The sequence below is a fragment of the Saccopteryx bilineata genome, chromosome 6, assembly GCF_036850765.1.
Source record: "Saccopteryx bilineata isolate mSacBil1 chromosome 6, mSacBil1_pri_phased_curated, whole genome shotgun sequence".
Lineage (NCBI taxonomy): Eukaryota > Metazoa > Chordata > Mammalia > Chiroptera > Emballonuridae > Saccopteryx > Saccopteryx bilineata.
The window spans coordinates 185673350-185741561 of NC_089495.1; the positions used below are offsets into that span (position 1 = coordinate 185673350).

Consider the following 68212-nt stretch of genomic DNA (forward strand, 5'->3'; position numbering starts at 1 on the left):
AGTAGAGAAAACTAGCAACCCAAATTTATCCCCAGCCTGTGGGCCATGTACAATCTGCTGTCTATTTTTGTAAATAAAGTTGCATTGAATTTATAAAACTCATTTATAGGCCCTGGCCAGTTGGCTCAGCGGTAGAGCGTCGGCCTAGCGTGCGGAGGACCCGGGTTCGATTCTCGGCCAGGGCACACAGGAGAAGCGCCCATTTGCTTCTCCACCCCTCCGCCGCGCCTTCCTCTCTGTCTCTCTCTTCCCCTCCTGCAGCCAAGGTTCCATTGGAGCAAAGATGGCCCGGGCGCTGGGGATGGCTCTGTGGCCTCTGCCCCAGGCGCTAGAGTGGCTCTGGTCGGGACATGGCGACGCCCAGGAGGGGCAGAGCATCGCCCCCTGGTGGGCAGAGCATCGCCCCACGGTGGGCGTGCCGGGTGGATCCCGGTCGGGCGCATGCGGGAGTCTGTCTGACTGTCTCTCCCTGTTTCCAGCTTCAGAAAAGTGCAAAAAAAAAGCAAAAAAAAAACCCAAACTCATTTATATATTGTCTATGGCTGCTTTCACACTAGAATAGCAAAGTCAAGAAGTTGCAACATAAAACAAATGGCCTACAAAACCTAAAATATTTTCTATCAGACTCTTTTCAAAATGAGGTTGGCAAGTCTTGCTCTAAGAGATAAATGACTTTCAAAAAGTAGTGGCAAGCTGTTGTAGGCTCATAACACCCATGCAAACATAAACTAACTATATAACACCAATGGCACAAAGTAGTGGGGAGAAGAATTATAAGCATATTGTTGTAAGCTTTTAGACTAGACAAAAGACAATGTCATTTGATTTGAAATTAGAATTTTTAAATTAAAGATCTGTGTTGTAAAACCTAGGGCACTCACTAAAATGTTAAAAGAGATCTAAATAAATAGTAAGTCAATAATGAAGATAAAATAGAATCATGAATAAAAAGATAAAAATAATAAAGATAAGAACAGAAATTGAAAATGAAAAATGATACAGAAAATAAATAAAACACAAAGCTGATGCTTTGGAGGAAAAAAAAAACCCTGATAAACATATAACAATAAAAATAACATAAATTATCAATATTAAGAATGAAAGATTGGACACCATATTGCAAAGATTAAAAAATAGTAAGGGAATGTTGCAATCAACTCTATGCCCCCAAATCTGACAACTTAGATGAAATAGAGAAATTCCTTGGTAGACACAAACTGTCAAAGCTGTGTCATTTTATGACCTGAATAATCTTTTATCTATTAATGAAATTAAATGTACAATCAAAACATTTCCAAAGTGAAAACACCAGGTCCAGATGGCTTCAAAGATGAATTCTACTAAAGACTTAACAAAGAAATAATACCAATTTTACCCATATTGTCCTGAAATATAAAAGAGGAAGGAACACTTCCCAATCCATTTTATGAGACCAGCATAACCCTGACGCCAAAGTCAGACAGAGACATTACAACCAAAACAAAAACAAAAACAAAAAAACACCATAGACTGATAACCTTCATGAATATAAATAACATCCATAACACAATACAAGAACGTCAAACCCAACAACGCATAGAAAGAATAATTCATCACAGGCAAGTGAAATTTATCCAGGAATGCAAGGCTGCTTCAACATTCAAAAATCAATCAGTATAATTCACCATGTCAGCAAACTAAAGAAAAATCAAGTGATCATCACAAGATATGCAGGAATAGTATTTTATAAACATACAGTATATCCATGATTAAAAAAAAACTCTCAGAAAATAAGGACTAGATGGGCACCTAACCTGATAAAGGGCATCTATAAAAAACCTACAACTGGCCCTGGCCGGTTGGCTCAGCGGTAGAGCGTCGGCCTGGCGTGCAGGGGACCCGGGTTCGATTCCCGGCCAGGGCACATAGGAGAAGCGCCCATTTGCTTCTCCACCCCCCTCCCTCCTTCCTCTCTGTCTCTCTCTTCCCCTCCCGCAGCCAAGGCTCCATTGGAGCAAAGATGGCCCGGGCGCTGGGGATGGCTCCTTGGCCTCTGCCTCAGGCGCTAGAGTGGCTCTGGTCGCGGCAGAGCGACGCCCCCTGGTGGGCGTGCCGGGTGGATCCCGGTCGGGCACATGCGGGAATCTGTCTCTCCCCGTTTCCAGCTTCAGAAAGAAAGAAAGAAAAAAAAAAGCTTAAAAAAAACCCCTACAACTGACCTTACATATAATGGAGAAAGACTGAATGCTTTACCCTGAAGATCAAGAACAAGACAAGGATACTGGCTCGTCACTCCTAATCAATATTGTACTGGCTGGGTGGATAAAGAGTCGACCCGGCACACTGAGGCCGCAGGTTTGATTTCTGGTCAGAACACGTACAAGAAACAACTGAGTGGAATAACTAATTGATACTTCTCTCTCTCCTACCCCCCCCCCCAAGTCAATGGGAAAAATTATTTTTTAATTTAAAAAATATTGTACTGGTGCAATAGGGGCAAATAAGACATCTGCATCGGAAAGGAAGAAACAAAACTGTCCGTCTTCATAGATTACATGATTATCTCCATAAAAATTCCAAAGACTCTATAAAAAGCTACTAGAGTTAAAAAGTGAGTTTAATGAGGTCGCAGAATACAAGGCCTATATATTGTACAAAAATTAATTGTATTGTTATATATGATACTAGCATATTTTAAGGTTCCATTTACAACAGCCCCAAATTTTTTGTTTTGTTTTTTTTGTTTTGTTTTGTTTTTTACAGAGGCAGAGATAGACAGGGACAGACAGACAGGAACGGAGAGAGATGAGAAGCATCAATCATCAGTTTCTCGTTGCGCGTTGCGACTTCTTAGTTGTTTATTGATTGCTTTCTCACATGTGCCTTGACCATGGGCCTTCAGCAGACTGAGTAACCCCCTGCTGGAGCCAGCGACCTTGGGTCCAAGCTGGTGAGCTCTTTGCTCAAGCCAGATGAGCCCGCGCTCAAGCTGGCGACCTCGGGGTCTCGAACCTGGGTCCTTCCACATCCCAGTCCGACGCTCTATCCACTGCGCCACCACCTGGTCAGGCTACAACAGCCCCAAATTTTTGAATAGTTAGGTATGAATCTCACAAAATATTTGCAAACTTGATATGCTGAAATCAAAAAACAGTGACAAAGGAAATCAAAGACCTAAACACCTCATTTCCCCATGTATAAAACACTCTCATGTATAAGATGCACCTTAATTTGAGGGCCTGAAATTTGAAAAAAAAGGTTACATAAAGTTATTGAACTCAAGGTTTTTATTTTGTTTGTTTGTTTTCTGTTTGGTTTTTCTTTTTGTATTTTGGGGTTTTTTGTTGTTGTTGTTGTATTTTTCTGAAGTTAGAAGTAGGGAGGCAGTCAGACAGACTCCCGCTTGCGCCCAACCGGGATCCACCGGGCATGCCCACCAGGGATCGATGCTCTGCCCATCTGGGGCATTGCTCAGCAGTGGCTGGAGCCATTCTAGCACCTGAGGCGGAGGCTATGGAGCCATCTTCAGTGCCCGGGCCAACTTTGCTCCAATGGAGCCTTGGCTGCGGGAGGGGAAGAGAGAGACAGAGAGGAAGGAGAGGGGGAGGGGTGGAGAAGCAGATAGGCGCTTCTCCTGTGTGCCCTGGCTGGGAATCGAACCCAGGACTTCCACACACCAGTCTGATGCTCTACCGCTGAGCCAACCGGCCAGGGCAAACTCAAGTTTTATTCATCATAAAATTCATACAACTCCTCAAGCAGGAAATGCAAGTAAAAAAATCTACAACCGCTGAATAAGACGCATCCAGTTTTTAGACCCCCGATTTTTCGCAAAAGGGTGCGTCTTATACTTGGGCAAATACAGTAAGTGGAGAGCTACTCCATGTGGATGGGATGGGCAATCAAGAGGAAGGTGTCAATTCTTCTAAAACCGATCTACATGGCCGACACAACTCCAGTCAAAACCTGAGCAGGATGTAGTGTGGATACGAGCAAGTTGACTCTAAAACTTAGAGAGCCCACGGCAAGTTAGCCATAGAGCCTGGATACAGCCTAGATCCCTTCTGAGTGGCCCGTTTAGACAGCCAGATGCGGTCTGGAAGAGCGAACCATTGTCAAGAACCTGCCTGTCCCTGTTAAAACCAGGAGCTTGGGGTAAATAATACAGGGAGGGACCACCCGCCCCCCACACCTGCCCCCTTAAACGATGTCAATGAAGACCTGGTAGCCACATGGGAAACTAAATATTCAAGAATAATTTTTTTTTAAATTTGAAAGCAGAACACATGATGGGGTTGCACCATGACTGTGAAAGTGTTAAATAAAGATTTGGCATACAGACCCAACCTGGAAGGGAGCGAGCATAAATAAAAACAACGATACCGCCTGACCGGGCGGTGGCGCAGTGGATAGAGCGTTGGACTGGGATGTGGAGGACCCAGGTTCAAGACCCGGAGGTCGCCAGCTTTAGCGTGGGCTCATCTGGTTTGAGCAAAGCTCACCAGCTTGGTTGGATCCAAGGTCTGCTGTAGCCCCCCAGGGTCAAGGCACATATGAGAAAGCAATCAATGAACAACTAAAGTGCCACAATGAAAAACTGATGATTGATTCTTCTCATCTCTCTGTGTTCCTGTCTGTATCTATCTCTCCCTCTCTGACTCTCGCTCTGTCTCTGTAAAAAAAAAAAAAAAAAAAAAAAAAAAACAACGATACCACGGCGGTTTGTAACGAGAATCAAAGCACTTACTGAGTACTTACCCCACACACGAAGTTAATAATAAAATAAAATTGATATGAAAAGGCAAAAAGATGTCAAACCGAAGCAATTTTGAAAAGTAAGAATAAAGTTAGAATAACAGAACAAAATCTGAAGGATTGAATCACTCTTCCCGATTTCCAGACTCGGTATGAAGTTAATGCGGTCGAGACAGGGCAGTATTGGAGAAAGGGTAGACAGGTAGATCCGTGGAGCAGCAGCGCAAGTCCAGAAATAAACGTACACTGCAGGATCAATTAATTTCCAACAAAGTTGCAAAAAGAAGTAAATGGAGAACAGATGGCCTTGTGGCTGAGCTTCCCTGACCCCCGCCTGCAGCAGGGACGCCAGCCCCCTTCCTCAGCCGCCTGTACATCCTGCTGCCCACAAAGGTGGGGATGCAGCCTGCCCGGGCAGGGAGGACACTAACCTTCACTCCTCTTCAGGAAATCTGCACTTTCTCTGGGGGCTTTGGAGGCAGAAATCTTCAGAGACTCAAAGGGCCAGAAGAGGCTTTCCAATTGCCATGATGCTCAGAGAAAAGCCCGCATTTTTCACTCCGTTCCCACCAGGGGCTCTTCCCCACCCGTCCCAGTCAGAGTCTGCTGACTGAACGATCAACGCTGCATCCACACTGCCGGTCGTCCTGGGTCTGTTTTTCTGCTTCTTCCTACTTTTCCATACTAGGGATGTATTTTATGTTGGAACTTTGAGAAAAAAGAGAGGGAAGAAACCTGCACCCCAAGAGACCGGAGGTCAGAGGCCTGCCCTTCTCACCTCCGTCCAATACACTTGAGATGGTTTCTGGGAGAACAGTCTCTGTGCAGAGAGAGTCAGGGGGCTGCAGAAGTCACGCCACCAGTCAGGGGTTGGCTGGGTTGGAGCCCAGGCCCATAATTCCTAATATCCTGTCTTCTCCTCCTCTTCTTCATCATCATCATCATCATCATCATCATCATCACTGTTACTGTCACTGAAAGCCAATGTTATCCAACACTCATTTTGTGTCCAGCTCCAGGCTTGTGGCTTTGCATGCATCTCCCCCTCCCCATTTACTCAGAAACAGCCATTGGAGACAGATTAGTGTGTTCCACACGGGTCCTTCTAAACACCAGCATCACTGTCCTGACGGTTCCTGCCACCCTCACCTGGTCCATGCTAAGGACAGCTCACTACGGGGGCCATTGCTCACTTTGTCCCCTTCCCCCAGCCTTGTGGCATTTTTGTAGAGTACAGAGAGGTGAACCCCATCACACTTGACTTCCCAACGAACCACACGGCCCTGGACATGGCAGGAACCTGTGGATTTAAGTGGCGTGTAGAGGCAGGCCACCCCTCGTCACCTTGGGGATCAACTTCCAAGAAAAGGCCTGCTGGTCCTTGGGGTGTGTAGGGGGCCAGTCATGGCTCACAAACACCCACCAGCTTCCCCCTCCACAACCAGGCCTGAAGTCTGGGCCATGTCACCCCAGAAACCCATTCTGTTCCTCTCCCACTGTCGCCATCAGGCCATAAACGTCCGAGCCGTACCAACGTGGTAAGAGAAACGACACAGAAAGAACGGGTCACTCAGCCCACCCGTGCCACCTGAAGCTCCTTTCTACCCACTGGCGGGTGGTCCTCCACCTCCCGCAGCATCCTGAGGACGGCCGGCTCACCGAGGACGGCCGGCTCACCGAGGACGGCCGGCTCACCGAGGACGGGCTCTCACCGAGATGCTAGGCCGCTGGTGGCCCTCTCTGGTTGTAGTTTCTTTTAAATCATTTGCAGAACCTCCTGGCATGTTCCTTCATTTTCTAGAGCTTTGGGGAGACAGGCCTAGAAAAAAAAAAAAATTGGTCTCCAATTCATTTTCTCTCCCATCTCGCAAATGAGGGACTGAATGTGGTTGATAGACGGGCGGGCCTTAAATCAGCGCCCTGCTCTCCCTGGGACAGAGGCGACTGCACACCTCCCAACAGACGCAGAGAAGCCTGCTCCTCTCAACAGGTTTTGGGACGGGATCCTACCAGCCACAAGGACACCGGCACATCTCAGCCTCATCAAATCCAAGTGCTTGCAGTATCTCCTCTACCCTTTCTCCTAGGGGCAGTTTGCACCATCAACACCACCTCCTGTCACATTTACCTTGGCCTAAAAGAACTGGGACATTCTACAGTACAGTCTATAAACTCCTTTTTTTTTTTTTTTTTTTTTTTAAGCTTGCATGAGCCAAGTATAACAGCTAGCTGTCCAGACCTGTTTAAAAAAGGATAAACCCCAGCTAAGCACATAAATAACACCCCACCCCTTTTATCATATAAACAGGGCCAGGAAGCCAAATGCATTAAAGAGCCTAAACACAGGTTCTCATTGTTATCTCATTAAGCCTATTAAATATGTAGAAGAGAAAAAGCCTTCCCATCTTGGGTCTGGTTTAAACTATCAGGGAACAGATTAGAGTTAATTAATGCCGTGAACTATGAAACTGCCAGCCGGGAGGCTCCCAATAGAATCCACACCTGTCACAGACGCGATTTCAGAAAATCTAAGTGGACCCTGACGTGCCCCCTCCCCCTCCCCGCATCCTTCACGCTGGAACACGGGGTGCCTAATCTGTAACTCCTGAATCTGGATCTACAGATAAACCCCCACCCCTGAGACAGCAAGTCGGTGGACTCCAAGCAGAAACTGTGTAAAGGTCTCCCGCGGGCACTCCGGAAATTGCCAGGGGGTCCAGGCTGTGCTGCCAGACGGCTAAGTTGCTTCTGGCAAGTTGAAAGGAGCTTATCAATTATTCATGCAACTGGATAAACAGGGATTTTATCTTGTAGCGTGAATCAAGAGATAAAAATTCCATTTCAAGAGGGAGGGTGGAGACTAAACCCTGAATGTTAATTGTAAACTGAAAAAGAGAAAGAGAGAGAGAGAGAAAAGAAGAAAAGAAATTAAAAAAAGAAGTAAGGTCTTCTGTTCGCGTTGTGCCCTGAGCACTTACACAGTCACCCTGCCCCCAGGTTTCTGGCTGTTCACCTTGAATGTAGCTCACCTGCGGCTTGGACGGTGCCCTGAACCTCTCCTGTGGATGAAATGAACCGGCCATAAAACTCCACTGGGCAGTTCATGGTAGGAGCACCATTGGATGGATTTTTAAACCCCCAAACAACACCACCTTTAAGGTATTTCCATGTAAAATCAATCTGCTCCTTCCTGACTAGAATCGGAAAGTTTACAATCAGCTGCCCAACATGGCAAAGGTCTCAAACCAAAGGAAAGAGAAGGCAATGCCAACGTGCAGGATATTGGGGCCAGAAAAGGATGACTTCACTTTCTGTCCTCCTGGCTCCCCTCCCCCCATGGCCTGGCACCTGACAGTTCCTTGAAGGCTGGGAAATTCACCCAAAAGATGGTATTGGGGAATTAGTGAATTATTTAGACACGGACATTATTAAATTTGACCGCAGATTAGAAACAACATCCCAATGTCAGTGGAGCTTGTCCTCAGCAGCGGGGACTACCCGGGACATTTATTTTTATTCTTTTTCCTTTGTGTTTTTCAAATAGTATATGGGAAGCACTGTTGAGAAATCAAACTTTGTGCTTTGTGAATGCTATGTTTAGGAGCATCTATTGATTTTTATACTGGGGGTAGCAATAACCTTTATTGTTTTAAAAAATCAATAGTCTGAAGCCACACATGTCCCCCAGTCTTTCTTATTTTATTTTCCTCCTCCAACAAACGCCCCTGGAAACGGAGGATTCATCACAATAGGTTTGCTTTTCTTGTCGCCCAGGGGAGGAGGAGGAGGGGGCAGGGCTGTGGAAAGGGGGTCTGCGGCTCTGAGATAGGGAGGACAGCCCTGCATCGGGCCCCCTTGGGTCTGGGCTCCGAGACACTGAGCGGAGGACAAGGACTGAGAAGGCCGACACCGGGGACACCCAACCACCACCTTGGTCACCTCTCTGCTGGCCGTGCTTCAGCTTCCCCATGTTCAGAAAGGGGGCGTCAGGGGCTCCCTTTCCCTTTCGTTCATCTTACTCTCTGGACCTCTGGCCGTTGCGTTCCTGAGGTCACAGTGTGCAGACAGCCTCAGTCTGGCTGTGGCCTGCATTTGTTGTATTTTATCATGTTTCCCTGCCCCCAACCTCCAGAGCCCTGCCCCTCTGTTCCCTCCTACAGGCCTCCACTCACAGGTCTGTGATGTGCCCCACCCCAAAGAACCATCCGCAAGTGAGAGAATGAGATGGCGTTCTGAGGCCGTGTAGAGCCTGGCCCAGGGTCCTGGGACACAGGAGCCACCGTCTGTGTTAGGGAACTTGTCATGAGTGGGAGTGGCTACCACCCTGCCAGGGCATACCCCCCCCCCCCAGGCCTCACACTAGGAGTTTCACTTGGGTCACCTTCTCAGACCCTCCTCCAAACCCTCTGAGAATTCTCACTTGCTAAATGAGCAAAAAGGCTGACAGGTGGACTGAAGTCACCTACCTCATAAGTGACAGCACCAAGAGGTGACTTCCCCTGGACTCCTAAAACTGTCCTTCTCCCCGGTGCCAGGCACCCCCCCCCACACACACACACCCCTGGCATCAACGGAATTCTTTCTGACATTAAATTATCTTGCTTTTCAAGTGAAATGATGGAACCAACCCGTTCTTTCTACTGTCTGCCTGCTCTGGAGTGTCTAAACAGCTCTAAACTGCCCATCAGTTCAGAACAGAGGTAACTGTCTGGGTGTCATATAGACGGAGCTACTGGTACCCAGACTGAGTTGTTCATCCAGTCCTCCCACAACAAACCACACGCAACCATGACATCAGTTAGGGAGCCTGGGCTGGGCTGGGGACCCACACAATTCAGAAGAAACCCAATCCCAAACCTCCCAGGCAAGCAGCCTGGCAACATAAGACCAGGTGTTTATGTTGAACTTAAGGGTGGGGTGCTCAGCGATGAACGTAAGCACCCCACCACCATGTTGGGCTCTGTGGCTATTCACACGGGAACATGTGGCCCCACCCTTGTGGAGAGTTCTTGAATACAGGGAGAAGGATATATTTCCATAGCTGGGGACTGGCATTCCAAGGGTGAGTTAATACATTAATGAAATCTTACTAATAAATTAATAAATGTGAGGATAAAATCAGCAAGCCACTCAGCATGGGCACCACCAAGAATAACAATCATGACAACTGATGTTAGTCATTCTACCTATCCACCTACCTGTCTACTAACCCACCTATCCATCCATCCATCCATTTATCCATCCATCCTTCCACCTACCATCCATCCACCTACCCACTCGTCCATCCATCCATCCATCTACCCAAAATGTGTTCACTGAACACCTATATGACAGGTGCTGGATTAAACCCTCCAATGCCCTCCCGCCCCACATATATACACAACAGCCTAACGGAGCAAGAAGACTGAGCCAGGTGTGAGGACTGGTGGGGGCAGTTTCTGGGCAGCCTAGGGTATTTATACAACCTGCCTCCCCCAGGGGCAGGTGTACAAAAAGCCATTCAGGACCCAGGCAATTTAGAGTCAGGCTGGGGAGCCAGACTTTCAAGGCCCAGACCAGGTTCTCACCCATGCTCCCTTCATCCCAGCTGTGTGACCCTCAACTTCCATCCAGAGTCCTGGGGCCTACGCTGGGTCCTGCAGCCAACCCCCACTTCTGTGGACATTGTCTTTTTGCCTACATGGTAACACAGACTGAGACGCAGAGTGAATTTTAGGGCCAGGACAAGGGTGAGGCAAGAGCAGTGCCCAGAGCTCAAAACAGAAGGGGTGCTCATGCCCAGGAACCCACCCTCACCTGTGTGAGCCTGTGGGGGACAGCCCCTTTCAGCTGAGCCCTGGGCGCCTCACCCTAGTCCTGGCCCTGGGGAGTTAGTTGCTCAGTAGTAATGTTAAGGTTCAAGATCAAATCTTTGGACGTGAAGCCGGTGCTCATTCTATGCAATCTGTTTGCTCATTCCTTCATTCATTCGGGAACTATGTAGTGAGCCCCATTACTCACAAGGCAAGTGCCAGGCACAGGGGTGCACTGGTGTAACTTACAGCAAGACTGACACTGCAGAATTCCCACAGGGGACCAATGAGTGTCAGTTACCCGGTGACCACATGCTCTCTGGAAGGCAGGAAACACAGTTTCCCTGCCGCAGTTTCTCCATCAGGGAGGTGGTAGAAAGGATCCAGTTGGCTCTGCCCTGGGCAGCATGATACTCAGTAGGCAGTGGTGGTAACCAAGAGAGGTCCATCCCACTCTGGCCCTGGCCCTAACTTCATCCAGAGCAGCCCCACCACTTTTCCCATGGGCAATTTAGCCTGAATGCTTATCTGGTTATTAGGTAACCAGGCCTGGGCACCATTTCTTTGATCAGATACCCCTGATAACTAGCAGAGGAAACAGACCGTTTTATAGCAGAATTTCATGGGGCAATTTTATCTTCCCACAGTGTTTTTAACAGGGACAGGAATGAGGAGGCGGGTGTTTGGTAGGGAAGGGAAGAGGTGGCTTTGTGAAGATTTCCTACAGAACCACCCCTGGACTTTGTGGGGGACTGGCTGGGAGGGAGATAGGTACAGAGAGTGAAAGGCTGGCCTCTCCTCTCCCATCGCTGACATCTGGCTCCTGGCCATCTCCCTCATTCAGGCTGTGCATGGCCCCAGAAAAGCCCACCCTTTGTGCCCCCCTCCCCTACAGCTCTGGCCACCTGGGGCGGGGGGGCCTGCAGTTAACAACCCAGAAAAGCCCAGCTCTGTAGGCCAAGATGCCAGAATACCCATGGATGTGAGTCACCGCCAGCAGATCCAGGCTCACGAAAGAATTTGCTTCTCCTCCAAACAACCTTGTAATAACCACCATTTCAAAATTTTTTGAGTGACCATTCTGAACCAAAGGCGGGGATCAGGGACTGAGTGTGTCTTACCCACCCTTCCTCCAGCAAAACCCAAGGTCTGGAAAACAGAACTTCCCCCACCCCTGCCCAGAAAAGTTATCCCTTTCCCGAGAACTTAATATGTGGCACGGAACCACTGCCGGCCATGGGCAGCTGGTCCCAATCTGTTTCAACAAGGCCACCCTGAGTCTCATGCTGTCCTCAGCAATCCATAGGGACTAGAAAAAAAAATGTCATTTTCAGGAAGGGAAATGACCTTTCTCTCACATTCCCTCTGGGGCAGATCACACTGTGGCCTCATTCTGCATTTTCTGCCACTCTGCTCCATCTGGAGAAGAGGGCTAAGGACAGCCCAGGTGGCCCACGGCTGCGGTCCTTGAGGCCCCTGGGAGACTTGCCCACGCTTCTCATAAGGGGTCAAAAATTAGAGCGCTGCCTCCCAAACCCCAGAGGTGAGCAGCTCACAATCACAAACAGATGGATCTCTAGACCCTTCAGAGGACAGGCTGACACCTTGGATGTGCACCCGGGGCACAGACCTGTCCCCAAGTCTACACACCCTCAACAAGGGGACAATCTCCCTCTTGCTCTGTTTCTCTCTCTCTTCTTTCCTCTTTCCTGTTCCCTCTCTCTCCTCTTCTCTCTCCAGTCTCTATCCTTTACTTTCCCTCTGTCTCTTTCTCTTCCCCCCTTTTTAAAAATTCTCTTCCCTTTTTTCTTTCTTTCCATCTATTATTATTATTATTATTCCTCCTCCTCCTCCTCCTTTTTCTTCTCTCTCTCTCTCTCTCTCTCTCTCTCAGTTAACAGCCACACAATGAAAATAAACACCAACATCTACACACCTCTACCCCACCCCCGCCATCGCAGCTTCCCTTCAGTTATCCACGTGGTGCATGCAGGTAAGAACAATCTGGTTACATTTTTCTAATCCAAGTGATTCTTTCTCATCTTCATAAATCCAATAACTCGTGGAGTTTCTCCTTCAAACCTTTCTTCAAGCCTTGCCTGCCTCTTGAGGGAGGTACCTGGGAAGCCCAGGTCCCGGGGTGGGGGACAGGAGGTAACTGGTTTGGGGGGCATGCTGTCTCTCCTCCTCCTCCACCCAGTTGCCTCTGAGCTGTCGCCCTAAGCTGACTCACTGAGATGGGAATTGAGGGGTGGCAGGAGGAGGAGTTGGGGCAGGAGGGTGGGGGGAACCGGCCCTGGGCGGCACCACACTGTTTGCCTGGATGCTCTTTGGAGCCTGGAGGAGCTAATTACAGAGAGTGCTGCTGGCTGCTGGGTGCCCCAGGTTGGCCACTTTCACTGCACTCCTAGCCTGGCTCCAAGTTGAGCGGCTTTTCCAAGAGTATCTGTGTAGGAAGTTCAGGGGTCTGGAGACCCAGCAGGGCACAGAAGAACTTTTTCCCCCTTGTCCTTCCAGGGACCAGTCTGGCTAGGGGTGCACTTTGGCCGGAGGAGCGCACCGCTCTGGTTTGGCCAGGACAAGAATTGAAGGAGGCCTCCTTGCTCACTGCAAACACTTTGCGGGAGGCAAGGGGCAGGGGACAGAAGGGGGTCGGCTAGGGGTCTGAATGGCAGGAGGAGCTGCGCCAGAGGGCTGGGCGCGTTGCGCTAGTGTGCGCACAACGCCGCCGGGGGCTGTCTCCACCTCTTCTGGCAAGTTGGACCTATGAGTGCGCAGCTCGACTTACAACTATCGACAGCCGGGAGGGTGAGTGCTGAGGGGGGCGCAGGGCCCTTGCAACTTCTTCGCAGGACCCCAGCCGGGCCGCCAGCGTCCGCTGCCGCCCGAGAGCCTCGAGCCCGCGCCTCTCTCCACGCACAGTGGGGGCGCCCCGACGGGATGCTTGAAGCCATGCTCCCCTACATTTGCGTCCTGTTGCTTTTGGGAGGTAGGTGTCATCTTTCCCGCGCCTCCTCCCCCGCTCGCTGCCTGAGGTCGGAAGGGAGGGAGCTCGCCGTCTGACTTCCCTAAGGGTCTTTGGGGACTGCTGCATGCGTCTGTGCACCGGGTCGGTGATGATGCGTCCTATACGCCCTACCCCAGCCTCACCTGGCTGGCACCTGCCGCAATTCTAGGCTCCTCTTGGGCCCCGCACAAGGCAGTGGTGTCATCACTCCAACGGAGCGGTGTCATAACGCCAAGTGCGCACCCATGGGGCTTGACCTCTAGGCACTAGAAGCAGCCCCTGGTGTGGGGGTACAGGGGGGCCAGGAGGCCAAGAAAATCAGGAGACCCCCATGGCAAGGTGCAAACCCCAGGTTGTTCATACCGGGGGCTACGGGGTTTGGTCTTGCCCCCGGAAGCCTGGACCTGTGGATGCTCAGGGCTCTGTCCTGAAGCAGAGCTGGAGGAGAAGCTAGGGGAGGAAGCAGGGACCCTGGATCCAGGCTGGTGCCCACAAGCCTGCCCGGAGGGTGGGGGGAAGGATTGGCCAAGGGGCCCCAGGGCCCACTGGTGGAGGAGAACGTGCCTGCTCTAGGACTAACTGTTCTCCCGCTGGCTCTTCTTAGGGGCTGGGGAATGGACAGAACTCAACAAATGCCAACTGACCGTGGTGTTTGTGCCACCATTGGCAAAAAATGACAATAACAATCATGGTCATGGAAGTGTGCCCAGCCCCAGGGTCACCCCAAGCACCTTCACATCATGAAGGGTTAGGAATTGTGGTCCTGGAGTCAGAACACCTACCTGGCTCATCAGCCCAGATCAGCTTCCAACAACCTGTGTGGTTTTGATCAGGCATGTCCATCAGCTCTTAGCCCCAATGTTCTCATCTGGTAAATGGGCTCACAACATCCTCACCTCTGCCTAGGCTTATTGTGAGGACTATGAGAAGGCTGTGGGGAAGCACTTAGCATACTGCCTGGCACTGAGGAAGCGTTCAGCCAAAGGGGCTGTCCAGTTAAGGCCCAGATCCTACGGATCCTACGGGGCGCTCTCTACTCCATTATAATCAAGGAGCAAAGTCAGGTCTGCTTGCAGGAGCCCCTCAGGCAGTCCTTTTCCCAATCCCCAATTTCTAAGCACAATATTTGGAGGAGAGATGAAAGGGGTCTGAAGGAAGCTCAAGGGAGGGGTGGGTGAGATGTTTGAAGAGTCACAGATACATCCATTCAAAGGTGCATTTATCACAGGGCTTGAGGTGAGAGGTCACATGACCACCCATTGCAGAGACGTCCTCCAGCACCGTTTGTTGCTTAGGGAGGGCAATGAAAGTTGCAGCGGAAGAAGTGGTTGAGTGGGGGGATGGCTGTGAGCAGAGATAGGATGGGGAAAGGGAGGAGCCGCCCTCTCAGGGCTCTCCTCCACCCCTCCCCGTCTGTTCCCTCCCACGGGAATGGGACAGTCCAGAGCAGTAGGACAGATTACCCCAGAAACCTGCAGTCTTGGTCACAGGGCAGGGCTGTTGTCCTTGGCAGGCCCCAAGCTTCTCATCATGCCAATAAAATCACTGGAAGTCCAGCATTGTGGCTTGCTCTCAGGGAGTCCTGCTGCTTTGCTCCTTGGCGACCTTTTGCCATGGCAAGTCAGACAGATTCCACGGGAGACAGGCCAGGAGTGCCTGATGGGCTGGAGGCAAGTGTCTGATGGGCTGGAGGCAAGAGGAGGAGGCGACCTGCTGGCCCTGCCTTCAGACACAGACACTAGGAAGGGCGGCGACCCGACTTGAGCTGCCTGCACGTTGCCTGCCCTAAGCTGGACACTGTTTTCCACTGAACACCTTTTTCAAAAGTCCTTTTCACTACTGGCAACAAGATCCTTTTGCTCTAGTGAAAGGAAACAGAACCCAGTTAGTTCTCGGATACTTACATAATTTAGGTACCTGAGTGAGCTGAGGCATGCCTGGACTTCATGTCTCTGGATTCCAGAAACTTTGTGGAGAAGGGCACACCAACGGCCCCACCGAGTGAATTCATTCTAAGTACACACACACACACCCACACACACCAAGGTTTCTGACCTCAGCACTGTTGGCTCTTGTGGTTCAGCTCATTCTCTGCTGTGGGGCTGTGCCACGCATTGTATGACGTGTAGCAGCATCCCTGACCTCTACCTCCTCCATGCCGAAGTCAACACCTCCCCCCCCCCCCATTATGACAGCCACAAGGGTCTCCAGAAACCATCAAATGTCCCCAGGGTGGGGGGGGGGGAGATGGCAAAATTGCCCCTGGTTGAAAACCATGGGTATGGCTACATCAAACTGAACTGGTAGCTTTTCCGATGAATCTGTCAAAATCACTGGGTTGGATGGATTTTGTTATTCTTGCTCTGAGCAATCAGGAAATCAAAGGAACTGCGGGGCCCCAAGAAAAACAACACGGCTAGGTAGTTTCTAATTTGGACGTTGATTTCTCCCATTTTTCCCTTCTTGTCTCTGAGAACGTCTGTTGGTGGATGTCGGGAGAGACGCCGTTGGGTAAGTGTGGTTAGGTGCCCACGGCAGCAAACCTTCCTCACAACCCTGGCCTGCCAGCTGTGTCCTGGGCCAGCACTCGGGCCCCCAGCTTCGCTTCACTCCACAGCAATTTCTGGCTTTTAAAAATGTCCTTACTCAACAATTTATGTTTGAGGGGGGAAACAAGAAACCACAACTCTTTTCTCTCTCTCTTTCTCCCTCTCTCTCTCTCTCTCTCTCTGGTCTAATTTCAGTCTCTAACCATATACTTTGCAATGGCAAGTTATCATTTAGAGACAGATTAACTAAAACAAAATCACAGGCTAGTCCATAATAAATTAGTTGTCCATGTGGGCCTCCTCTTTGAATCTGGGAATAAAAGCTGGGAAGAAAATGAACTTAAGTGCACTCGTCCGAAAATCAGATGTGCAGGGAGATCAGCAAGTGTATTAATTATTTAAAACAAAGAAAATCGTCAGCAGAAACTTTCTCCGGCTGCTTCTTCGCGAGGCGGGTCCTCGCGGCCAGCTGTTCCTCTTATCGTCCTGACCGAGGCTGCAATCTCCAGATTCAAAATAACCAGCTCAAGGCAAAGAGAGCAGCTTCCTTGATTTCAAAACCATCTGGACGGCGAGCCAGTCAGAAGCTACTCATGAAGAAATATCTGTGGACGTATTGGAAGTTAACTACGTTAATGCAAGCTTTTAAACCAGAATGAGCCCCTGATAAAACTTCCAGGATACAGTGCTTCACCAGCAGAGTCAGTCTGGGAAATGAAGGTCGATAGCCTACTGAAAAGGAAGGGAAGCCACAGACCTCAGTTTGAACTTGAGGGCCACCAAGCTGAGTTAGGGGGCCTTTGGGGGAAGAAACTGAATTCTGAAATCTGCACAGGGGTGGTCACAAGTTGTGGACAGGAGGTTGGTGTTGTTCCTTAAGCCAAAATGGTTTTCAGGAGCCTTCTGTGAAAGAAAGCCAGCTTCCTGTCTCCTGTGGCTAGTCAGTTTCCGAAAGACCCTGATATAGGAAACTGTCTGAGACCTGGGAAGTGAGGTGCGTAGCCAGACGGGGAGGGAAGTATGTCCCTAAGAATGTCAGACCTCCCAGCTGGAAAGGTGGCCAGCCGTCCAGTGGGCGCTGAGACGGCTGGGAGGCAGCACGTCACTTCTACCTGTGCACCCGGACGTCAGCTAGGCAGCTCTGTGTGCTACAAACAGCTGGAGCGCACACCCCAGGAACTGGACAGATCTGGCTTCCCCTCGCTGTCACCTTCCCATCCTGTAGGTTATCTGTCACCAGGACAGGTTCGGCCTGTGTCCCCACCAGTTGAGTTGGGAATGGTGACATTTCTGGGCGGGGCAGGGGTGTGTGCTTGAAGGGTTAAACGAGATGCTGTGTGGTCAGGACTCAACACCGAGAACCTAGTGGACCCTTAGTGCTGTTACCACAAAGAACCAGGCGCTGCGCTGAGCTTCCTGGACCCGGACAGGGAAGGGGCAGCCCCACTCTCAGCCAGCCACCAATGCAGCTGAGTTTGGGCAAGTCACTGTGTGTACCTCCTTTTGCTGGGCACTGTGTTTCCTTCCCACCCTGAGGTTCTGCATGTCCCTGAGACCACCGTGACTGTTGTAATGATACTGAAAACGGCAAGAAATTAATCAATGTCCTCATGTAGTGAGCTAGGCTACTTCCTGGACACTGTCTCCTGTCATCCTCCCTTGGCCCCAGCCATAGGGCCTGTCCCCATCACCTTCCTTATCTGTGAAATGGGAGTGATCACAGCACTCAGGCTGGGGCCGGGTGAGGTTGGTAAAAAGCACAGCGTCTAGTAGGTGCATACCCAACTGAATTACAACCCCCAGAATGAAAATTGGGTGCTGTGCTATGATCCCTCTTACTGGTGTAAGGCCCTAGGGATAGAGGAGCAGGTGAGGCCACTCCCTGGCCTGAGGGAAGTTGGAGTAAAGTTGGACAATTAAAACTTAAATGAGCCTGACCAGGCAGTGGCTCAATGGATAGACTGTCTGACTGGGATGCGGAGGACCCAGGTTCGAAATCCCAAGGTCACTGGCTTGAGTGTGGGCTCATCTGGCTTGCGCGCAGGGTCACAGACATGACCCCATGGTTGCTGCCTTGAGCCCAAGTTTACTGGCTTAAGCAGGAGGTCACTCGCTGTGCTGTAGCCCCCCCCCCCATCAAGGCACGAATAAGAAAGCAGTCAATGGACAACTAAGGTGCCGCAATGAAGAATTGGTGCTTCTCACCTCTCTCCCTTCCTGTCCGTCTGTCCCTATCTGTCCCTCTCCCTGTCTCTGTCTCTGTCACACACACACACACACACACACACACACACACAGAAAGGAAGAAACCTTAAATGAGCAATCGATTACAAGTGACTGCTCTACCGAGGAGGTCCAGGTGCATCTAGTCTGGGCTGGGCGGATAAGGAAGACCTCCCTGAAAAGGTGACATGTAACCTGAAACTTGACAAAAGAGGAAGGGAGGAGGAGGAGGCATCCTGGGAGAGGAACTTGCATGGGTAAAGGCCAGTTGTGTTCATGACCAGAGAGCCAGTGTGGTTGGTGAGAGAGAGTGAAGGGGTAAGGAGTGGATGAGGTCAGAGGTCGGCAGGGCTCAATCATGGAGGGCCATGGGGACCCCAGGGAGGAGTTAGATTCATGTCAAGGGCAATGGGGGATCCAGCAGGTGAGGGATGGGATGCCTCTAAAAGCACTGAATTCCCATCACTGGAGGGTTCCCAAGAGCAAACTGGATCATGTGGTGGTTCGCCCTAGCTATGGAGTTGCCTGGATTTGCTGCAAGCCCTGAAAGTCTCTGATTCTCAGGAGCCCACCAGCTTCTAGTGCCATAACACGAGCTTTCAACTGTCATTATAGTCCCTCTGAGTCCCCACTCCAACATTCAGTGCCAGTAATAATGCTAGTAATGGTGATAGGCTATAGTCATGGGTACTCACAATGTCCCACAGACTCAGCCCAGCACCTGTTCAGCAGGTGGAGCCCAGGTGCCACTAAGATCCTCACCTTACTATCCCTCTGGGATGAGGAGAGGGCAGGACCCACGCCCCTCCCCCACCACCTCCTCTCATCACTTCTAAGAGGATGTTAACCACTTTAAGGGGCATTTTGGGGATTTAAGATGCTGCTGTCCAGATCTAGAATGTAAGAAAGTCCACCACTTGAAGCCACTCAGGATTTTTGGCACTCCGTCCCAGCTAGACCCTCTGTCCAGCTCGCTGTGTCCCCATCCTGTCCTCTACTCTCCCTTTCTGCTCTTCCTGCTCTCCCAACCCGTCAGTGCCCCTCAGCCCCAAACACGACCCTCATCCCCACCAACCTCACAGACCAGGTGTCTTCCTCCTCAGAGAAGATGACGATCACCAGCTGCCACCACCACGACACAGTCACACAGAAGAGTGTCTGCTGTCCATCAAGTCATACTCCTTTCCACCACAGCGGACACACACACACACACACACACACTGTTCCTTCTGCTTAGAACACCGTTCCCTGCACCCAGGTTCCCCTTCATCAGCAGATATGGGTGTTGATTGCAAAGAGTGCAATCGCTGTGGCAAAATGTGTGTTCAAGTCTCTCACTAGCTTTCCTTCCCTGGGGTGCAAGTCAACACCCCCACGTGGCGGGGGCCTGTGCGAGTGCCTCCTTCCTGCTTCCTCGCCACTCCTCGTCAGTGTCGCTCTTCACAAATCCTGTCAGTGGTGATGCTCAGCTGTTTAGACTTGCCTTCCCTTCATTATGAGCAAAAAGAAATGTCTATTTAAGAACCCCTTGTATCGATTTTCCTATTAGTCATATCCTTTGCTCATTTTTATATTGGACTTTTTTTTTTTAAAGAATCTCTTATTGATTCGCTAATGCTCTTTAATATCATATGTAGATAGAAGAGTAGTCGTCTCCTCTCTGTGGTGCATTGTTCCTAGCTGGCTGTTGGTTCACCCGAGCTTCCTGGGGTTTTCTGTTCCTCGTCTAGTTCACATTCACTCCGTTGAACCATGTGCACTGGCAATAAGCTAAAGGTGCATTTTTCCCAGAGGGGTAACAGATGGCCAGGCCATTTTACCATAAAGGACCGCGTGTGGGGTGTGAGTCAGAGATGGACTTCCCTTGAGGACAGACACAGTGCTTGGTGCATTCTGCACGGGACCTCGTTTGACTCTTGTGACATCTGTACATGATGGGCACTGTGTTATAGAAGCAAGACCATGCACTCGGGACGACCCAGCTGACAAGCCCAAGGACTGAGCTTTGCGAGCCGCCAAGCTTCATGCCTCAACTGTCCACTTCCAGTGAAAGTTCAGGTCAAAGTTCAGGCAAGGACCTCCCCGTCCCACTGCCTGTTTGAAAGAACCAGGGTTTGGAGCAGAGTCTAGGCAACAGGAGACACACACAGACTGAGGCATGTGTTACATAACATGACTTAGTGCAGAAGATCACAGTGCACAGACCACAGGCATGCTAACAAGAACAGTCTTTTAAATCCCCAATTCAATGTGAATCTGAGAGGGGTTAAGAAGGAAGGATCTTAATTGTCCATCTGCAAAGACAGCTGTGTGGGCTGGGCTCCAGGATTCAACTTCCCATATTTGAATTCCAGCTGCTCCATGGACTTGTTCAAGACTTAATCCCTCTGTGCCTCAGTTTCCTCCTTTGTCAAATAACGTCAACACTCTGGGGTTGCTGTGAGGAATAGGTGAGACTGTTCAGGTGAAATGTTCAGCTCAGTGCCAGCCACAGAGCAGGTGCTTGGTAGATGTCACTCACATCAGGTGACAGGACACCCTCCTGTGGGTTCGAACCTTGGTAGCATGCTATCCTGCTTCTCAGGGATGGCTGCAAAGCATTCTCGGACATCGGAAGTATGGCGGAAGGAAGGGCCAGAAATGGTGGCTGGATGGGGTCAGAGGAGGATGGGAGTGCAAAGTAAGAGAAGGGGGTCAGAAACCCAAGTTTCTGTTTCCAACGACATGAAGGGGCTTGGGTTGCTTCGACCTGGTAATGGACCCAAAAGGCCTCCTCTTGTGGGTGGAATGGTGCCAGGTGTCGTGTCCTAGGACTACTGTACAAAGTGCCACAAACTGGGTGTCTCAAATTTACTGTCTCACCATCCTGAAAATATGAACCCCGGGAGTTAGCCGGACCATACTCCCTCTGAAACCTGTAGGAGAGAAACTTCCTTGCCCCTTGTACCTTCTCCTAGAAGTCCTTGGTATTCCTATCTTTATTAGTTTTTTTTCTCAATTACAGTCAACATTCAATATTATATTGCCTTAAATGCACCACTCCAGTCCCGCCCCCTCTGTCGTCATGTGGCTGTCTTCTTTCTGTGCGTTTCTCCTCTTCTTGTAAGGGTGCTAATCATCCTGGACTAAAGACCCACCCTACTCTAGTGTGACCTCATCTTAACTATGTGCATTTGTATGGACCCTATTTCTAAAAAAGGTCACAATCTGAGTTAGGACTTGAACATATTTTTTTCGGGGGGAGGGGCACAACTCAGCCCATAAAGCCTAGTGTTATAACTGAGGAGTCCACTCCAGTGTGTGGTCGGTGGGTACCAGGTGTTTCTGGGAAGTGGAGACTCAAGAACCTATGTATCAGCCTACAGTGGAGAGGTTATGGGACAGCGACAAGCCATAGCCAGGAACCCAGGGAGGGAAGGGAGGCCAGGAGACCAAAACCTAAATACCAACATCAAACAATGATGTAAACAAAATTTGACGGAATTATGCACCTGCAAAAAAATTGTATATCAAAAAAATATTGAGCCTGACCAGGCGGTGGCGCAGTGGATAGATCGTCGGACTGGGATGCAGAGGACCCAGGTTCGAGACCCTGAGGTCGCTAGCTGGAGTGCGGGCTCATTTCGCTTGAGCAAAAATCCCACCAGCTTGAACCCAAGGTCGCTCGCTCCAGTAGGGGGTTACTCAGTCTGCTGAAGGCCCATGGTCAAGGCACATATGAGAAAGCAATCAATGAACAACTAAGGTGTTGCAACGCACAGTGAAAAACTAATGATTGATGCTTCTCATCTCTCTCCGTTCCTGTCTGTCTGTCACTGTCTATTCCTCTGACTCACTCTCTGTCTCTGTAAAAAAATAAAAAAATAAATTATTATATAAAAAAAATATTGAATGATATGGGAAGATAATTTTGGCTTAAGGTTAGAACAGCAGCACAGTGTATGTACATTTAATTTAAATTGTTTCCGTTGGGTGGCTGGCATCCTTATTTTAAAAAGTCTAGAGGGAAAACATTATGAATGAGTTGCTATCTCTGGGCGGTAGGATTATGGGTGACGTCTCTCTTTGTCTCTGTAAGCGTCTTCTGTATTTCCTACAGGGTCAGTTCCATCTAGGGCTGAGGGTTCCAAGGAGGGGGCTGGGGGCCTGCTGTCATCCAGATTATAATCTCCCAGACTTGCAGTCCCCGAGATTTGCTAGAACCTTTGCGAGCAGGAGAGGCTGGTTAGAGAACTGATGGAGGATGAGGCTTGTGCTCTCTGACCTGGCTGTGTGTTTAGGTCCTGGTGCCAGAAATGGGATCACCCAAAATGGCACCAGGGGTAGGAGAGACGATCTTAGGCAAACTTTGCTCCTGGTCCTGACTTGGGGAACAGCTGGGTCCCAACCATTCAGACATTTATTTACACAGGACAATGGGGGGGAGGTTGCCAAAGGTGCCCTGTCTCCAGTCCAGTGGATGGGGTTTCAGAGCAGGGGAAGGGAGTCCTGATAGGGAGACCGAGGCCAGACCACAGCTATGGATGGATGGGTATCAGCCGTAGCTCATGCCCACTGAGTACCTGCTCTTGTGAAGCACTGTAGAAGCATTAGTTATTCTATCACAGCTGCCTGGTGACTCGAGTACTGCTCTTTATCACCGTCTGGAATTTGAGGAAAGGGAGGCCCCTGGGCTAGGATGCTTCTGAAGGGTCAAAGGCCTGACAAGACCACAGCCCCATGGGAGCTTGGTTGCTCAGGAGCCATCCAGAGCACGTGAAATACTGGACCCAGAAAGCTCAGAACTGTGCTTCCTAGGGCCCCGAGGTACGAACGGTCCCTCCGCATGGTCAACCCAAAGGCCAGAAGATGTACTGGCCACCACGGAGAGTAACAGGGAAGGTGGGTCCTCCACTGATGCCAGGAGCTCCATTATGCTCCGTGTCGGTCCCATCAGCCGTGAACCTGAGGATCTCTGTTCCTGACCCCCTTCTCAAATCCTCTTCTGCTCTTCTGCGTGAAGCCTATCTGCAGTGGGCAAGTGCTCAGTTTGCCTGCCAATGTTCCCACCACCCTTCTGCCAGCAGCAAAATTTCCCTGATGGACTCTAATCCTGGAGGACTGTCAATCAAGGCTCCTCCCCTCCACCTGGGCCATCGTCTCAGGCAGAGTGCATAGGATGCTTGCTCCAGGACCTGGGACCTGATGTGCAATGACCAGAAGCTACAATGCATCACACCCACAGGGGAGTCCTGGAGAAACTGCAGCGTACTTCCCACCGACTGGATCCCCAGAGCACCCTTCCCACCGACTGGATCCCCAGGGCCCCCGTAGTTCAATGAGCACTGGTGCCCTCCCAAGGAATCCTGCATTGCCTTAGCGGAGTCAGACATGGCTTCTGTTCACAACCAAAGCACCTGACCCACAGGCCTCCAGGGTAAACCATGCTCTCTGAGCAGTTAGCTAACTGGTGTACACGTTTCACTGCCTCTTCACTGTGAGCTAACCTCAGAGCTCAGTGTGCCTTATAAAATCTAAGCTGCCCTCCTCGGTATTAAATTATACAGAAAAGGAGATGAAAAGCAATAGCTCACACCCAACCCCACTCTCTCCCCCAAGATATGCGTAAAATCAGAGAGCGAGACTCGAAAGTATTTAACTTGGAATTACCAGTGACCACAGTAGAACAAAATTACTTGTTCTTTGAAATACACAATTAGAGTTGTTTTAACATGTGTTTTGGGTGGTTGGGTGTAGTTTCTAGAGAGTTTGAAACTGAAGCCTACTCTTTGGCCCATGAGTTTTAACCAGATTCTGTCGGGCTACAATTTCCTTCACAACAACCCACAGTTACTGAAATGAAAACCAACTCATCGGGGAGTGAGAATACCTGGGCTTTTATAACGATTGATGTTGGGACCTGGTTTTTCTTCTACGGTCTTATAATACTTTTGCATTCCCATCTGCCTTCTGTAGAGGGTGAATTAAAAGTACCTGCTGAAATCTCAGAGAAGGTAATAGAGCCTCGTGATTGAGTGACCAGCTACATTTTCCTAGTAAGCTCCACCCACGTTTTCAGGGACTATAGATGCCTGCACGTGTGCATTTCTGCCATTGATGGTGGTTAGGGTCCACCTGACCACCTGAGAAACTGGAGTTCCAGGTTATAGGTGAACAGCTAAGTCCCCTCCCATTCAGGGCATTCATTATTGCTGCTGACAGGGCGGGGGAGTAGGGAGGGGAAGAAGAGAGGTTGGGACCCTGAGCCTCCAGAATTCTATAAGGGCTTTGAGGAAGACAGAGAATCACTGGGCAATTTGCATATTCCTTGTCAGAGAGCTGCCAGAGCTTTGGAAGCCAGAGCTGCTGGAGTTCATTGTTAAGAGGGTGAAACATAGTCCCTGTTTACATAGATAATTTGTTCAGAAAGTTATTTTCTTTCTTTATCCTGCTTAAGCACAAAGACAAACCTCTTTCTCTCTCTACTCCGAATTCTGACTTAGGAGAGCTTCAGTGAATGAGCAGGGACTCAGACAGAATGTTTTTTAGATAACTTCCTATAACTTCAACTCACTGGCGGACATATTTCTTCATTCCAGTATCAGTTTTTAAACAAGCATTCAGTCAGCGCCTACTATGTGCCAGGCACCATTCTACACCCTGGGGACACAACAGTGAGCCTGGCAGGGCTCTTATGGGGCCGGGGTAACCTAAACAACAAATTAGAAAACAAATAAATAAATGAGTAAATGACTGATGAGGTATAGCACTATGAATGAAGACAAGAAGGGGAGTGGTGTGACCGTGACCGGGAGGCGGGGCTGCCCGATGAGGTGTCCCCGAAGACCTCCCCAAGGAGGTGGCAGGGAAGTGCGGTCCTGGAATTGAGAAGGAGCCAGCCACATGAAGATCTGGGATGAGAGGGACTTGATAGGGCTCGGCAGGTGCAAAGGTGTCCCAGTGGCGCGTTTAAGAAACTGAAGACCATCAGCATGGCTGGTCCAGGAGAGTGAGATGGAGAGAGCCAGGGGGGCGGGCGGGCCACCCCAGCCCATTTCCAGGATCAGCCTCATGGGAACCGGGAGTGAAGATTGGAATGTGTCTTTTGGGGGGGACACAATTCAGCCCACAACAAGGAGAAAGAGATGACTCCCAGATGTCTGCTATTGTGGGGGGTGATGAAACCTGGTAGGGGTGAAGGTTGTGGTGGGTGAGCCACATGTGCTGCTGGGTGAGCCGTTCACTCTACAGGAGTGGGATGCTGTCTGTGCTTCCCCCTGGGGGTGGCGGGCTGTGCCTACCCAGAGGGTCACCTTTTTCTAACTCGCTCATTAACTCTCTAGTTTGTGGCTAGCTTAGCCCATCGGAAGGGACTGGATCGGAGGCAGGGAAAGTCAAGAATTCTGCTTGGCTGGGTTGTTCTTAAGATACCCGAGAGCTGAGCTGTCCTAAGCTATGTTATTCCTCACAGAAGGCGCTGTCTACGGAAGGCAGCCATGGCTGCCTGTCACAGAACTCAGGTGGCTGTAGTGCCACAGAATCCCAATGTGGGGGGTGGACACTCCAAGAGGGTGGGCCACCCCCAACTTGTGTCCTAATTAGTAGAACAGGTACAAGCAAAGCAGAATTATAGGGCTCTGAAGCCAGGGTGGTGACCGGCCACCCAGATGGGCATGTGAAAGAGATGAGACTCCCAAGAAAGGGGGTCTCAGTGCCTACAGGCGAGAACATGGCAAGTGGCTGGAGGTGACATCCACCAGGAGGTGACAGCATGGGGGCCACCTCTAAAGGGTCTTTGTCCTGAAGGAGGAGGAGGCATTTCTACAAACAGCACCAACTGAGGACCTGCCATCAGGGACACCGACGTCAGTGGAGACCCAGGGTATCAGGGACAGGAGCGATGGCTTCGGCTGCGGGCCAGGTCCAAACAGAACTCGGGTGGCCGTTGTAATGACAGTCTACTAAGATCCCTCCTCCAGCTGGTCCAAACAGAACTCGGGTGGCCGTTGTAAAGACAGTCTACTAAGATCCCTCCTCCAGCTGGTCCAAACAGAACTCGGGTGGCCGTTGTAAAGACAGTCTACTAAGATCCCTCCTCCAGCTGGTCCAAACAGAACTCGGGTGGCCGTTGTAAAGACAGTCTACTAAGATCCCTCCTCCAGCTGGTCCAAACAGAACTCGGGTGGCCGTTGTAAAGACAGTCTACTAAGATCCCTCCTCCAGCTGGTCCAAACAGAACTCGGGTGGCCGTTGTAAAGACAGTCTACTAAGATCCCTCCTCCAGCTGGTCCAAACAGAACTCGGGTGGCCGTTGTAAAGACAGTCTACTAAGATCCCTCCTCCAGCTGGTCCAAACAGAACTCGGGTGGCCGTTGTAAAGACAGTCTACTAAGATCCCTCCTCCAGCTGGTCCAAACAGAACTCGGGTGGCCGTTGTAAAGACAGTCTACTAAGATCCCTCCTCCAGCTGGTCCAAACAGAACTCGGGTGGCCGTTGTAAAGACAGTCTACTAAGATCCCTCCTCCAGCTGATCCAAACAGAACTCGGGTGGCTGTTGTAAAGACAGTCTACTAAGATCCCAACAGAACTCGGGTGGCCATTGTAAAGACAGTCTACTAAGATCCCTCCTCCAGCTGGTCCAAACAGAACTCGGGTGGCCGTTGTAATGACAGTCTACTAAGATCCCTCCTCCAGCTGGTCCAAACAGAACTCGGGTGGCCATTGTAAAGACAGTCTACTAAGATCCCTCCTCCAGCTGGTCCAAACAGAACTCGGGTGGCCGTTGTAATGACAGTCTACTAAGATCCCTCCTCCAGCTGGTCCAAACAGAACTCGGGTGGCCGTTGTAAAGACAGTCTACTAAGATCCCTCCTCCAGCTGGTCCAAACAGAACTCGGGTGGCTGTTGTAAAGACAGTCTACTAAGATCCCTCCTCCAGCTGGTCCAAACAGAACTCGGGTGGCCGTTGTAAAGACAGTTACTAAGATCCCTCCTCCAGCTGGTCCAAACAGAACTCGGGTGGCCATTGTAAAGACAGTCTACTAAGATCCCTCCTCCAGCTGGTCCAAACAGAACTCGGGTGGCCGTTGTAAAGACAGTCTACTAAGATCCCTCCTCCAGCTGGTCCAAACAGAACTCGGGTGGCCGTTGTAAAGACAGTCTACTAAGATCCCTCCTCCAGCTGGTCCAAACAGAACTCGGGTGGCCGTTGTAATGACAGTCTACTAAGATTCCTCCTTCAGCTCTGCTGGACCCTCAAGCCCCTCTTCCTGGTCAATGGTGTCCTTATCAGCGTCCCCCAGACCCCTCTAAGTGACATGTGGCCTTTCTTCACACAAGGGGCAATTCAGGAAAACTAAGGATATAAACAGAATCATTATTTCCCCCTTCAAGAAATTATATCCTTGTTAATCAGGAAATGCAATACTTGAAATTGCACGTAAGCATCCTTTAATAGGTTCCCAATTACAGAAGGGGTTCATTTTGGAGCTGAAATTCCAGCAACTCCACAACCAGCTTACGCCGGTCTCTGATTATAATGCTGCCCCTCTGAACAAATTTCATTATTGAGCAAGACACTTCTGAAGCTCGTTCCCATTGTCTCTGCTTGGCTGACCTTGGATGCTATTGAATTGGAAAATGTGGTTTGTATTGTAAGGCCTCTTAATAATGTATTTTTTTTTTGAAACAAGGGACTTTTCCATTGCAAATGAGACAAAGAACACCATATTTAGCACAAAGAACGCCTCAGTCCATTTTGAAACATAATTTTCATTAGGCAGGTTTTTCATCGTAATAGGGATTTAAATTTTATTTTAAAAACAGTCCCGTCCCTCCGCCCAACACATATTTATGTACATTCTTTCATAGAAGAAAATGTCTGGGAAGCTACACATACTACTAATAAGATGCTGCTGAAAAGAGAGGAGGATGCCGGGGCCACCAAGGGGGCTTCTGCTCCCCAGCGTTACGTTCTCTGGTAATAAGGAGGGTATATTAGTTGAGGCTGGAGAGGGTCCTGCCTCCCACAGTGCTGTGAGCTTGGGTATTAGGGGTTGAACTGACCCTCCCCCCCCCCCCCCCCCCCCCCCCGTATTCATAGGCTTAAGTCCTAAACACTAGTACCTTGGAATGTGAACTTATTTGCAGATAGAGCCCTTAACTTAGGTGATCGGGTTTAAATGAGGTCATTAGGCCTGACCTGTGGTGGCTCAGTGGATAAAGCATTGATCTGGAATTGCTGAGGTCACCAGTTCGAAACCAGTCAAGTCAAGTCAAGGCACATGTGAGAAGTGACTATCAGATGATGCTTCCTACTCCCTCCTTCCCCCCTTTCTCTATTCTCTTTAAAATCAGTTTTAAAAAAAAATGAGGTCATTTATGTGGATTAGGTGTCCTTATAAAAAGGGGAAATGTGGATGCAGGCTCGTGCAGAGGAAGATATTGTGAAGATAGGGAGAAGAAGACAGCCACGCACCAGCCAAGGAGAGAGGCCTCAGAAGGAACCAGCCCTGCCGACCCCTGTTACGGGCGTGCGTATCAGGTGCAGATGTCGAAATGGATTTCTACCTGTGAGTCGCCAAAAATGTTTGTAAGCCACTGGTCTCATGTAAACTTTTATAAAGTTGATTTACAAAGTTTGTTTTACAAAGTGATTATCCCAGTTCTCAACCTCACCCACGGGGTCCCAAGAACCTTCCCCTACACTTGCATTTTTAGAGTCCATAAGTTTTGCTAATCTAGTGATTGCAAAATAACGTTACCTCATTGGGTCTTCATTTGCATGGCCCTGATTACTAATGGATTTGAATAGCTCTCTGTAGAGTTATTTATCATTCTGCTAACTCTAGTGAAATACTGGCTTGCATCTTGTGCCCAATTTTCTATTGTTTTGTTGGTCTTTTCCATAACATTTGTAAGACTTCTTTACACACTCTATGTATTACTCCTTTCCTGGTTATGTGGGCTGTGGATATCTTCTCCTGGTTTGTGGCTTTCCTTTTAATTTTCATTTACTTTACGGCATCTTTCGAGTAACAGAAGTTCCTAATGTTAATGTCGTATTAACATCTTTTGCCTTTGGTTTAGAAATATTTTTTTTGTTACCTTGATATCATAAAGATATTCTTCTACATTTTGTTCTAAAAGCTTTAGCGTTTTTCCATTTACGTTGAAATCTTATTGACTGGAAATTGATTTTGGGGTATGGTGTGAGGAAGGGGTCCAATTTCTTTTAATTCTCCATGTAGACAACCAACCATATGGCCCTGGCGATTGAACAGCCCTCTCTTCCCCGCTGACCAGCAGCCCTGACACACATCAAGCTTATAAATTTCATGAGTCAGTATCTGAGCTCTTACTCTCTTCTCTTGGTCAATTTATTTATCCCCTCAAGGAATATACAATGTTATAATTACTCTAGTTCTCAATAAATAGGGATCTCTGATAGATACAGCATGCCCCCCTATCTAATTTTTCTTCAATTTCTGACACCTTTACTCTCTCATAAATATTTTACACTCATCTTGTCAAGAACCTAAAAAAAATAATAACCTTTTGGGATTTGGACTGGACTTCATTGTCTGTGGATCAGTTCTGTAGGGAACAGACATCTCTTGATATTTCCTATCCATGAATATATATCTTCATTCATGTATTCTTCAATATATTTTTATAATTTTTCTAAATGTGTCTTGCTTATTTTTATTAGATTTATTTCTGGATACTTTATACTTTTTAATACTATTGAAAATAGTATCTCCCCAACCCCAACACACACCATTTGTCACTGTTAACAGAATGTAATTAATTTTTTTCCAGTGATTTTTTTTATTCAGACATCTTGCTAAACCCTCTTACTGTTTTTTAATAATTTTTCTGTAGCTTTTGAGTTTTGTAGATAGATAATTGTATCATCTACAAATAGTGATAATGTTCTTTCTTTTTGAATCCTTATACTTTTTCTTTTTCTTATCTTATTGCTAAGACCTTCAGCAAATGTTAACAGTAACTGACTTCCACTCTAACGGCAGCATCCTTTTTTATTCCCGACCTCAAATGCTCAGTATTTCACCACGAAGAATTATCATTCAATGTAGGAATTTGGGTAATGCCCTTAATCATCATAAGGATATTCCAAATTATTTCTCTTTTGATAAGATTTCTTTAAAATGGTAAGTGGGCGCGTGATTTTAGCTAATGATTTCCCTATAGCTATGAGCAGGTGATACATCTTTTCTCTTTCAATCTGTGAATGTGGTGAACAACATTTATAGATTTTTCTGATGTAAGACATCTTTGCACTTTTGGGACAGACCCAACATGGACCCACCACATCATCTCTTTAGAATGCTACTGTATCCCATTTGCTAATAATATTTTATTTAGGACTTTTGCGACCAAGTCCATAAATGAGACTCTCCTGTAACTTTCCTTTCTCATACTCTCTCAAAAGGCTTCAGGTCTATCTCCCGTGAGGATCCTGTCAAAACCCAGAGGTGGGCAGAAACCTAAGCACAGTGCTTACGTGGACGTCAGGTTTTGTAGGCAATGAAAATGTGACGTGTTCTAACATCCGTCAGTCGGGAGACAGCCTCCTCCACTCTTTCTCTTTCCAGTGCTGTCTTCTTTCAACACTTTGCTTCTAGCTGTTAAGTGTTGGAGTGACCAAGACATTTGAGGGTCCCAGCTCAAGGAGAAGATGGGCTGGGAATTACTTGACTTCATGGGTATGTTCGTGTGTTTTGCAGCCACCTGCATGAGCAGTTAAGTTATGACCACCCGAGCAGGTGTGGCGCTGGCTTCCCATGACATTCTGGCCTATCGCTGAGTCCCAAGTACCTCCCCCCATCATAGCATGATGGTGCACTTAAATTGGTCTTCTGGCACCAGTCACCAGAACCATGTGGGTGGAGGTCAGATGGCACGGGAGGCCCAGAGCCAGAGCTGACCGATGAGAAGCTGTTTCATATCTCACAGCTCATACATGAGAGAAACTTGATGGAGGTTTCCCAACATTTGATAGCACCCCTCAAAATGTAGGACATCATTAATAGTAAGTTGGGGAGCTGAAAAATAAAAATTTTTCTCACTGTCAGTAACCAAAACTATTTTTGGTCATCAAAAGGCAAAAGAAAGACTGAGTGGACTTTTCTACTCTTGCCATAAGAAGGCTTTGCCTTAGGAAGGCAACAGGCACTATACAACCCAACAAACACAGGAAGAAACCGTCATAAGATTCAACCAGTTAACTAATAAAATAGCATGCTGGTTTTTTTGTGTTTTGTTATGTTTGTGGTCTTTGTCAACTTTATAGAATTTGTAATATCTTGTGAATTTCCCCCCTTCTAAACCAATATTTACTCGTTCGCCAATTTAGAATTTTTGTATGGGTTTTCACACTTTCTCTTAAGAGGGTCTCTCTAACAATAAAATCCGGGCCTCACAACACCTGGATCTGGCCTCGGTGGAAAGGCTCACAGAGGAGGTAGGAGTGCCCTTTCCTTGCTACTCTTTAGAAGAGTCGGTGTAAAATTGAAATGACCTGTTTCTTTAGAGTTTAGAACTCATCTGTAAAAACAACTGGCCTGGGATTTTTGTTTGGGTGAGATTTTAAATTATATATATATATATACATATATATATACTGTATCATAATCTTTTTTAAAAGATGTATCTGCTGGATCTGTAGTTATGTCCTCTTTTTATTCCCAATGTTATTAATTCCTCTCTCCTCTTCTACCCAGTCCTCCTCCCTTCCTTCTTCCCTCCCTCCTCCCCTCCCTCCCTTCCTTCCTTCCTTTCTTCTTCCTTCCTTCCCTTCCCTTCCCTTCCCTTCCCTTCCCTTCCCTTCCCTTCCCTTCCCTTCCCTTCCTTTCCTTCCTTCCCTTCCTTCCCTCCTTCCTTCTCTCCCCTCCCTCCCTCCCTCCCTTCTTTCTTCCTTCCTTCCTTTAGTTGACCAGTCTTACCAGAGGTTTATCAGATTTGTTAGGAATTTCAGAGAACCAGCCTGGCTTTGGTTGATTCTGTTGTAGCTTTTCCATCTTATTAATATCTGCTCTTTTCCCATTATTATCTCTTTCTGTTTGCTTTATTTGGGTTTCCTCTATTTTTCTTGTTCTAACTTTTTCAGTTGAATAAGTGTCTTTAATTTTCAGACTTTTTTCTTTTAAACATAAGCTTATAAACCTGTAATCTTCCCTCAAAGCCTTATATTCTCCACATCCCACGGGTTTTGATGTATACTATTTTCACTTTTTGCTTAGCTCTAAATTCTACATATTGTTAATTATTATTATCATGATTTCTTCATGATGCCTGAGTGTTTTAGAAGATTTTAAAATTTTCAAGCACAGACAATTTTTAAAATGTTTTTTATTTCTGACTTTTAATCTAGTTGCATTGTGATCAGAAATGTGACCTCTATGATATCAATTCTTTGACTTTGTAGAGGTTTATTCCATGGCCTAGGCCTAGAGTCAGTTTTTGTAAATGTTGCATGTATGCTTGGAAAGAATGTGCAGTCCCTAATTGTTGGGTACAGTAATGTAATACACACACACACACACACACACACACGTACACGTGCACATGCGTGTGTGTACACATTCGTATAAAATGAATTCGATTTCTTCATTGTTTTTTTAAGTCTTCTGCATCAGTACTGATCTTTTGTCTGCTTCACCTATTAATAATTGAAAGAATCATGCTAAAATCTCTCTTTATGATGATGAATTGATCAATATCTCCTGTATCTATAGCAACTTTTGCTTTGCACTTTTTGATGCTATTTGATGATCATATCTTCCCGGCAGACTGGCCCTTGCATGGAGTGACCTCTGTCCTAATAGCGTATCTTATTTTTCTCTGAGACCAGTTTCCTTTTACTTAGTGTTTGGCAACTACGTGTTTTTCAGTCTTTTACTTTCAACCTCCCTGTGTCCTTATGCTTTCAGGAAGTAAATAACGTGTATCAGGAGTTTTAAAAACCCAATTCGATACTGTTCAGTACAGGCTAGGAAACCAGGATTTTTAAAATTATCCTTTGAGTTTCTAAAAATTGTGCTGTTAATGCTTGTTCCTCCTTTCCTGTTTTTTTCTTCTTCTTTCTTTTTATATTTAAGGGATTAGTTGGGTTGTGTTTATCCTATTACTATTTTTTCCTTTTGGTTAAGAAGTTATACAATACTTCTATTATTTTAGTGGTTACCTCTGAAATTATAACATCTTTTTTTAAATATATTTTTAAAATTTTTTATTTAGAAAATTAAATTTAACAGGGTGACTGATCAATAAAAGTACATAGGTTTCAGGTTAATATTTCTATAGCATTTGAACTGTTGATTATGTTGTATACCCATCACCCAAAGACAAATCATTTTCCATCGCCTTATATTTGTCCTTTTACTCCCCTCCCCTCCTCCATACCCACCTCCCCCTGGGAACCACTTTATCTATGTCCATGAGTCTCAGTTTTATATCTCACCTATGTGTGAAATCATACAGTGCTTAGCCTTTTCTGATTTACTTATTTCACTCAGTATAATGTTCTCAAGGTCCATCCATGTTGTCGTAAGTGGCAATATGACTTCAAATTATACTACAGAGTCACGATAATCAAAACAGCATGGTATTGGCAGCAAAACAAACATACAGACCAATGGAATCCAGAGCCCAGACATACAGAATCGAGAGCCCAGAAAAAAAAACCACATTAATATGGCCAAATCATCTTTGACAAAGGAGCCAATAACACAATGGAGATAAGATAGCCTCTTCAATAAATAATGCTGGGAAAACTGGAAAGTCATATGCAAAAGAATGAAACTTGACTACAATTTGTCCCCCAGCCCCAAAATTAATTCAAAATGAATCAAAGACCTAAATATAAGATCTGAAGCAATAAATTACATAGAAGAAAACATAGGTACTAAACTCATGGACCTTAACCATAGAGAACAATTGATGAATTTGACCCCAAAGGTGAGGGAAGTAAAGGCAAAAATAAATGAATGGGATGATATCAAACTAAAAAGCCTCTGCACAGCAAAAGAAACAGACAAGAAAACAAATAGGCAGCCAACTAAATGGGAGGTGATATTTGCAAACAACAGCTCTGATATAGGGTTAATATATTCAAAATATATAAAGGACTCACAAAGCGCAGTAACAAACGAGCAAACAACTATAACATCTTAATATCTTCACCCTTTTCCTAATAATGCAAAAAATTTAGAACACTAACCTAATCATTCCTCTCTTGAATTACATGCTGCTGTTTCCAGTGTTTTAATTATGCCTTTTTTTGACCCCACAAAATTTAGAAATTATCAGTTTATTATTACATTTAAAGCTTTACAACATTTCGAATTTGTTGCTCATTATAGCTTCTCTAAATCAGACCTTCCTTCTTCATAAAGTCCTTTGTGTAATGGCAATTTAGTGGCATGGCAAACACTCTCAGCGTTGTTTATCTGAAAATGTCTTTGTTTCATTCTTGTTCTTGAAAGCTTATTTGGCTGGGTACACAAATCTAGGTTGATGGCTCTTTTCTTCTTCTTTGTCTTTGCTCTTCTTTAGGTTTAAGTGGTGATTTGTTTTTATTAATCCTGCTTGGTACTTGCTGTCCTTCCTAGCAGTGGTCCCCAACCCCCGGGTCACAGACCGGTAGCAGTCCGTGGGCCATTTGGTATCGTTCCACAGAGAAAGAATAAATAACTTACATTATTTCCATTCTATTTATATTTAAGTCTGAACGATGTTTTATTTTTTTAAAAATGACCAGATTCCCTCTGTTACATCCGTCTAAGACTCACTCTTGATGCTTGTCTCGGTCACGTGATACATTTATCTGTCCCACCCTAAATGCCGGTCTGTGAAAATATTTTCTGACATTAAACTGGTCCGTGGCCCAAAAAAGGTTGGGGACCACTGCTTCCTGGTACCAGTGGTTTGGTGTCTTTAATCACTTCTGGAAAATTATCAGATCTTTTTTCTTCATCTATTGCTTAACCTCTACCCTTTATCTTCTTGCCTTCTGAGGGACATTAGTTAGGCTTTTTCATTATAGCTCCTACGTCTCCTAACCCCTTTATCTTGGTTTTCAGTCCCCTCTCTTTTCTAAATTCTGGGTGATTTCTTTACATCTATTTTCCAGTTCACTAATTCCCTTTTCAACTGTATCTAATCTGCCCTGTGATCCAACAACCAAGTTTTTATGCCAGTAATTATATTTTTTATATCTTTTTAAAAATATTTATTATTTTTTTTAAGATTTTATTTATTCATTTTTGAGAGAAGAGAGAGAGAGAAGGGGGGAGGAGCAGGAAGCATCAACTCCCATATGTGCCTTGACCAGGCAAGCCCAGGGTTTTGAACCGGCAATCTCAATGTTCCAGGTTGACACTTTAGCCACTGTGCCACCACAGGTCAGGGCATATTTTTATTTCTTGAAGTTCTATTTGATTCTTCTTCATATCTGCTTGGTTGTTTTTATAGGTTTATTATATTTGTTGCTTATTTTTAAAATTCCATATTTTATTTCATTTAACACTTCATACATACTTTTCTTTAAAATAATTCCAATAGCTGATGTTACTGGAATGTAAATATTTTCTTTCTACTAACTCTCGCTCCATAGTGGGTTCTTTACTTGCATATTTGGTGGTCTTTAATTGAGAACTCCTGTTGTTTTACCTTAATCCATGGAAAATCTTAGAGCCTAAAATGATTGTGCTTTCCTCAAGAGAGCACATTTCTTCTCCCAGGAATCAGGGGGTACCAGCAACCTGGGGCCACCCTAACTATTTGTTCGCCACCAGCCTCTGACCACAGGCAATGGTGACACTGGCATTTACCCTCAGGAGGGTCCCCACAGGTCTTGCTTCAGCTCACTTTGGGGCCAGAGAACTCAGATGTTTCCCTGCTTTCTGAAAAATTATACCTTGCATCAAATCTATTTGTGTGCAGTCCCTCAAAATATTCAGAGAGCCACTTTGCAGAAGCAGGATGCTGACTCACATTTTTCAAAGACCACGGTGGCTGCTCTGTGGAGAATGGAATGCAGGGGGCAGATTGGACTCTGGGGAACCAGTGAGGGGCCACAGTCAGTCTTTCAGGTGAGAAATGATGGTGGCTGGAGCCAGAGTGGTGGCAGTGACAATACACAGAAGAGGATGAATCAGTAGAGAATCAGTTTATTAACTTGTTTATTTATAGGCACAAAAATGTGTGAGTAGCCACAAACTTTCATTTATTTGTAATTTCTCATCCGCCGTTCATGTTAGATTTGCAAAAAGTGAAAAGTTTGGTAATAGCCAGGGTGGCCAAAGGTGTTAGGACAGCAATATTCTCGTATGCCACTGGTGGCAGGTAAATGGAAACAGCATTTTTGGAGGAGAATTTGGTCAAGTCTATCAACATATTAAATGCAAACACAATTTATTAGGCATAGCTCCAAAGGACACACAGAAAATTTACACCAAAATATATTTACATTTAAAGGATGTTGTTGTATGTAATAACAGAAAAAGAAAATTGACCATAGTCTAAGGGACCATCTGCAGAGCATGGGCTAACTAATCAAGTATCCTCTGGATCATGGAATACTATTTTGTCTTTTCCACAAGAAAATAAGTCTAAGATGAAAAGATAGCTCCGATAATTTAAATGTAAAAAGCAAAATGCAGAACGATGTGTATGGAAAGATTGCACTCGTAAAAAAATGTTAATAGCCAAATAGAAAAACATATACATTTATATGCAGAGATCGGCGTCAAACTATTTTCTGGGAGGATGCACAGGAAACTGTTAAAATAATTCACTTTGGTGAGAGAGCCTGGGCCTCAGGGTAGAAAGGTACTTTCACTTTTCATTTTATACCTTTTTTAATACATTCTGAGAATTCCACCGCAAGCCATGCATTGCTTTTGTTTGAAGAGTTCAGCCTGTTTTTATTGAACTCGTCTTGAAGAGGGCACCTGCCTCCCTGGCTATTCCACCCGCTTTGAGCCGCTTCATTGTGTCCTTTGGTCCCTCCCTCGAAGGCCGTAAATGTGCTTTAGTCCCTCTGGTCTCAAAAAGCCAAACTTCCTCAAAGACTTCCAAAACCTATTATTAAGTTAAAAACAGACATTTCAAATAATATGCATAGGATGGCCTCATGCGTGTAAAGAAAATAATTGGATAAATGCACGTATGGTTGTATGAGAAGAAAACAAGTCCAAGGGGGTTTATTCATTCATTCATTCATTCATTCAACAACAGTGTACTGTGTGTCTGCCCTGGGCCAGTGATGTTGTGTTGTAGATGGACATTCAAAGGGGACCAGAGTCTCTGTGCCTGGTCCCACTTGGCTTCCCAGACTCTAGACTCGGAAGGGTAACATGTACCAACAGGTTCAGGGCCATTCAGTTGGTGGTGGTGATGGGGAGGCAACTATGGGTAAGCTTTTCGGTCACCTTCATGTTTTTCTGTATTTTCTGATTCATTTTTTTGCCTTGCATATGGCCTAAAAGAACTTACAGAAAGATAATAAGGCATAAAACCCAATCCCTCTATTCCTGTGGTCTTGTCTCCCTTCTCCAAACCCCTACATGTTTCCATGCAATATTTGGACAGGCTGAATCTAAAAAAATTTTGTTGCGTATCTAGAAATCAAATTCAAGCGGGCACCCTGGATTTTCTGTGCAGCCCTGCTGAAAAACACGCTCCCAGCACGCGGCTCCCCCGAGGGCCCCTCCTCGGCCTCCGCGGGCCTTTCCCTGAAGGCTTATTTCCTTGGGGTTCTGCCTCTGGCTGACTTCCACCTTCTGGCTGTCCGTGCCTTGTGTGTGCACGTGGACAGCAGTGTGGCCCCAGGCCAGTCCCTCATGGCTGGCTCCTCCTGGATGCCCTGTTGGCTCCTCAAATAGCTCACCCCCCAAATGAAACTCCTCCCTGTTCTCTGTCTCTGGAGCAGCACCCCCCCCACGCCCCAGCGCCTGTGAGAGGGACACACACCATACCCCCTCCTCCCTGCTTCACTCCACATCCCCTGGGCAGCCCTCAAACACCTCCTGCCCCAGCCTCTCCTGCGGGTGGAGGTTTGAGGTCGTCTCCCGCAGGTGGCCTCAGACCCCTCTCCTCCACTGGACCATCCTGAACACAAACCAACGGGGGCCTTGGGCCTTGGTCCCCAACCACCTGTCACATCTGATTGCCACTGTCCTTGGGTCAACACTTCTCTCCAAATCAACAAACTCATTTTTACTTATTTTAAGAATAAACTATCCCCACATATAGTAGCCTTGCACTAAAAAGATTCCGGGTTTGGTGTGTGTCCCTTATCAAACCGAGTCAGAATGGACGTGTAACCAACCCAATGTGACTTGTCATGTGCGCCCCTGGAACCATGGTAGCACCCCCAGGTAGGCTTGGTGCCCTTCGGAAAGCACTGCCTTTAAAAGTGCCTACTCACTGTCCCCCCCACCTTCCACCCCCGCTTGGCTGCCTCTGTTTCAAGAACACTCCAGACCCCCAAAGTGGCTCACAGACCTCCTTCGGGCCCCCCCCCCCCGCCTCTCCATCTCTCGCCATGACAACCCCTCGATGTCTGCCTGGCACAGGAACTCATTATGCCTCCCTTGGCCCAGCGCTGTTTCACACCTTCCTGCTAACTTCGCAGCCTCTGCCAAGGACCCATTAGGGCTCTCCACCTGTCAAGCAACTCATCGCCTGCCAGACTCAAGAGGCCTGTAGGCAGCAAGGTCCCTCCGGGCGGCCCCCTCCTTGCCTGTCCCCTCAGCAAATGAATCAGCTGAAGAACATCTCCACAGTGCTATTATGTTGGCTCGGATACCACACCCCAAGCCCTCATGGAAGCATCTTTGCCACCCTGTGGGTGGGCACACGGTGGGTGCTCAGGAAATGTCCAGCAAAGACCAGGCGCTGTGTGTGCAGGAGCCGGGCCTGGGGTTCCCGGGTCAGAGACATGCTTTAGACTAGAGTTTGGGCCCCTCCCCCTGCCGACTCTGGGACTGGAGCCGAACATGCTCAGACCCCTGTTCCGAGCTGTTTCCTCGTCTGTACCAGGGGGACAATCACACCTACCCCGAGGGCTTGCTAAGTGGATCCGGTAGACCAGTCAGTGAGGGCTTCGCAGACTCTAGAGCCTTACAGAAATAGCGCTTATTATGGGGATGGTGACAAGGGAACTGATGACCAACCGGCCGTGGTCACCCCCTCCGCACTGCGCTGCCCCCTGAGCTGTTCACAGTCTCCCCAGAGGAGAGCCCCGGGTCCAGGGCACCAGAGATGGCAAGAGCGACAAGCCTGTTTATTTAACGTTTAGGAAGCCAACGTATTTTCTTGTACCTTGTCTGCAACACTTAAGCCAATCTTTGTGTCCTTGGGATTCTATTTGTATGGTAATTTAAAAATAGGGTTCGGTCTTACGGGGCCAGCCTTTCTCCTCAAACCCTGAAAGCACATTAATTTTCTAGCGGGTAAAATAATGCTATAATTAAATATTACCATTTCTCTTAAAAATAAAAATCTGGTGACTCCTAACAAAATGGGTTTTTTCGAAACTTGATGTCGGTTTTCCCACAAAATTGTGCTCTAGGGAAATTCCTTATTTTGAATGTATGAGGAGACCACAAACTTAATCTCAACACAATGTAGGAAAAATTGATTTGTTAAATTACAATGATTTTCTTGCATTTAAAATCTCCGTGTTTCCTATAGTGGCTGACCCAAAGGCCCCCTCTATGTGTCTTTGGGGGAAAGGCCCGAGGAGCCAAGATGTTTTGTTTTCATTGTTTATGAAGCTTCCCAGATGCCCTTTCTTGTGGTTCCAATTGGAGTTGTACTTCTGTGTCGTAAACTTCTTTGAAAGGAGGCAAGGTTAGGTGACCCCATTACCCTCGCCCTTGAGTCTCCAAAGACGCTCTCTAAGCGAGTGGAAATGAAGCTTACCCACGTGGAAGAGAACATGAGCCCCAGAGCCCGCCTTCCATGGGTTTCCTCTCCACCGAAGTCAGGGTGCACGGAGGGAGCCCGGTGGCCCCGGGCTGCGGACGGAGGCTGGAGGAGGTGGTGCCGGGTTTCTCCCGGGTGCCCAACCGCCCCAACCAAAGCTCAAGAGGGCCCCCTTGTGGATACTCCCAAGAACAGCCCCGTAAGTGGTGCACTTCCCCAACGCTGTTCCGAGCGAGGCCCCGCATCTCTGGACACTTCTCAGACCCCAAGGCACTCAAGGGTGACCATCAGCCTCCATCCTTCTCTCTTCAAAAACCTAAATATATCTTTGAGATGAGAAGGTTCTTGGACCTTCCGAGGAAGACCTGGTGGAGACCCAGCTCCCGAGGCCCCCATGAAGAGTTAAGCTCCTCAACGTGCCTTCCGAAGATCCCTTTTCCGGGAGTCATCACCACGCTCACACAAACGTCTTCTTTCTTATTGAATGTGTCAAAACCTGGTGATTATCTTGCCAAATTCCTGTTCTATAGAACAATGAAAGCTTCAGTCTTCTGCCAAGAGAGTGAATAGGATGCAATCCAATGGGAGACTTTTAGACACATGTTCTTCTGTTTAGCAAATATTGACTTGTATCTGCACCCCTAGGGAAACATAGTCACATTCAAAATTGCCGGAGAGCTCACGCTCTGTCTGGGCCCAACTCCCCCCTTGTCCCACTCCTCAAAGCACAGGGCTGGACGTCAATATCGGTGGAGAGTGTTGACCAAATTTGGTAAAAAAAAATTATGAAGATCTAAGGGCCAACGTGCAGATCAGGGAACACAGGCGCTGGAGTCAAGCTAACGAGGCCTTGTCTCCAAGACACCAGAACATCTGGGTGGAAAGGGAAAATCTTCCATCAATCACCCTGATGCCTCGGCTGTTTGAAAACAGCTGGGCTTTGGCTGGAATTTTCTAGTTTTCATCTGGGTGGAAGTCCCAGCCAGAGTGAGGCGTAATTAGCATTATCATGGGGCCCGGGGAGAGTTTTGATTGAACAGATTTGTACTGGAACATTCCTAAACAAACAAACAGAAAAACTGGCGGCTGAGCCAGGCCTGTTGGGCCAGACTGTCTCCCCCAGCCCCTCATTCCTTTCCCATTCCGTGAGCCGTACGCTCCCTCTTCCCTCAGCAGGAAATGCTCAACATGGACCGTGGGGAGATGTCTGCGTGGCCAGCTGCTCCCTTTGACAAAAGGTTTTCCATTTTGGAAATACAAACATAAAAAGATCACCTTCTCCAGGTGGCACCAAGCAAGCCCTCCTTTGCCACCAACCCCTTGGTCCAGCCCAGCCTGGGACAGGATATGGAGCACGGGGCAGGCAGTGACAACGCTAACTATGTCCCATTGGTCTCTGATGCCCTCCTGCTGCTCACCAGGTCAGAGTCTGCTTCTCCAGGCAGCCCGGCCCTCCACAATTCCCTGTGGCGACTCGTAGCTCTCAAGCTCACCAGGCAAAGGAAGGCAGTTTCAAAGCCCTGGGAAGCCACAGGGATTGGGGTGTGGAATGTCCTTTTTCTAGAGCACACGATTACCGAGTTTCCCAAGAATGCAAAGGCCCGTTCCCCACCCATGGCCTTGAATGCAGAGACCCTCAGATTAGATGGACGATGAGATGCAACTGTGGCCAAAGGAGGGACGGACACGTGAGGAATGGGAAGAGCGCAGTCACACCAGACGGGCAGTTCAGGCTCCTCAGAATTCAAAGTTTGTTTTCATGGTTCTGCAGCTGCTGGTAAAGGTCATGGCATGCCAATCTGGCGCCTTCTGGGGGAGTTTCACTGGAAAGTCCGCGTGCCTTCTGGGCGATGATGTCACCGGGAAGCCCATCTCTTGCAGGAGCTGCGTCTGCCATTTCAACAGCCGGTTTCCGAGGCTTGTTGGCCGGGTGACCGGTGCGTACGACTGCATGCCACGTCTCAGTGTGTAAGCGGCGGCCGCCTCTAATCACCAGAGGTTATTTTGTGGGTGCGAATTTTTATGTAAGATGTGCACAAGGTTCCAAGTCCAAGCATTCTAGGTGAATTACCTCAAGCTGACAATTTTGAAATAAACCAGAGAGTTTCAGATTTTTCTTTCTTTTTAAGCAAGAGAACACTTTTTTACTCTTTTTTTTTTTCTTCTTCTCCAAAGTATATCTTAATTAGGATCCCGATATAGAAACCAGAGAGAAGGGTTGGGGCTGCTTGGGCTAAAGTGGGGGATGAGACACTGAGCCCCACTCACTGGGTCTCCCTCTCTCTCCTGAAAACACTGCCAGTGGTCTTCAGAAACCAGCTCGAAAACCCCAGATGCAGCCCCGTGCGTCACACACTCCACTCCTGAACGAGTGCTGTTTAGTCACTGTTTAGTCCAACACAGCGGCCTCCAGCCACGCGTGGCCTGAGTCCCTGAAATGCGGCTGGTCTAAAGTGAGTTGGGATGTGACTATCAATACACACCCAACTTCAAAGATGTGTATAGAAAAAAAACATACAAAGTATTTCATTAATGGTTTTCATATTTATTACATGTTGCACTATAATGTTTGGGGATGGATAAAAATATTATTAAAATTAATTTCACCTGCTACTTTTTAGCTCTCTTTCCTCTAATGTGGCTACTAGAAAAATCCCGGAGGAGGCTTACATCTGTGGCTCACGCGTTGTTTCTCCTGAGCAGTGCACTGCGGACCAGGATGCATGGGTGGGAAGCGTTCCTTGTGGGAGTAAAACCACACCAGCGTCCTGGTTTGGCTGGAGTGGTTCCCAAGGTCAACAGAGGCTTTAACACAAAGCACCTGCTTCCGGCTCCTATTCTGAATCCACTCCGTACTCAAAGTTCCCGGGAGGATTTGAGGCTCCCACTTCCATCTCCCTTCATCCACTTCTCTTTCCTCTCTACCTGCCTGGATCAGCCTGGACCCCAGCCTGCTAGGAACTCCCTTACTGCCCACCCTTTCACACTCAGCCAGATTCTTAGTGATCCCAACAGCTGCAAGCCTTCTTGCTCCCCTTCCACTTCCAAGCCACACTCACTATGGACATCACCAGCCAACTTTTAGGAGAGGAACTCCTAAGGGGCTGGAGGAGTGTCAACAAGGGATTCACGTGCATTGGTCTTGTAAAGCGCAAGTCATTCATTCACTCATTCACTCCTCCAACTAGAAGTAGGAATTGTAACTAGCATATCACTAGGGGAAGGTATTGTTCTACGTGCCATCCATGTCTTAACACAACAAATATTTCCTGAGCCTCCATCAGGCATGTGCAAAGTACTTGGGAATCAGCAGTGAGCAAAAGAAATAGGGACCTGTCTTCATGGAGCTAGCAAACCAGTGGTGGGCAGTGAGAAAAAGGACAGAAGGGAGAAGAAAGGGAGGAACCAAGAAAGGGAGGGAAGGAGAAAGGAATGAAAGAGAGCGGAAAAAGGAAGGAAGGGGAAAGGAATAGCGGGGGGGGGAAAGGAAGGAAGGAAGAAGAAAGGGAGGAAGCAAGGAAGGGAGGGAGGGAGAGAGGATGGAAAGTTGAAGAGCCCAGAGTGACACACCAGGAGCAATGAGCACATCTAGCGCTCAGATCTTGGTTTCTAAACACCATTCTCCAATAAAAGAAAGTAGGAATGGCTGACCCCAAGGCTGGGGCAGAGAAAGTACAAAATGAGTCTGGAAGATTGTCTGGTACTAGAAAATGAGGAAGTGCTAAAAAACACACACACACACACACACACACACACAAAATAACGAGCATGTGCAAAGGACACAAAAGCTTAAGTGGAAGGAGCTCCCAATGTCCAAATTGGGGACAACATGGGCCACAAAATAAACAATGATGCCAACAGAGTGTAACCTATAAACTACAATAAGTATCTGTGAGATCATACTAGCACAAACAACAACTGACTAAAGAGATGAACGGGGACCTGAGATAGTGCTTCCTTACAGCACCAATTCCAACTAATAAATTCAGAAAGACTGATGGGGCTAGAGAACAGCCATTTGGAAAACATCATGGAGGCGAGAATCACCAATGGTCATCAGCAGATGCTAAAATTATAGCGAGGTATAAGGAAAAACAGGATATATACATTAGCTCTAAGTCTATCCCAATAAGATAACTATTTTTTATAAAGAGAAAGGTGGAAATTAAGCAGCGGAGAGAACTAGCAGACACCTCTTTAAGCAATTGATCAGAATTAACATCCTCAGTATTGGGACAAATTGCCATTGTGGGCCTCTGAAGGTGATGCATTATAAAGGCATCCAATAGCCGTTAGATGTTTGTGTGGGTGAAGGAATGAACGGACAAAGGTTGCTAGAGTGATCTGGGCTTTAGATGGCCCTGGGCTGAGTTGTGTCCCCCCAAAAAGATATGTTCAAATCCTAATCCCTGATAGCTACAAATGTGACCTTTTTTGGAAATAGGGTCTTTGCAGATATCATCAAACTCAAATGAGGTCGTGTTGGATTTGGGTGACTGGTGTCTTTACAAGAGAAAAGAGAAGGTGATTTGGATACAGAGATGTGGACACACAGAAAAGAAAGACAGTTGTGTGATGATGGAGACAGAGAGACTGAGGTGATGCGGCCACAAGCGAAGGAGTGCCTGGGGCCACCCACCTACCAAAGGCAGGAAGGGCCCTTCCATGCAGTCTTCCATGAGAGGGAGCATCGCTGGCTCATACCTTCATTTCAGATTCCTGGTCTGCAGACTGTGAGAGGATACAGCTCTGCCATTTTCAGTCACCAATCTGGGTGCTTTGTCACCACGACCCCAGGACAGGCAGCCTGGGGGTAAAGGGAGGAGCTAACCTCCCACCTGTCCCTCTGCATTCGAGCACCCTCCCCCCCCCCGCCCCCCACTATTCACCGCACCCACCAGTCACTCATACATTTACTGGCTGAATACTATTTACTTAAAGTGTTACTTAACATTTCAAAATCAAGTGCAGACCAACCCCCTTTTAAACCTCAGCCTCGTCCTCAGGAACGAGTGGGGAAAGCACCACTGAGCTACAGTGACGGCAGCTGCTTTTTCACACCCACTAAAATCAATGCCTGAACTGGAACAAGAACCTCACGGCCGCACTGAAAATCACCTGGCACACCTCCCAGAACCTCGGAACATGCCAATTAGGGGAGAAAAAGAGTGCTTTGCTTTTGCTTTTCGCCCCTAAAAGAAGGGTACGTGAAGGCCTGCCGTTGCTCCATCTGCTCTGACTCCGAACTCCACGCGGCCTCTCCATCCTCCGCCCACGGCAGGCAGGCCTACCCTTTTCACAGTCTCTGAAGAGAACACGACTTGGGGCCTGGGTGTGAAACCTCTCTAAGCCTCCACTTCTCCTCTGTGAAAGGAGAATAAGCACACCCAGCCGAGAGGAGTGTTGTGAAGAACAGAGGAAAATGGGCACAACGTTTTTATCCTCTTTCTAGGACATACTCAGTAGAGGCAACTCCACAGAGACAGAAAGCAGATCTGTGACTGCCAGGGTTCGAGAGGAGAGAGGAATGGAGAGTGAGTGACTCCTAATGAGTTTGGGGTTTCTTTTTGGGGGTACTGAAAACGTCCTGGAGCCTGACCAGGCGGTGGAGCAGTGGATAGAGCGTCAGACTAGGATGCAGAAGACCCAGGTTCAAGACTCCAAGGTCACCAGCTTGAGTGTGGGTTCATCTGGTTTAAGCAAGGGGTGACTCGGTCTGCTGTCGCCCCCCCCCAGTCAAGGCACGTATGAGAAAGTAATCAGTGAACTAAAGTGCTACAACGAAGAATTGATGCTTCTCATCTCTCTTCCTTTCTGTCTGTCTGTCCCTATCTGTCCCTCTGTCTCTCTCTGTCTCTGTCACAAAAACAAAACAAAACAAAAAACGTCCTGGAATGAGACAGGGGTGCTGGATGCACAGCCTGGTGGGTGTTCTGAATGCCGCCGAGTTTTCCCTACACAATTTAAAATGGCTGGATGGGTGAGTTCTCTGTTAGGCATATTTTCCCAAGATTTATTTTAGAATTGGAATAGAGGGACACCGGCCCTCCACCCTTCTGCACCTCAGTTTCCTCATCTGCAAAATGGGAGCAATGGCAGAATCTTCTTCATGGGTGGTTGTGCAAATTACTGCTCTTGGTCCCTAGGAATGGTGGGCATGTGGCAACACAGCATCACTGCACTGACAGGCCGCCTCCCCCTGGACAGCTGGGGGGGACTCACAATGGGGACGGAGTAGCTGACCTGAGACCGTCTCAGTGAAGCGCCTGCACTCCGCAGAGGCTCAGCAAGTCCATCCCCCTTAAGGCCCAGGCAGGTTCCATGCCCTGAAGCCTGTTCCTGGCATCCTGACTCACAATAACACATCAGGCCGGAGCGGATCATATTTTAAACCCCAGCAGCCTGGTCTGAGCAATTGGATGCTCTAGATTTAATTCTGCAGGTAATTTGAACGATGCTATCTAATTTCAAATGTCCCTGCCTCTTATGAGTGCAAAAGCAGCATAATTTTTAATTAGTGGGTAAACAGTAAATAATGGATGGCGGTAAGTGGACACCACTGTTAATTAAAAATCCATGGTTGATAAAAATCAATTTGGCCCACGCATTTAACTCAGGCTATCAGGGCCCTGCGAAAAGTTGTACAACCCGGCCCTCAGCACCATCTGCTTTCAGCGGCTGTTTCTTTAGTTAAGACTTGTCTTACGGAGGAAAAAAAAAAAATGAGAGAAAGAGAAGACAAGAAAATCAAAAGCCTTTCTCAAACGCTGCAGCCGAGAAAGTTTCATGTATTCATTTACAGTCAGCTAATTTAACGCTTGCCACCCCGAAGTGAATGGTCCGCACACACGGTGGAGGGGCGATGTCATGTTCGCTCGGGTGAAGCTCTCCGGCTGTGTTTTGTATTCTGTGTGCGCGTGTTCTGAACGCAGGGGCATGTCACCGTGTCATGTCATCTCCCGACTTAATTAAATCCTAATCTCTCACAGAGAAACAAGGCAAACTAAAACACCCTGAGCTTCTGCAGCACTATCTGGGATTCTAGACAGTGCCTCCAGAGAGAGGGCGGGGACAGGTGGGGGGAAGGGCGTGTTTGCTCTGGAACGGAAAACACTGCCTCAAGAAACCGAGTCCTGTGGGAACAATGCCAATGTCATCTTCGGGGCCCATTCACAGTTCCGTTCCGAGACACAGGCTTGATTTTCCCACCCACCGGCTGAACAGCGCTGACCCCCTTCAGGTCTCTGGTTCCCTTTGCTCGCGTCCATTCTCCAAGTCAACTCTGTGGGACAGGCTTCGTTGGCACAGGTGATGCTCAAACCACCACCCTGCAGAATGAAATACAGGGACGCAATTCTCCAGATAGAAAAGTGCAAGGTGTTGATGCTGAGGTGCGTGTGTCCGGCTCGGGGCTCCCAGCAGGGTTACCCTGGGAGTCTGGTCCATCTGTGATGCCCACCAGCCACAATGCCCTGGCTTCTCCTGTTCCCCTGACAAAATCTGAGTTAATACGGAACCACGATGGGCTCCTCTCATGAGCACTCCTCACGGTACATGTTCAGTCAGCAGAGGGGCCCTGTGAGCTCGCAGGGAGCCCCGGGACCCACATCCGTGGGGGGCACCGCAGTCTGGCTCCTCGGCCTTTTGTTTTCATTTCTCCTACTTGACTGGTTAAAACCAGTAAGCCACTTGTAGGATAAAATGAGAATATAGCAGGGAGCTAGGCTGCACCAGCATTCTCACTTCTTCCTCCTTCTCTCCCCCCCTCCCTCTTCCTCCCTCCCTCCCTTCCTTCCCTCTTTCCCTCTTTCCCTCTTTCCTTCTCCCCTCCCTCCCTTTCTTCCTCCCTTCCTTCTGCAACTGCCTGCAGAGCGCCCTGTGTCCCTCCAAGTCCGAAAGCATCCCCTTCCCCTTGTCCACCATGCAAGATAAGCAACAGTTAAGACACCAGGCCAGAGTCATGGCTTGGGCTTGAAGCCTGGCACTGTCACAGCCTGTGCGCCTGTGTGAGCTGAGCCCATGTCACTGAGGAGGAAGCTAACGCTGACACCTTGTCCTGGGGTTGTTGCAAAGGTCAGATAATGTAGTATCAATATAAAAACACATGGAGTTGACATTCAGTGACTAGGAACCCCAGCTATTATATTCGTCAACCACCATCTTACTGTGCCAACTTTTTCAGCTGGCCACTGGGGACCCCAACAGTCTCTGGGTGAGACCCCTGACCTCCAGGGAAGTGAAAAACCCACTCTGCCTTGTTTTCCTGAGCGACCACCGGGGACCGCATACCGTGCGAAGAGGCCATGTTGTCCCCGGGTATCCCCAGGCCTGCCCTGGCCCTGCTGCCTTTCCTGACCCCGGCAGGAAGATGTGAGCGTGCGACGGGGAGAGGGGCAGCATGTGTCCCTCTTTCCCTCCCCACTCGGCCCCCAGCCTTCCTGGGCCTCCTGGGCCTCCCGGGCCACCAGCACCTGCCTCCCCGGGCTGGCCGACGTCCCAGCAGACCCTGGAGCCCCTGACCCACTTCAGCCACGGGCTCAGTGGGAAAAGGGCCTTGGACAGCCCCGTGGCGGGAGCCGGGCCAGGGGCCGAGGCCAGCCGCCCGTGAGCACAGCCCGTTGCTGTAAGACTTGGACGCTGCTCGCCAGTGCTGGGCTTCCCACACACTCCGCCATCTGTGCTGTGTCAAGGCCAGACCTCGGAACGGAGATGACGGCTTCTGGCGGGGCTGCTCTCTTCAGCAGCTGAAGGCCCTGGTGCTCTCGCCTCCGAGCAGCTCCTAGAAGGGACTGAGCAGTCCCACAGCCGGGCCTGGCTTGTCTCCACAAAATGAGCACATCTGGGGGTCGCTCAGCAGGGCTGGGGCCCTGGCCCCGCTGTTCACGCCCGTCCTCCTCGAGGCCCCGGGCTCCTCCCTGGCCCCACTGCGGGCCTCGTGCATCAGCCCGCACCCACCACACACTTGCTGAGCACTCACTATGTGCTAGGCACTGGCCTGCTTCCACAGAGGAAGAGATGGACAGCACACGGGCCTGGCTCCCAGGAAGGGCTATGAAGTGAGTGGCCTAGAGAGGCACAGGCTGGCTACATAGAGCAGAGGTCAGGGGGCACCTGGACACCTTGGGGGGGGCAGTCCTGCTGCCCCTGGGTGGAGAGGGCCTCTTGTCTGGGAGTGTGGGGCTACAGCAGGCAGGTGTGAGCAGGGTCCGGGCTGCCGGGAGTCGTGCTTGACACCATTACCTTCGGGATCTGGTTTGGTTCCCTCCAGAAGGCTTGGACTCCAGGGTGGTCACATGTGGCAACCCAGATGAGGCTGGGGGCTGATTCTAGGCACCCCGGTTTGCACCGCATCAGTGTCTCGGGGACCAGGAGTGGCCTGAGGGGGGGAGCTGGGTGCCCTGGGAAGGGCTGAGGTGGAGGTTGGGGTGGGAGGGCAGGTAGGGCTGGCGGAGTACCTGGGGAATGCTGGGATCTCTAACCCTGGGACTGTCTGCTTCGCAGAGGCGACTGGGAAGGCAGGGGGTAGCCGCCTGCGCTGGGAACCTCACTGCCAGCAGCCCCTGACCAACAGAGCACCTGTCACTGCGCTGCTGCCCCCACGGCTTGAGGGACCATGGATCTCCACTGGGTAAGACCCTACAGCCACCTTGACCTCAGGCCCCTGAGCGGGGAGACTTCTCCTCTATGAGCCTCAGTGTCTCCATGTATAAAATAGGTGCAGTGACCAAGAGACCTGCCACTCGCCAGGCACATGGCTTTGCTTGCTGCTCCCATGCCCCCCGCACCCAGTGAGCCTGGAAGGCAGGAACTGTGCTGGGCATCGTGCCCCAGCCACAAGCAGAACCTGGATAAAATCCACTTTTTCAACACATCAAGTACCTACTACACAAACACTTACTGAGTGCCTACTATGAACTAATGCAGTGGGACAAGCTCCAAGGGCGTGAACACAGAAACAAGGAATACAAACTTCGCGTGGTGCTAAGCTCTGCCACGAAGGAAAGACAACCAAGGATGTGGTAGTGAGTGACCTGGGAAGGTTTCTGCGAGAAAGCTTCTGGGAGGTGGTGACACTCGATGGAGGGCTGGAAAAAGAGGAGTCAGCCATCCAGAGAGCCGAAGGAAGAGTCAGGAAGAAGGAATAGCTGGGATAAAGGTCCTGAGGCAGGAAGTGATGGGCTAGAGAGGGCCCAGGAGTCCTGCTTGCCTGACAGTCCAGTCGCTGCTCTGGGACAATAGGCTTTGTGCTCTGCCCTCGTTTGTGGGGCACGCACTCTACAGCAGCCAGCTGAGTTCCCCCTCTCGGGGTGGGAATGGGAAGAAGGGAGGCAGCGGCCCCCTCCACTCCTAGCACATTGCTTCCCGCCCCCCCCCCCCATGCCCTTCCAGTCAGCCCCATTCTGGGATCAGGAACTGGACGGACTCTCCATGTCCTCCACGCAGCTTCTGAGGTCAGGGAGAAAGCAGATGCCAAACATCTGCGATCACTCTGGGTGGAGGGAGGGGAACTGGAGCCCTGTGGAGCCTCTCTGGATGCATTCCCAGGCTCCCACCCAACTCCACAGTCCAGGTGGGACCCAGGCACCACTGGCTGGGGTCACTCTGAGACAGAACTGGGGCTTGGGAAGGGCGGGGTCTGGGAAGGGAAGAAGCCTGCTCCTTCCCTGGGACAACAGCATTCAGGGACAGTGCTTCTAGAAACTTCTAGAACCTCCTTCCTAGAAAGTTCCCCTCCGTGCTTTCCAGACAGGCATTGCTGCTTCCTGGAGTAGTGCAGAGAAGAATTCAGAGTCTGGGCCCCACTGAGATGTCCAGTGTGGCCTGCTGTGACCCCCGCAGGCAAACGGCCCCCTTCCCAGCCTTGTCTGAGACACCGGTGAGGACAGAGCCCAGGCCACGCTGGATGTGTGAGCCGCCCTTCTCCGTTTTTAACCACCGCGTGCGCTGACGTTTCCTTTCGATTTTTCTTTAAACCAACTTGCTTTTGTTCGTTTAAATATATTCATTTATTCTTACAGCTTTATTGAGATATAATTGGTGTACAGTAAACAGCACATTTACAGTGTACTATAATTATTTTTAAAGGAAGCGTAATATCTCCCTGGATATGGAGCACAGAGCCACTCACCATAAATGGGAGGTAACTGTAAAAAGAAAGTCAATGAAAACAAAACAATATAATTAAATTCTCACTAGTTTCGTTGCCTGCCTAAGGCTCCGAGTCTGTTCTCTCTGGGAGGAAAGGGAGTTGGCGTTAAAGACACATTAGCTCCAACAGAGGCTTTCTCTTTAATACACTCGGAAAGACGGAAAGCAAAGAACACGGAGCTGCGTGCGTGCTGGGTGAGAGTGGATTTCCTCCGCTCCGGCAGCCTGGGTCTGGAAAATGTGGAGAAAATAACAGTGCAGGCGGCACCTGGTCAGAGGAACGTTGTGAAAGGGGTTCCAGCCTACTCTGGTCCCAAACGGAGCCCTTGGTGGGACAGTCTGAGCCTCTCTGCCCAGGTGTGATGTGGGTCTTGAGTTTAGCGTTTCTTAGTGCCCACGCCCACCCTGTACTCATTTTCACCAGCAGAATAGGGCCTGGGGCCAGGGCCAGCCTACGTCTGGTTTTGTAAATAAAGTTTTATTGGCACACAGCTATGTCTCCATTTACATAGGCCTCTGGCTACGTTAGTTCCACAACCAGAGACCACCTGCTCCTCCCAAAGTAAAAATATTTATGGTCTGACCCTTTACAAAGTTTGCTGACCTCCGGTTTAGATCCACAAGACTGTCTGTCACAGACATAGGTGAAACTGGGTCAGGGAATCAACCTCACGAGAGAGACGGAATGTGAGCGACTACCATCCGTGGTCATCCATGGTGTATCAGCCAGGACCTAGGGAGGGTCTTATATCCTGGACTCTGGGCCAGGCGCCAGGAGTCCAAGGCCGAGAGAATGGGCAGGACACTGTCTCTGGCCTGTCTGTCCAGGGGACTCCAGGTGGTGCAAGGGAGCCTGTCTATCCTAGAAGCCACCACTTGCTGGACACGTCCTGGAGACCATGGCTGTGGGTCTGATACCTCCACTTCACAGGGGAAGGAGCTGGGCCATTATCCAGGCTCACATTTCCGGTGAGGGATAGGAGGAGGCTCAAACTCAGGTCCTTCAGCTGCAAAGCCTGTGCGCTTCCATGGCACCCATGGGTCCCACAGGGACCCACGAAGGCCACAGGGAGGCTGTTAACTGAAGAAGGCAACTAGGATTGAATGGAAGAAGGAATAGAGGGCTTCTGTTGAGGCCACAAGGCATTGAATGGAAACCCCAAGCCCCCAGCCCCCAGAGTGGGGCTCACTGTGGTCACTCATAGCCCTGAGTTGAGGTCCGCAATGGGGGCCGTGATGGGTGGGGGCCCACCTACAGAGACAGAGGCTCCCATGCAGGTTCTCACTGCTCTGCCCACCCCGTCTCTCCCACCCAACAGCTGCGAGGTGCGCCCAGGGCCTGAGTTCCTCACCCGTTCCTACACCTTCTTCCCCAGCCGCCTCTTCCGAGCCCACCAGTTCTACTACAGGGACTCCCTCTGCCAGGAGCCTGCCCACTCCCTGGTCATTAAGGGCAAGGTCCGCCTGCGCCGAGCCTCCTGGGTCACCCAGGGTGCCACCGAGGCCGACTACCAGCTGCACAAGGTGGGCATTGTCTTTCACAGTCGCCTTGCCCTGCTCGACATCGCTAGGCGCCTTAACCGGACCCGGGCGGGCCAGGACTGTGCCCAGCAACTGCCCCCTGCTAGGGCCTGGGTGCCCGGGGCACTGTATGAGCTGCTGAGTGCCCGGGCCGAGCAGGACTGCACAGTGGCCCTGGGTTTCACCATGCACGAGCTCAGCCTGGTCCGCATGCAGCGCCACCTGCAGCTGCAGCCCCAGGCCAGGCCCTGGCTGGTGGAGGAGCTGTACCTGGGGGACATCCACACTGACCGGGCAGAGAGGCGGCACTACCGGCCCACTGGCTACCAGCACCCACTGCAGAGTGCTCTGGTGAGTGTGGGGCCCTGGGAGGGCAAGCTGTGAGCATTGGCCCAGCATGTCCTATCTGATCTGCTCCCCACCTTGCTTTGCTGGCCGCAGGACATTTTCACATGCTCTTCCCTCTGCTTGAGCCATCTTTTCTCTGGTCTTTACAGAGCTGGCTTTTTCCAGAAGGAGCCATTATTCAGCCTTCCTTCATCTGATCCTCCTGATGTCCTCCTCACAGGCCCTAGAGGGTCCCTTTCTGCCCCTGCTGGGCATGGGGACCTAGGCAGGCTTGTCCCCCACACTGCACACTCAGCAGCCCTGCCTTGTTTGTTTCCTTGTTTACTGCCTTCTTCTTCCTCCAGGACTAGACCCTCCAGGGTGCTGCCCTGCTCTTCTGTGTCCCCACACCTAGCCCAGGGTCTGGTGCACGGTCAGGGCCAATAAATGTGGATGACCAAACCAGGGAGACGGCAGCCCTCCTCTAGGGTCCTGCTGGGTGGCCACACAGCCCTCAGAAGTGCCCCCTCCAAAGCTCCAGGTGGGGCACACACCTCATTGCTGGCCTGTGCCCAGAGGCACTAAGCTCCCCTTCACACTAATAATGTCAGGTAGAGCGGCACTGCTCACACGCTGTCTGCTCCCAGGATGCCATCCCACCACCTGGGCATCGGCTGGCAGGATGCAGAGCCAGGTTCCGCGGGTCTGTGGTAGGGCCTGGGATCGTGCATTTCCACAGGCTCCCAGGTAGTCCATGGACTGCCCTCTGGGCAGGAGGAGAGGGCAGCTCCCTTCACAGCCGCCCTCCCTTGGAGATGCACCCTGGGGACTCTAAAGTGAGTATCACAGAAGCCAGTTAACCTAGATTTTAAATTAAGTCATCACAAACTTTCTGTCCCAATTTGAGGCAGAACTAGTCGTTCCTTCTTGCCCAATGAGCACACTGGCAGAAAAGCACCGAATTTCGTTTGTATAATATGCCCCAACGCAGAGCAGAGAGCCTGGCTAGCACTGAGTGGGGCCTTGTCACCTCTCCGGTGCAACTGGCAGAGACTTCTCTGCGGAAAAAATGTTTGTAAAAGCATAAATAAAATACATCGGATTTAAATAGAAACCAATGCTATTAATTAAACTAGGTACTCAAGTCTTAAAGCACTGATCTGTGACACATACTGTGCACATGAATTCTTCCTTTTCCCTTCCTTTCAAAGTAATGCTAAGTGTAAACAAACTGTCCAGTATCTGCAACACTGTTAAAATGAGGTAGGCAATAAAGTCAGAGGTTCTGAAAGCTACAGGGGTTTGTTGTTCACAATGAGAAGAAACATTAACTTTTATTAGTTAAATGTTAGTAAAAAGGAAGTCAAGCTTAGGGTTCCAGGTTAAGAAAGTCCATACTTGGCATCCAAGGAATATTCTTTGAAAATGAGAATGAATGGATGGAAGGATGGATGAGTTCTGGTGTCCCTGTCAAGTGCACTTTGAGCCCTTAGGCAACTGTCACATTATTCAGCATGAACTGAGTGCTTAGTATGTACAAGGAACTAAATAAGACATGGCAACATCTTATCCCTGGGAGTAGCCGCTTGTCAAAGCACCCCCAGGTAGGGAACCGGGGAGGAGCCCACCCCTCTCCTCCTAAGGCAGGAACGGGGAACAGAGAAGAAGCACAAGACAGTCCCATAATCAGAAAATCAGACTGAGTTATTTTTGTGACTTCAAAAGTATTTCCTTTTCAGCAGCGGATGATCTAGACCAGTCTGACTTGACTCCTACTTACAAGAAGGCTCTGATGGGGTGGTTACCATAGTCCACTAACTCATTAGGGGGGAAACTCAGGATGCAGAGAAGACAGACACCCCCTGGCTCAGAGGATGACACTTCATGTCTTCCCAGGCCGAGCTCTGGGCAGTGGGCTCCTGCCCCTCTGCCACCTGACCAGCCATGTGGCCAATGCCACCTGCAATGTGATTAAGAAGCAGAACACACAGGGGCGTATGCACAGACCAGCAGCGCCAGATGTATGGACATTAAATTAAATGTCCCCTCTCTGAGTGGGGGGGGGGGGAGAAGATAATTTCAAAGAAGGAACTGCTGCCCATAAACCCCCAAGGAACGAATCAGTTGTTCCCTTAGGCTCTCTGGGCCCAAGCCTTGCTGCCGACCCAAACCAGATGGTAAACATGAGCATTTTTAGAAGTTAATTTAAAACCAATTTGATCCCCAAATTCATTGCCTGGACATAGAATCCTAATCAATCAGCCAGCACTCAACCAAAATCGTCTAAGCCTGGTGTCACCTCTGGGGGTTAATTAGAAACTGTATGTGCTGTTTGAGAAATAACTTGAACAGGCTTAAACCAGGAAGAGTCTGGCTCCTGCACAAGCGCGCATTCTGCTGGTTGGGGGCCTGGTTTATTAACACATGCAACTCCGGACCTTTGCAGAATGGCGCCTAGAAGGTTTTTGATAGAGACGGGTCCCTCCCTTCACTCCCTTCAGAAGCATCAGGGAAGAGCATGCCTCTTCTCCCCCTTCTCTCCCCTTATAAGCTTTCTAGGTTCTCGGTTTCTGTCTGCAGAAGAATGCTTGCCCCAAATTACCAACCAGCATCCCCAATGTGCTGTCCACAGAAGAGAGCTCTGTTCTGGGGAGAAGGGCAGCCCTGGAATTATTTTGATGAACCACATCAGTGTGACAGCAGTCGAGATGTGACTTAAAGTGCCTTAAGTTAGCACAGGCTCTTGCCAGCCAGAACTCCAATTACCTTCCCTCCTGCTCCCTACCCAGCTTGCTGGCTTCTTCCCATCACAAACATTTCTGCCACCATTTGCTAGTAATTCAAAGTGCCTTCAAGTACTCTGGGTCAAAATCCCCCAAATCAAAACCAATATACATCTCTACATTACGGAAATCAAGACAAGTTTTGGTTCCTTCTTAGAAATAAATAATAAGCTTGCACTGTGGCCATCTGAAAAAGAAAAAGAAAAAAGAAAAGGTTCTCTATCATCCAGTATTTTCTTTCTAAAGTAGAACTCCCAAATGCCACTTCTTTGGCATGAAAGTCACCCGGGAGCAATCTGTGGAAATCTTTTGTTTTTGCAAGGGAAAAAAAAATAGGAGCTGATTTCCCAGCTGGGCCCCCAAGCAGTCCTTCCCCTTGCCCACCCTGCTAAAGCAGATGTTTGCTCGTCCCCCTGCCAGCCTTACTCTGACAAGTGACTGCTCCCAGGAGATGCACCTTTCAGAATGATGCTCGGGACTAAACTGTGGGCAGCATCCCTCTACAAAAAAACACCAAGAAGATGTCTGTATCTGGTTCCTTTTTGGCCTCGATGGAGCTTTTTCACTCCAAAATGCAGACTGACAACTCCCACACAATTTGGTTTAGCATCTGGTTCCTGTTGACGTGTTTTACTGTAAACCCAGCTCATGAGACTTTGCAAGGCAGGGGCAACTGTAAATAAGGCCAACGCAAGAGGAAACAGATTCGCTCGCAGCCCGGGCGGTGGAGGGCGGTGGCTGTGCCTGCCGCCTCGGGGGCGGCCTGTTGTCCCTGTCATAAATGACACCGCGGTGGACGTCTCTGTCCTATCTCTGCGCAGGGTCTCGGTCCTCTCCTTGGGACAGGCTCTAAGCGACGGGCTCCACGGTGTGGGTATTCTCATCTTTGGTGCCAAGTTCACTTTCCAAGGAAGTGAGTGGGAGGAAGGATGCTCACCTTCCCAGATGACTCCTGAAGAAACAAAGTCTCTCTTCTCCACCTGGTAGTGGAGACGCAGACTCCATGGGGGAGGGGTGTGAAGCCTGCTGTCCCCTCTACCTGGAATCCCCCCAGAATGTAGCCTGGTTGGCTCCTCCTCCTCCTCTAGGGCCTGGCTCAAAGAGCAGCCTTAGTGCGCCTTTCCTGACCACACCATAGCGGGCCATCCCGGGTCCTCTCTAGAGCTCAGAGGTGTCCTTCCCTATTTCTCCTTCTTTCCACCCTCCCTTTCATTAGATCCTAAGTGCCAGAAAGCCGGGACTATCTCTGCATGGAGAGGGAGAGGGGTCTGACATGCAGGGGTTCCAGTCATCTCTGCCCCGCCCTCGGACACTCACCTGGCCCACGGGGTTTCAGCGTCTGCCACTCAAACATGTGACACGCTTCGCACAGTACCTGGCCCTTAAGAAGCACCTAAAAGCATGAGGGGGTAGAGGGAGTCTCTGAAGAGGTGACAATAAACCTTAACGGCCGAACTTCAGGACCAAGCAGGCTGGGTGTGAGAAAACTTCTGTCAAATCCCAGGACATAAGGCACCCCCATTCCGTTTCTCATTCATTTATTCATGCATTCATTCCTTCGTTCAGTAAATTTGTTCCTGCTGTGAACCAGGCACTGTGCCAGGCCCTGGGGACAGAGCGGCCACAGAGAGACAGTCCCGGCTTTCTGGCACTTAGGATCTAATGAAAGGGAGGGTGGAAAGAAGGAGAAATAGGGAATGACACCTCTGAGCTCTAGAGAGGACCCGGGATGGCCCGCTATGGTGTGGTCAGGAAAGGCGCACTAAGGCTGCTCTTTGAGCCAGGCCCTAGAGCAGGGGTCCCCAAACTATGGCCCGTGGGCCACATGCGGCCCCCTGAGGCCATTTATCCGGCCCCTGCCGCACTTCCGGAAGGGGCACCTCTTTCATTGGTGGTCAGTGAGAGGAGCATAGTTCCCATTGAAATACTGGCCAGTTGGTTGATTTAAATTTACTTGTTCTTTATTTTAAATATTGTATTTGTTCCCGTTTTGTTTTTTTTACTTTAAAATAAGATATGTGCAGTGTGCAGAGGGATTTGTTCATAGTTTTTTTATAGTCTGGCCCTCCAATGGTCTGAGGGACAGTGAACTGGCCCCCTGTGTAAAAAGTTTGGGGACCCCTGCCCTAGAGGATGAGTAGGAGCCAACCAGGCTACATTCTGGGGGGATTCCAGGTCGAGGGGACAGCAGGTACAAAGGCCCAGAGGAGGGAGGAGCTCATTGAGATCCAAAAAAAGCAAAGCAGCCCTCAGGTCAGAGGCAGGGAGGGAGGAGAGTGACAGGTGACCACTGGGCAGGCCCCCACACACACCCTACCCCTGTCTGCTCTCTGACCTCTCCACCCGGACAGTCACTGCCTTCTCTCGCCCTTTCCAGCACCATGCTCGCCCCTGCCCGGCCTGCGGCCTCATCGCCCGCTCCGATGAGCACCATCCGCCCGTACTGCCCGCCCAGGCGGCCCTGCCCCTGCACCTGGACGGCCGGTGGGTCAGCCCGGGCTGCGAGGTGCGCCCGGCCGTGCTCTTCCTCACCAGGCTCTTCACCTTCCACGGGCACAACCGCTCCTGGGAAGGGTACTACCACCACTTCTCGGACCCCGCCTGCCGGCAGCCCACCTTCACCATCTACGCGGCCGGCCGCTACTCCAGGGGCACGCGGTCCGCCAAGGTCCTCGGCGGCACCGAGTTAGTGTTCCAGGTCACGAGGGCTCGTGTGACCCCCATGGACCAGGTCACCACGGCCATGCTCAACTTCTCCGAGCCGAGCAGCTGTGGGGGCCCGGGGGCCTGGTCCCTGGGAACCGAGCGGGATGTCACGGCCACCAACGGGTGCCTGCCTCTGGGCATCCGGCTCCCCCATGTGGAGTACGAGCTCTTCAAGATGGAGCGAGACCCCCTCGGGCGAAGCCTGCTCTTCATCGGACAAAGGCCCACCGACGGGTCGAGTCCGGACACCCCTGAGAAACGGCCCACGTCTTACCAAGCACCCCTGGTGCTTTGTGAGGAGGTGGCCCGGGACTTCTCCAGGCCCCCCCAGCACAGGCCTCCGCTGCAGAAGCTCCTCAACAGCGGGGGGCGGTGTCCTCGAGTGGCCCCTCTGCCCTTTCTGGGCCTAGTTCTTGGGCTGGCTTTCCTCTGGTGGCTGTGAAATTGGGGCACTGTCTGACCCGGGGCACTCCAGCCGGCACCTCTCTGTGAGGAGGTCCGGTTCTCTCCCTGTACTCTGTCACAGACTGCTAGGGGCCCTGCCACTGCCAGCTCAGCCCCTGAGGTCCACCGGACCTTGTAGAGGCTACACCATGGCCAGTCACGGAGTGCTGACCACGAGCTAGGCGTTGTGGCTCTGTCGGTCGCTTTGAGTTTTGAACACTTGCTCCCCATTTTTGTGGGCAGCTCGAGGACCGGCACCAGGGATCGGACCACAGAGGCACCCCCCTCGCCTCCCTGCACCCCTGGGATTCTGTGCGGCGGGGGTGAGGTTCTGCATGGGGACACTGCCGCTGCTGCTGCTGGTCTGCTCGTGCAGGCGAGGCTGCTGGAAGATCATTAATTCGAATTGAGGAACGCACTCACGCCAGAGACATGAATTAAAGATGCCGCTCGGGGCTTTCAGTTCTCAGCTCTCTGGCAGAGGGTTTGTCTCTTCGGGGAAAACTGAGCTTCCTTGAGTTCTGACTGCTGGCATATCTGCGTACAGCAGCCTGTGCGTCTGCAAGCCGGGCCTCAAGCTGTCCACGCTGCGTGTGGGTAAATCCAGCCCTTCGGGCTGGCATGCAAATATGTTCCATCTGAGCCTGGAAGTGTGGCCACCCTCGCCCCCACCAACACCCTGTGCTGGGCTGGCTGCCGGGAGCAGGTCTTTGGAGGAGAGCAGCATTTCCAGCCTTTGGAAAGTAATTAGTACTAATGATAGCGGCTACCAACGTGCTCTGTAATTAGCCCTGCACACATGTCCTCTGTTCTCAAGATTCCCTGTGTTTGACTGACAGGGAGAAAAATGCCCTGGATGTGTGTTTGGGACCATGCTAGGGGAGAGGTCAGGGTCACAGGACTACATGGGGACGGTGGGAGGAGAGGCAGCCCGCTCACCACCATGTCCCCCCTCCGCTCAGAGGAGGCTGTCACCGAGGTGGGGACAGGCTGTGCCTCTCCAGGTCCCTGCCTGTGTTCCCAGGGCCGCGTCTGTACATTGTGAAATTAACTGGCATCCTGGTGGGCTCAAGGGTTTCCGGGACTCGGTGCGGATGGAGCGCCTCCTCCTTCCTCCGCCCGATTCCTATCTCTGGCTCTTGTCACAGATCTCGAACAACAATTGTCTGTGAGGCTAATGATGCTTTCAGAAGGAAGCCCTTGTCCTTCCGTTAGATTGTGTGGGGTTCAATCAGTCCACTGAAATTGCTCTAACTTATCTAACCATTCTTCTTTAAAAAAAATAAAAAAAACAAGTTAATATTGTCTGTAGGTCTCAGAGAGCGACGAATGTTCCTGGCATATTTACTAAAGCACAAGAAGTAATTATTTACAGTCTCAGGCGGCATCGGGGTGGCGGGGGGGGGGGGTCCCTGGTGGGGAGAAGGGTGGGTGGCGATAACGTGTCCACGGTTGAGCAAGTCTTGTGTCTGAGGCTTGAGGCAACCATGCCACCATTTATCATCAAATTTGAATCTTTTAATAAAATTAAACAGCCTGAAAAATGTTCTTGCCAGTTATTAAAGTCAACCAAGGGGATTATGATTCTAAGGAAAGGAAGTGAAGTGTCTTCAGAGAAAGAAAATAAAAACCATAGAGGTAAACACGACTCCCTCTGTTAGGCACTGCGAGCTGGTGATGCGGCCCGGCCCTGCTTAACACGCTCCAGGGGCCTCCAGAGCACTCGGAGTACAACCCCAGCTTGCTCGCAGATGTCTGCCGTTTCCACGGTCCCTCCCTGCCCAGGCTGCACCCGGGGTTCCTGCTCTCTCTCTCTCTCTCCCCCACTATCAGAGCAAGCTGTTTCCTGCCTCAGGGCCTTTGCACATGTCAATGCCTCAGCCTAACACCTCTTCCCCCAGATTGTTTGAAGCAAGTTTCCAATCACATATCACCTCCTCAAGTGACACCCACCATCAGCATCCCTAAAAGGCAGCCTCCTTTCTTCCTTTGTCTTCTCGCCATCTCATCACTGCTTTGTTTTGTTTTTTTTTGTTTTGTTTTTTACAGAGACAGAGAGAGAGTCAGAGAAAGGGATAGACAGGGACAGACAGGAACGGAGAGATGAGAAGCATCAATCATTAGTTTTTCGTTGCACATTGCAACACCTTAGTTGTTCATTGATTGCTTTCTCATATGTTCCTTGACTGTGGGCCTTCAGCAGACCGAGTAATCCCTTGCTCAAGCCAGCGACCTTGGGTCCAAGCTGGTGAGCTCTGCTCAAACCAGATGAGCCCGCGCTCAAGCTGGTGACCTCGGGGTCTCGAACCTGGGTCCTCGGCATCCCAGTCCGACGCTCTATCCACTGCACCACCACCTGGTCAGGCTCATCACTGTTTTATGTCTTGTATAATGCTTACAATCACTGTCTGAAGTGATGTACGCAAGCGCTTTCTGCCTCCTCTGTGGCGAATGTAAAAGGACTGAGTCCCTCACCAGGACCTTTTCCAGCAGGGTCAGCAGTGCCTGGCACATGGCGAAACCTCAGTAAATAGGGCTGAGTGATCCTGGTTAATCCTCGTACCAAAACCCGTGAGGAGGTCACTGCCACATCAGGTCCAGCGTCCCTCACAGGGAACCCAACAGTGTGGGTGAGGAATGTGACTGCTTCTTGCCAATGAGGAGCTCGAGTCAGGTTGATGGGTGGGGGGGCTCGCCTGAGGTTGCCAGCCGCTGGGCCTCGGAGCCTAGGAGTGGAGCCCCTCTGGGGTGGCCGCTGGAAACTCAGGCCTCCTGAAGAAGGTGGGAGTCTTTAACTATGTTAGGGGATGGAGCAATTCAGAAATGCTCTAAGGGACGTGACATGAGCCACCTCTACTCAGGAGGCTGTGATGAGGAAGAGAGAAGGCTCTGGGCCCCACCGCCCGGACTGAGGCCCCCTCCCCTCTGGGGCTTCTTGGTTCTGGAGCTGTTGATGCCAACAGAAAACACTGCAGCTGGAGAAAGGCCAGCCCGCTCCAGTCTTGGGGCTGAAATAAGAGGGTGGGTTTTTGGACCCAGGGCCCTTTCTTGGCTCCCACCATGAGGCTGAGATGGCTTTAATCAAAAGAGGAGAAAGTAAAACCCAGAGTTCCTGTTCAAAACAAAACAAAACAAAACAAAATTAATGTTCTCCACTGTATGTTCAGTCACGTTTAAAAGGAAAAAAAACCCCGAGCAGTTGATAATTTCACAGCGTAAGCTCCCAGGAGAGTAAATGAGCTTTTTTTCTTTTTAATAAAAAGTTTAAATTGTATACAGCTCTCAGAGGCCCATTAACTAACAGATGCTGGTTATCAAAAGAAGTTATTTCTTTGCTTTCTCTAAGCGAATGTGTTTAATCTCCCAGTAGTGCTGCTGGCCTGAGGAGCGGCTCGCGGTGATGGTGACGCAGGCTCTGCCGCACACGCGCCGGTCTCCTGGGGCCCGTGACTCAGGCAGGATGGAGGCTGCGGGGGAGGGGACAGCAGCTTCCGACAGCAGAGAGGAGGGGCTGCGGGAGGGCCACCTCACGGCCATTAGTGAAGCCCAGCAGAGAGGGGCCGTTCCCACCTCCAGGGCTAAACCTGGACAGCAGAGTGCGACCGACCGGCAAGCCACTCTGGATGACCTTCAGTGACTGGGGGCCAGTTCCTCTCACACACGTAACCCTTACCAGGTGGACAGGAAGATGGGAATAAATGACCTGCCTTGATAGTCAAAGATGAGCCTTCTAAGTAAGCTTCCAGGCAGACCGTCCCTCAGACTGCCTTCCCACCTCCACCCTTCACCAGCCAGGGGGCCTCCTGCTATTAGTACGTCACCTCCAGCGTGGACCCTGCCAGGGACTTTGCACGGACTGTGCCCTCTGCCACCCGCCCCGCTGAGCCCCTTCGCACCCCTTTTCATTTCCTTGCTCCTCATCAGCCTCTCTCCTCTAGAATGAGTTCCCTGATGCCCTGACAGTGGGCCCATGCCTGTCCCGTTCCCCACTGCGCCCCCAGTGTGTGGAGGGCATTCAGTAGGAAGGAGCTCAGTAACACTAGCGAATGAATACGTGCTGAGTACTGGTTGGAGGCTCAGATCTCAGGCACCAAGTCGACAACCACTCCAAATAACTGGCTTGGAATTTTGATATTGCCATATATATATATTCCCGCCCAACCCCCCCCCGTAAGATGTGCAGAGCAGAACCCAGAACTGTGAACTTGAGGATACCTGGGTTCTGCTAGCCAGGCTCTTTAGGAAAAGCACTGGGCATGACAGCTGTCCTAGAACACAGGACCACAGGGTCTGACACGGGGTCTCCCAGAGTCCATCTCAGGTTTCTCGTGCCTACAAGGTCGGGGAGACTGGGAGACCCTCAGCCTCATGCAGACACCTAAGACTCTCCATCCTTCCCTGGGGAGCCCCTGACTTCAGTTTCCTCCCCAGTAAAATGAGCTGAAACCTGGCGATTCTTAGAGCTACCCAGCCCCAGCACCTGGAGAGATCACAGCCCACAAACGTTTCAAGAGGCATCAACTCTGTGTACTAAGAGGAACGGCTTAAACAAAAAGCTCTCAGTGAGGATGGGTCTTTTCGCAGTGATGTTGTATGTTTCCCAGGGGTTAATAAACTACTACTCTTATTTTTATATTTGGTAATTTTATATCCTTCAGGAGCAAAAATAACTAAATAAAACTTAGGTGGCCATCACTTCTGTTAAAATCTGCCATGTCGGTTTAGTAGGAGCCACATGTAATTTACTGAGCACCAACCACATGGACCATACAGTGAGCTGGGTGCCTTGGGAGGGAGGCTTCAGACTTTTGGCTGAAGTGGCCAGTGGAACGTATTCTTTTACCTCTACTTCCTTCTAAAGCCTCAATATATTATGGGAAAGACTAAAAGAGGCACAAACCACATGGATGAACACAAAAGGAGAACACAGCCAACAAGAGATGTCAGCAAAATTCTGGAATCTGGAAAGCTGACGGGCAATATCTCACGGACCTCAGATCAGAGAAAGCGGGGGCGGGGAGTGCTGGTCAAGGGTAGAGTTCAGAGGTCCACTTATTCCCCAAAGGCACCGAATTGGGGGTCCAAGGCCCCCTGAAAGGCAGGAGAGCAAGGGGCTGAAAACAGAACTAGTTTAAAGTCTACAACAGAAGTTTTATCCCCAAATCCTGTTTCTAACTCCTGTAAGAAACCAGAAATTTAATCAGGGAATCTTTGGACTTGGGAGATTGTCAGGGGCAAGGAATCAAACTGAAAACAGAGGTAGCAAAGAAAACCCTACACAGAAAAAGTAGAGTTGCATGGCCTTTCTCCTTGAGAGATGGTGGCCAGGATCCCTCTGCAGAGAATGGGTCCAAGCTAAATGAACTACAGATATTGACAGGCTGCAAGTCCCTAGGAAGTATATTAGGTCCATACCCAGTTACTTTTTCATAGAAACCCACTATTTATATCTCACCTACACATGTATAGCTGCCCACAGCTTGTTAGTGCTTCACTCATAAATACATATATAAGGACATTCAAGAATCACCAGGCATCGGAGGAAAGCCTCCAAAATGATAGAGACACCAACCTAGTCCAAAGTGACAAGCAGGTAGACGATAATACAGGCAATAGATCAACAATAACTATACTATCCCTAGTGGAAAAAAAGATAACCTTTTAAAGACCACCACCATTTTTCAGTCCCTCCTATAAAACAATAAAGAACTTACAGAACAATGAAAGAACTACAATTTCTTCAATGAAGATAAAATATTACACCTCTACTATAAGCCAGTTGCTCTAAACAAATAATTGTAACTAGAAAGTAAAGAATCTTTGAATATTATAAATATAATCGGAAAAAAATCAAAAGAAATTTGCAAGTTAAAGTTGAAGAATGTCTCCTAGAAATAAAAAAGAAAAAGGATCAGGGATTAAAATGTCATTAGAGGTCTTAAGAGCAACTCTGGAAGCTGACAGTCAGTGAACAATGCTTTCAAAATCCTTGGAATGACTTCCAACCTTGATTTTTATACCCAGCATAGCTATCCATCCAGTGGGAGGGCCAGAATGGAACACTTCCAGATATGTCAAGTTCTCCAAAAAAAAATTGCCCTCCACACACTGCTTTCTCAGAATCCTGCTAAAGGGTGTGTGTGCTCTACCAGAATGAGGTAGTAAAACAAGAGGAAGCCAAAGATCCAGAGAACAGGGGACCCAACCCAGAAGAGAACAAAAGGCATTCCCAAATGCTGGTGAATGGTCCAGAGAGCAATCGCTCTACCAGAGAATGCAGAGCTCTGGCCCTCCCTTCACACTTCCCGACATTTTTAAAGTAGCATAAAGGTACATTTTTCAAAAAGTCCCTAACACTAATTCTGTGTTTCTCCACATTTCTACTATTCCTTTTCTTCTCTAAAGTGATTTGAACAGTTGAGCATTGCTAAACAAAAAAACAAAAAACAAAAAACAGAAAAAGGAAGTCCAGACTCCGAGTGCAATTTCTGAGGGTGCCTTCAGTTTGTCATGGGGCATGTCACTCCTATCATAGGGCCTTGGCAAATTCTCAGGGGACAGATCTGTCCGTGAATGCCCCGATGGCCAATCAGTGTGGTGATTTCTTCTGAACAACTCCTCTGTTGTTGTCCAGAAAATGCTTCTATTTCACAGCTCTGATTTTAACCCTGTAAAGGTTACCACCATTTTCAGCCCCTCTCATAAAAGCTCCTATGGTTTGGGACACCAAAATCTGCCCTCATGTGTATCCTCTGTGAACACCAGCCAACAGGACCAGTGGGCATGCGAGTGTCACACAGGATTTTTTTTTTTTTTTTTTTTTTTACAGAGACAGAGAGTCAGAGAGGGATAGACAGGGACAGTCAGGAACGGAGAGATGAGAAGCATCAATCATTAGTTTTTCGTTGCGCATTGCGACACCTTAGTTGTTCATTGATTGCTTTCTCATATGTGCCTTGACCACGGGCCTTCAGCAGACCAAGTAACCTCTTGCTCGAGCCAGCGACCTTGGGCCCAAGCTGGTAAGCTTTTGCTCAAACCAGATGAGCCCGGGCTCAAGCTGGAGACCTCGAGGTCTCAAACCTGGGTCCTTGGCATCCCAGTCCGACACTCTATCCACTGCACCATCGCCTGGTCAGGCCACACAGGCATTTAGACCAGGGGTCCCCAAACTTTTTACACAGGAGGCCAGTTCACTGTCCCTCAGACCATTGGAGGGCCGGACTATAAAAAAAACTATGAACAAATCCCTATGCACACTGCACATATCTTATTTTAAAGTAAAAAAAACAAAATGGGAACAAATATAACATTTAAAATAAAGAACAAGTAAATTTAAATCAGCAAACTGACCAGTATTTCAATGGGAACTATGCTCCTCTCACTGACCATCAATGAAAGAGGTGCCCCTTCCGGAAGTGCGGTGGGGGCCGGATAAATGGCCTCAGGGGGCCGCATGTGGCCCGCGGGCCGTAGTTTGGGGACCCCTGATTTAGACGAAGGCAATAGTGAGGTTGGTAATTCAGGGCAAAAACTGGAACTCCAGGGGTGGGCATAGAGGCTTATTTATTTCCCCTGTGCTGCAATTTCCTATTAGTAAGATAGTACCAATCCTCGTGGTGTCCACATCATAACTATGTGGCCTTAGGATCTTCGTTTCTGCTGTTCCTGCATCAGCCCCGGGTGTGGTAAGGCTGTTTCCTTTTACCCCATTCAGTCAAGATCTTACTGAGTGTTCAAATGGCCTTTACTCCTATGAAACACTGCTCAATCTCATCCAAAGAAATGCAAATTAACGCTGAGCAACCCTTCCATGAGCGAAGACGCCCAAGGCAGACAACGCAGCCTGCAGAGAGTGGGGGATGCTGGGACCAGGACTGGGTGAGCCTGGCCGGGAAGATGAGTTGGAAGCCCCTGTAACTCAACCATTTCTAGGAATTGTTCTGAGATTTCTGCTTGTTTACAGGGGTGTTTGTTGTAGCTACATTTGTAGCAACAAGACTAGATACCACGGAAATGTACCTGAGTCAGGGAGCTAGTTCAGTAAATGATGGGTCTACCAGAGAGGAAAATGACAGCACCACTAGGAAGATATACAGACATGAAATGATCCCCCACATACATCAGAAAGTAAAGATGCAGTGTGGGCAGGGTAGGCAGTGCATATTGCCACTTGTAAAAACACCAGGGCTGTGTCCACACCGACACATGTGCACAGAAGGTCTCTAGAGAACAGTCAACGCAGCCTTATGTTCATCACAGCGTTGTTTACAATAGCCAAGATTTGGACGCAGCTCAAGTGTCCATTAGTAGATGAGTGGATAAAAACCCCGTGGAACATTTACACAATGGAGTACTACTTGGCTGCAAAAAAGGATGCCTTACTCTTCGTGACAGTATGGATGGACCTGGAGAGCATTATACTAAGTGAACTAAGCCAGTCAGAGAAAGACAAGTAGATATCATTTCATTCTTATGTGGAATCTAATGGACAAAATGAACTAAAAAGCAAAATAGAGACAGACTCATAGATAGTGAGCAGGGTGATGGGGGCTTGGGAAGGATTGAACAAAAAAAGAAGAAAAGCAAAGAAAAGCAAAAACTCGTGGAGACAAACAACATGTGGTAACCGCCAAGGTGGGGAGCACAGGAAGTGGAGGAGGGCACGGGGGGGGGGGTAACTGCTGATGGACAGAGACTCGATTTGGGGTGGTGAACACACATACAGTGCACAGATCGTGGGTTCTGGAATTGTACACCTGAAACCTATAAAATATTGCTTACGCGTGTCACCCCAATAAATTCAATAAAAAGGGGAGAAAGGAGTCAAATGAAATAAAATAAAAAAAAACACAGGAGTTTCTGGAGAAGGGAAGGAGGTTTGAGCCCAGAAGAAAACCGACTGTATTGTCTACCCCTTGGTCTTGCACGAAGTCTTACCGTTTACATGTAATACATTGCTACAAGAAGCTAAAATGTTTTCATTAATGTGTTAGCGAGGTAACATCGTGACATGGGGAACCGTCCACCGTTGCTCGGGA

The 68212-nt window shown here is 49.2% G+C and overlaps 1 protein-coding gene across 3 annotated transcripts; it reads left to right on the forward strand.

Annotated features, from left to right (window-relative positions):
- The first annotated feature begins 12900 nt into the window (after nucleotides 1–12900).
- Nucleotides 12901–60471, forward strand: APCDD1L (APC down-regulated 1 like). Of its 3 annotated transcripts, XM_066235289.1 has the most exons (5): nucleotides 13394–13515; nucleotides 16008–16044; nucleotides 49744–49870; nucleotides 52710–53262; nucleotides 58399–60471. In XM_066235289.1, the coding sequence occupies exons 2-5, from the start codon at nucleotides 16023–16025 to the stop codon at nucleotides 59167–59169; spliced, it is 1473 nt and encodes a 490-aa protein (XP_066091386.1). In that variant the 5' UTR covers nucleotides 13394–13515; nucleotides 16008–16022; the 3' UTR covers nucleotides 59170–60471. The 3 variants fall into 3 exon arrangements, with proteins under 3 accessions (XP_066091384.1, XP_066091385.1, XP_066091386.1); XM_066235287.1 differs by lacking the exon at nucleotides 16008–16044 and having other exon boundaries at nucleotides 12901–13515; XM_066235288.1 differs by lacking the exon at nucleotides 16008–16044 and having other exon boundaries at nucleotides 12901–13515; nucleotides 52767–53262.
- The last annotated feature ends 7741 nt before the right edge of the window (nucleotides 60472–68212 follow it).

What these genes read in the sequence shown, in the direction of transcription:
- APCDD1L (XM_066235287.1), top strand. Translation starts at nt 13,293, where the DNA reads ATGAGTGCGCAGCTCGACTTACAACTATCGACAGCCGGGAGGGTGAGT. An exon ending in GGACCATGGATCTCCACTGG is followed by an intron (nt 49,871 to 52,709) that starts GTAAGACCCTAC and finishes CCCACCCAACAG; the next exon opens with CTGCGAGGTGCGCCCAGGGC. An exon ending in ACCCACTGCAGAGTGCTCTG is followed by an intron (nt 53,263 to 58,398) that starts GTGAGTGTGGGG and finishes CGCCCTTTCCAG; the next exon opens with CACCATGCTCGCCCCTGCCC.